This window comes from Bos indicus x Bos taurus, chromosome 10, assembly GCF_003369695.1.
Source record: "Bos indicus x Bos taurus breed Angus x Brahman F1 hybrid chromosome 10, Bos_hybrid_MaternalHap_v2.0, whole genome shotgun sequence".
NCBI lineage: Eukaryota > Metazoa > Chordata > Mammalia > Artiodactyla > Bovidae > Bos > Bos indicus x Bos taurus.
In genome coordinates this window covers 17,573,063-17,645,151 of record NC_040085.1, presented here as the reverse complement: position 1 = coordinate 17,645,151, position 72,089 = coordinate 17,573,063, and the positions used below count along the sequence as shown (strand labels likewise).

The window sequence follows — 72,089 nt, the reverse complement described above, 5'->3', positions numbered from 1 at the left end:
AGGTGACAATAAACTAAAACTAAAATTTCCAGGTGCTTTCATTCTAGTTTTCCTTTCTGCTACTGAAATATTTAAGTAAGAACACATTTGTGAAACAAGCATGACTTCTGACCATGTGTAAGCATTGACTTTCTATTAATAGATCCTAGATGAGAAATGTGTCATTTGTCTTTTTCATCTATCTGAGGTACAAATGTGTGATTTTGATCTTTAGTATCAGGACTTGTGGTTCAGTGGTAAAGAATCCACCTGCAATGCAGGAACTGCAGGAGCCTCGGGTTCGATCCCTGGGTCAGGAAGATCCCCCGGAGGAGGGCATGACATTCCACTCCAGTATTCTTGCCTGGAGAATCCCATGGACAGAGGAACCTGGAGGGCTACAGTACATAGGGTCAGAAAGAGTCAGACATGACTGAAGTGACTTTGCACACATGAAATGCATGTAGTATCAAGGTACCAACACGTTGACATTTGGCATTATTAGGAAAAGTAGAAAACTCTAGTGAATAGGAAAGGGTGATAAATCGCTCAAGATGCTTACATCTTATTGATTACAACAGAGTTCAAGCTGATCCCAAGCAATGAAAGTCTGGGGAAGTTAAGCATTTTTCTCTAGGAACATTGCTAACAAACAGAATATTGGGATTCTGGTAAGGATGAAGAAGTAAATCTACTTGTAGACAATGAACAGTACCTGTCATATCCTTAAATATTAAAGGGCTCCTGAAACACTGTGGCATGCTATGCAGTCAATGAGATTTATTAGCCAACATCTTTATCGTTAAATATAAAGAATGAAAAAGTAAACAATAGACACTACAGTGTTAAAAGGATAGAGTCCCTCTGCTGTTCACCTGTAACTATCACAACATTGCTAATTGGCTATACTCCAATATAAGACAAAAAGTTCAATAAAAAGAGATAATAAAAAAATCATTAACAGGATAATGCTACTGTTCATCCCAAGTGGGGATATAAGAAAGTGGGGAAATCTGATTTTTTTGGCGAAGGTGCAATGACTATTCAATGGAGAAATGATAGTCTTATGAGCAAGTGATTTAGGGACAATTGGATATTCCTAGGCAAATAACTAAATCTTGGCCTAAATTTCACACCTTACACAAAAATTTGAGGAAAATCACAAAATGGACCATACATCCATGTGTAAAATCTAAAACTATAAATCTTTTTGAAAAAAAAAAATCTTCAGGACCAAGTGTTGGACAAAATGATTTTTGTCATGACATCAAAGCATAATCCATAAAAATTAAAATATTTCATCAAGAGTAAAAATGCTTGCTTTGTGAAAGATACTATTAACAGAATGGAAAAGACAAACCACAGAATGGCAGGAAATATTTTCACAATGTATTTTCATCAAAGGATGGTATTTAGAATACAATGACTGTCTAACTCAGCAGGAAGAAAAGAAGTAGTCCAAATGGAAAATGGTTCACCCAGACATTTTGTGGAAGAGCCATGTGTTAGGGAAATAAGCATGTAAACAGATGTTCAACATCATTAACCATCAGGGAAATGTAAATTAAAACCACAATGAAATACCACTCCACATCTTTCTTAATGGCTAAAATGAAAAATAATGATGATACCAAGTTCTGGCAATGATGTAGAGAAATTGGATCACTCATACATTGCTGGTAGGTAAATGGAACAGTCATTCTGGAAGTCAGCTTAGCAGTTCCACATAAACTTAAATATTCACTCACCTTACAATTCAGCAATCACACTCCTTTATGGGCATTTCTAATGGAATGATGAAAAACTTATGCTTACACAAAATTTGTACTTGAATATTCATGGAAACTATATATGTGATGGCCAAAAACTGGAACCCAGCCAAACATTCTTCATTGTGTGAATAGATAAATATGCTGTGGTACACCCATTCAGTACAATATTATTCATAGATCTATCTCAACTTCGATAAGGTTAAGTCTAAATAAACCATTTTAAGTTGAAAATGTTGTAAGTGGAAAAGGCATATAATATACTTAACCTACTGTGCATCAGAGTTTTGCCTGGCCTAATTTAAAGGTGTTGTACTGAAAGTGAAAAACACAATGGCTGTATGGGTACAGAATGGTTGTAAGTGGATCAGTTGTTTACCCTCATGATCCCAGGGTTGATTGAGAGCTCAGCTTGCTGTTGCTGCCTAGCATCACTAGAGAAGGTCATACAGCATGTTGCTAGCATGGGAAAAGATAAAAACTAAAAATGCAAAGCATAGTTTCTAGTGAGTGCTTATGTAGGTTTCTCACTACTGTACCTTGAAAAATCCTAAGTTGATTCATCACAAGTTGGGGACAGTCTGTAGTGATTAAAAGAAACTTACTATTGATTCATGCAACAGCCTAGATGGATCTCAATGCTGAGTGAAAAAAAGTATCTCAGAAGACTACATGATACATGCTTACACACCATATTATTACAATTGCATGCATAATGTATGAATTTACTTATACAGCATTCTCAATATATATTGAGAATGGACAAAATATAGAGATGAAAAGATCAATAGTTGCTAGGAGTTATCATGAGTTGCAGAGGTGGAGGCAGTGTGAAAGTGGTTTGCTCTAGAGAGATGGAACAATTCTGCATCATGACTTTAGTGATGGTACAAAAACCTGGCAAAACTAATACAATTATGTAAAGTTTAAAAAAAAAAAAAAAACCTGTACCTGTGATAAAATTTCAGAGCTATGCATAAAAAAAGAGTGCATATAAAGCTAATATATCAGATTATCATCTGTATTTTAGTAATACTTTATCAGTATCAATTTTATGGTATATATATATAATATCTATTATTATATATGCCTATATATACAATACCATGCTGCTGCCCAGTTGCTGTGGACATTCATGATCTCTTCTACTTAAATACAACTAGGTTTGGTAATGCAAACCATATATCAGCTGCCTGTCAACACTCAGAGATGAAATGGGACAGAGGAGATGTCTCAACTAATCGTGCACTCTCCTCCATGCATCAGTCATTAACAACACCACTCAAGCAACTTAAAAGCAAGGAGTTGGCACTGTTTTAGAGACCTTGTCTGTACTTTCTTTTCTTTGTTATTTTTTTGCCTTTGGTTCTTTTATATTAATTCATCCATTAAAATGGTAAAACCAAATGGAAAGTTGACAGCTACATTCAAATGAACAGGCAACAGTTTACAAAATTTCAGCCATCGCCTTCTGTGCTGTAGAGGTATAGTGTGTGCTTGGAGTCTGTAGATACCAAGTTTTGTTGGAGTGCATTATAGTATTCTGGCACAGAAAGAACTGGCATGCTTATCTTAATTTTACTTAACAAAACCAAAAAATAACAAGCAACTAACTAGTGAGACTAAACACTTTGGGCCAGTGAGACAGAAAAAATAACATGAGGACAATTCTAAGACTCATGATCTAAGAAGTACAATTCTACTTGTGGAAGGAATGGGACTGAATATCCTGATCCTCCTTAAAGTCTGATAAATAAGGTTCAATATCAAGTTTCAAAAGAATAATTATTTTATTATTGTTATAAATTCATACAAACATAAAAAAGAGAATAGATTCTGAAAGTTAGAAGGACTGATATTTTATCATTTTATGTCAAAATGGTTTTATGTATTGAAAAAACCAAATAGAGCCCTAAAACCTATAAAAAATATGTTAAAAATTTTGGATAAGACTGCCTTTCACCGAAAGTATGTGAGTTTTTATATAGAGTATTTAGATTTGGGATGGAGAAATGTAAGTATAGGCTAAATGAATGACTAATAAATAAGTAGATTATAAGAAGGGTTCATTGCTTATACTAAATCTTATTTTAGTTCTGCTCATTTTGTTACAAACAGCATTATTTTGTTCTTTTTCATGGCTGAGCAATTTCATTGTGGGGTTTCCCCAGTGGCTCTGCGGTAAAGAATCCACCTGCCAAGCAGGACACATGGGTTCGATTCCTGGCTCAGGAAGATCCTTGGAAAAGGAAATGGTACCCCACTGCAGTATCTTGCCTGGGAAATCCCATGGAAAGAGGAGCCTAGCAGGATACAGTCCATGGATCCAAAGAGTCAGACACTACTTAGTGACTAAAGAACAACAATTGTACATAAGTAACACATTTTATTCATTCCTCTGTCATTTGAAAAGACTCTGATGCTGGGAAAGATTGAGGGCAGGAGGAGAAGGGGACAACAGAGGATGAGATGGTTGGATGGCATTACCAAGTCAATGGACATGGGTTTGGGTGGTCTCTGGGAGTTGGTGATGGACAGGGTGGCCTGGCATGCTGCGGTTCAAGGGGTCACAAAGAGTCGGACATGACTGAGTGACTGAACTGAACTCTCAAAGCACATTTCATTTTGCTGTAACCAAACACCAATAAAAATGTAAAACAAACAAACAAACAAACAAAAATCCTATATTAAATGGGATGGCAAAATTATTCTGTGGAATAATTATAAGTGAAAATCAACTTGTTTGTTCTTTAGTTCCACTCAGTTCAAACCTTTAAAATAATTGCTTTTGGAAAGCCCCCTTTCAGGCATAGCCTACTTTAATTACCTGTGGAGGAAAAAATTGACAAAGAAAGGTTTGTGGTGAGCTAGACTTTTTTTCCTGTCTGTGCATAGACCATGTCACCTATGAACACGACAAATCCCACTTCCTGTTTGAAGGAGTCATACGGGAACCAGATACTATGTATATGCGCTGCCAGGCACTCAGACACTGAACTCTCAGCTTGAGGCAGAACTAGGCACGTTTGTGCAGGGGAATCCATGCCTCATGCTACTCTCCAGTCTGCCCTGGGTGTTCCTGGCCTTCATCTTCTCTGGTAGGTATTCTAAAAGAGAAGCAAATATCTTATGATTTCAGCTTGGATTTTTTTAGTCTAATTCCTATACTATTTTATTCACTGCTCCATCTCTGTTTTCTGATTTTCCCCACAGGATCCAGTGTAGCCCAGAGAGTTACTCAAGACCAGCCATACATTTCCAGTCCAGTTGGGGAGATAGTCACACTGAGCTGTCGATATGAGACAACTCAGAGCAGTTACAACATTTTTTGGTACAAACAACTTCCTAGTGGAGAGATAATTTACCTTATTGGTTTGGGTTCTTCTAGACAGAATGCAAGGTATGGCCGCTACTCTGTAAATTTTAAGACATCACGTAAATCCATCAGCCTCACGATTTCAGACTTAGAGCTGGAAGACTCTGCAAAGTACTTCTGTGCTCTCTGGGAACTCACAGTGCTTGAAGTAATAGGAAAAGCTGAACAAAAACCCCAGAGCTTAATAAGAGAGAGCCCCGCTGCTGTGGAACCCAGGCTGAAATACACACCTGCAGACCCCAGACAAGAAATGGTAGTTCTGTGGTTGCTTCATCTGTGGTCTGGATCAGAAGATTTAATTCTAAATAAAAGCTCCTTCTATGTCATTTGGAAGCAGGTGCCTAGAGTAACTTTCTACTGATATATTCTCCTCCTGAATTTTTGACTTTAAATCAGCCACACAGAACATGTGCAAAAGTTGTCTAAATTTGAAAACTTGTCCCATAAAAATATAGAATGGCAGTTTTACCTAAAGAGGCTCACATCACAAATCTGGATCTAGAAGCTGAAATTGTCATGAAAATCATCTCCTTAGTCCTTTCCCCTCAGATTTCGTGTTGGGGCACAATCAGAGGAGAACCACCAGTGATGTAGAGTAAGAGATAAATTATAAGGATTAGAACACAGGCAACAGGTAGAGCTGGTGGAAAAGTTCATAAAAACTGTTACATTTGCATTTGGAATTGAGTTGAATTCACTGTAAGTCAACTAGAGTAACATTTGTGAAGGAAAGTTGGATGTGGACATAAGCATGGAGAAACTGTGGCATGTATGGAAATATATGAGGACAATGGAACCCACAGGACACTCTAAAACTTGTCTGTCTCTAACCTCCTTAGGGCTCACAGTAGTGGGTGAACTTCAGGAGAAGTGGATGTCATTTGCCATCATGCTACATGCATACTTGGTCTAATACAAAGAGAACATGAGTAAGATATCTGGTGGAAGGTCAAGGGGTTTTAAGTCAACAGTAAATTGAACTATCAGAGCAGCAGCAACAGTATGTATTGCCATAGTGCCTGGAGCCCTGCACCAACCTGAGGAACATAGAAACATGCTACTTCACCAAAAGTACCTTCAAAAACTTACACGAATCTCTTTCATGGCCAACCCTAACCCAGAACAATAGAGGGAAGCAAATCCTGGGAAATAGATTTTCAGATTGTTAAGTTGACACAGTAGAAACCTACCATAACAGCTTAACTGGTTAACTTCTCTCCTTGTTAACTAGGCATTCATCAGTACCTCTTTGAATACCACAACTTTCTAATAAGGACCACAGGAAAACTATGCTTCCTGTTAATATGATGCAATTATTCTTCATTCAACCAAAACAAGCTGTCTCCTTCAAAGAGAATACCAAATTCATTTATCTGTTTAAGATTCTTTCCTCTTCTAGCTAAATCACACTCTCCCACTGAATCCTGATTCTTAACTACTGAGATACAATGAGATAAAGATTAATTTGTAGTGGCATATTTTATGTTATGATAGGCAGACAAACAGGAGAGGGAAGTTAAAAATGGTTAATGTATACACAAATATATTCATATAAAATTAAAATAATTTATAATTACTATAGCTTTTGTTACTGCAAATGACCACATGATTGTAACTAGGATTTATAACTATCTCAATTCATTACCCATTCCATAAGCTCTCTATCATAGCAAGAACCACTTGCTATCATAGCAAGAACCCACTCACTATTGTACTTGACTTCCTATAAAGCAAGCTGCTTATTCAGGAGCATTGCTATGTGGAAAGTCATAAAGATGAATAAGAAGTTCTGCAAGTCAACCAGTATGGTTTTAGCAGAAGTTTGAAAGGCACTGAAGACAAATCCAAGGGTCTATTTTAGTGGGAAAAAAATCTTGCTAATACTCATGGGAAATTGATGCATTGTATTCTGGGAAATATCATTAAGAGTGATACCTGACTATCATCACAAGCAAGAGCAGTCACAAAGGAAAGAATTTATAAATTTTCTAAAGAAACCAAACAAATAAAACTTGCAAGGGAGATTCTTATGAGCATGAAAGTATATTTTTAAATTGCTTTTTTTTCTGTCATTGTTGAAAATTACTGCTAAGAGAGTGGAAAGTCAATGCCAGCGTGGAAGGCAATATATGAAAAAGACATTTCTGAAAAAGGAATCAAATGCAGAATATATTAAAAGCTCATAAATCAATAAGAAGAGAAAACAGTTAACCAGAGTGGCAAAATCTTAGAGATCCAAATCAAAAATATTATATCCAATAGGTAGTAAACAGGCAAGATGACCTTGATTTTACTATTTTTAGGAAAACCAAAATCCAACCTCACCCCTTTCATCTATGTCCTTTCAGCACCCTGAGTGGATCAATGTATAAATGTAGCTAGTTGTATATGATATCAAAAAGATAAAGGAAAAATAATGACTGTCTCCAGGAAAATAAGAGATTAAGTAAATGTCCTAGAAGCTTCCATCCCTGAACTGATGTTGTTTGGGTGGGGGGGGCGGTGTGGGTCGGGTGGGGGGAAAGCAGATCACAGATCTGGACACTGAAGGAAAGGCAAGTTTTAGTAGAATAAAGAAAGTTAATATTTACTGAACTTACTATATGTCAGGAACTGCAGAATGCATTTCCGATTCATTATCTAATCTAAATATCAAAACCCTATGAGACAGGTTTTATTGTTCCAATGCTTGTAATCTTTGGGAAATGAGACATACATAACTTTCCAAACTGTGAAAAATGTCTCAAACTTTTATTGTCATCTAGAGTGTACCATTTAGAGGGCTCCTTGGAGAAGATTTGGGTATGAGGAATCACTTGACCCAGAACAGGATGAATGGATGTTTCAGTGATGGTGACACTATGGTTAAAATGGAACCTAAAGAGATCTATGAAGAATGGTTCTATTAAAATCTGCAGTACCTTCTAGAATTGACACCCAAAAAAGATGCTCTTTTCATCACAGGGGATTAGAATGCAAACTCAGGAAGCAATGCAAACTTATCTCAGCAAGTTTGAACTTGGACTACAAAATGAAGCAGGGCAAAGGCTAATACAGTTTTGCCAAGAAGACACACTGGTCATAGCAAATACCCTCTTCCAACACCACAAGAGACCATCTACACTTGAATATAACCAGATGGTTAATACAGAAATAAGATTGGTTATATTCTTTGCAGTCGAGGATGGAGAAACTCTTTCAGTTGAGTTCAGTCGCTCAGTCATGTCCGACTCTGCAAACCCATGAACTGCAGCACGCCAGGCCTCCCTGTCCATCACCAACTCCCGGAGTCCACCTAAACCCATGTCCATTGAGTCAGTGATGCCATCTAGCCATCTCATGCTCTGTCAGCCCCTTCTCCTCCTGCCCCCAATCCCTCCCAGCATCAGAGTCTTTTCCAATGAGTCAACTCTTCACATGAGGTGGCCAAACTACTGGAGTTTCAGCTTCAACATCAGTCCTTTCAATGAACACCCAGGACTGATCTCCTTTAGAATGGACTGGTTGGGTCTCCTTGCAGTCCAAGGGACTCTCAAGAGTTTTCTCCAACACCACAGTTCAAAAGCATCAATTCTTTGGTGCTCAGCTTTCTTCACAGTCCAACTCTCACATCCATACATGACCACAGGAAAAACCATAGCCTTGACTAGACGGACCTTTGTTGGCAAAGTAATGTCTCTGCTTTTCAATATGCTACCTAGTTGGTCATAACTTTCCTTCCAAGGAGTAAGTGTCTTTTAATTTCATGGCTGCAGTCACCATCTGCAGTGATTTTGGAGCCCAGAAAAATAAAGTCTGACACTGTTTCCACTGTTTCCCCATCTATTTCCCATGAAGTGATGGGATCAGATGCCATGATCTTAGTTTTCTGAATGTTGAGCTTTAAGCCAACATTTTCACTCTTCTCTTTCATTTTCATCAAGAGGCTCTTTAGTTCTTCTTCACTTTCTGCCATAAGGGTGGTGTCATCTGCATATTTGAGGTTATTGATATTTCTCCCGGCAATCTTGATTCCAGTTTGTGCTTCATCCAGCCCAGCATTTCACATGATGTACTCTGTATATAAGTTAAATAAGCAGGGTGACAATATACAGCCTTGACGTTCTCCTTTTCCTTTTTGGAACCAGTCTGTTGTTCCATGTCCAGTTCTATCTGTTGCTTCCTGACCTGCATATAGGTTTCTTAAGAGGCAGGTCAGGTGGTCTGGTATTCCCATCTCTTTCAGAATTTCCCACAGTTTGTTGTGATCCACACAGTCAAAGGCTTTGGCATTGTCAATAAAGCAGAAGTAGATGTTTTCTGGAACTCTCTTGCTTTTTCAATGATCCAGCGGATGTTGGCAATTTGATCTCTGGTTCCTCTGCCTTTTCTAAAGCCAGCTTGAACATTCGGAAGTTCATGGTTCATGTATTGCTGAAGCATGGCTTGGACAATTTTAAGCATCTCTTTACTAGCATGTGAGATGAGCCTTTACAGTCAGCAAAAACAAGGTCTGGAGCTCACTGTGGTCAGATCATGGGCTCCTTATTTTAAAATTCAGATTTAAATTGAAGAAAGGCTGGAGAACCAATAGGCCATTCAGGTACAACCTAAATCAAATCCCTTAATTTAAATAATTTAAACAGTATTCAACATAACATTTTCATTAAATTCAATAAATCCATTGGCTCATTCAGCAAACAGATAATTCTTGAGTGTCTAGTCTGTACCAACCTCTCTTATAAACATTTGAATTATATGGGCTTTTGAGTAAATTTTAAATATGGTAATGTTGGATACAAATGAAAACTAAAGAGATCAAGAAGTGAGAATCATATGACTGCAATAAAGCAGTCAAAGATAGTTAAACCCTTCTATAGAGTGTTTAGGACCAAGAAAATACTGATGAGTACAGAGGTATTACATGTAAGATGTGCGTGCTGTGTGGTAAGTCGCTTCAGTCATGTCTGACCCTGTGAATGCATGGTCTATACCCCAGCAGGCTCCCTTGTCGAAAGGATTCTCCAGGCACAAATATTGGAGTGGGTTGCCATGCCCTTCTCCAAGGATCTTCTTAATTCAGGGATTGAAACTGTGTCTCTTAAGTCTCCTGCATTGGTAGGTGAGTTCTTTTCTAGAGTTACCTGAAGTGAAAGTGAAAGCGGCTCAGTCATGTCTGACTCTTTGTGAACCCATGGACCATAGTCCATGGAATTCTCCAGGGCAGAATACTGGAGTGGGTAGCCTATCTCTTCTCCAGTGTATCTTCCCAACCCAGGAATGGAACCAGTGTCTCCTACATTGCAGGTGGGATTTACCAACTGAACCATCAGGGAGTTACCTGAGAAGCCTATTTACCTTCAAATCTGAGGAACTTTTCAAATAGTTGCTTGTTGACTTTGGGTCTGGGTTTAGCTCTCCAGTTCTTTTATTCAGTCACAAGACGGGGCTGCTTCATCTGAAAACTGTTTCTGGGAGAAGGGAAGGGAAATTTGTTTTCCATTGATGTGCCCAAAAAAGGAAAAATGACATGCTTTCATCTTCTTTAAATAACTTGTGCTTTATTATTCCTTGTTCAACGTGTGTGGTCAAGGATTCAGGGGGTCTTAGCCCAATAGCCTAAGCCCTTTCCATGTACCGCCCTAAACACTGCTTTCCCATTTCCCTGCTCTGATTATCCCTTCACCTTTCTATTCCTTAAAATCTTTTTCCCAGCCTCCAACTTTTTTTTTTTTACCACTCACACTCATCTCCACCTGAACCCCACTTGGTTTGCCTTTCTGTCTATTCCTCTGCCTTAGCATCCTTGCTGCACAACAGCCACAAGCATTGGCATAGGGAACATGAGGATGATGGACCACTGTTCAAGGAGGATGAGGTGAACACCATCTATGTCAATCAGTTAGTATATTAAGAACAGAGCATGAAAATTTTCTATCTAGATGGTGATCGATGCATGATTCCAAGAACACTTACAAGAGCTCCGAGTTCCAGGATGTGTAGCTTTTAGTCTCAATGTTAATCTTTCCATCTCCCAGACTACATCCTACTTTTGAACCTCCCAAAGATTTTCTGAAACGTGGATGGGAATTTTCATCATCTTACAACACAGAGCTCAGTGCATTTTTCTGGGATTAAATACTGCATTCCACACGCTTCTTGGAGCATCAGCCAGTTTCTTAAGAAACAAATGATAGACCAATGGTTGTGCATAGACACATCACTATGATTGGTGTTCCTTTGCCAGAACCAGACATTAAACTTCATAGATGATTGCACAGTGAGCTGGGAATGTTTCACCATCTTTTGGGGACATGACTAAAACAGGGGAGGAAGACCTAGATAAGGAAATGCTTGATCATTGGCTGAGAAGGTCCTGGCAACAACACAGTGGTATCTGCACTCGTTGTAAGTCTTTACTAACAGCTGTTGCCTCTGTTCTCTGGAACCTCCTTAAGCCAAGGATCAGACCCAAGCCTGAGCTCTGAGCCCATGGTCCTAGATTGTCCTTTAAGTATGAGGCTGGTGACTGGAGTAACTGTGTTTCTGACCTTGGGTGAGTGTTCTCTGTCTACAAGGGATGACTTGAGGGCAAAGAGCCACAAAGTTATTTGCTCTCTACTCCTCTCCCTGTGCTTTATTTAGCATTATAATGATGGAACTGAGAAATTATCTGTGGATTTGCTAAAGAGGACAGATTTCTACATGACAGGTTAAATCATGGCCATGATTCGAGACGAGTCCTTAGCAGTAAGCAGGTTGTAGGAAATCTCTGTGTCTGTTGAGCCAACCACCTATGGAACAAAGCCTATGGATCTCTGATTCTTGCCACATCTTCGGTCTCTAAGACTGAAGTTGTTGTTCAGTCACTAAGTTGTATACACTTTTTACGTACATGGATGGTAGTATGCCAGGCTCCTCTGCCCTCTACTGTCTTCTGGAGTATGCGCAAATTCATGTCCACTGAGACAGTAATGCTGTTTAACCATCTCATCCTCTACCACCCCCTTCTCCTTTTGCCTTCAATCTTTCCCAGAATCACTATATTTTCCAATGAGTCAGGTCTTGTCATCAAGTGAACAAAGTATTGGAACTTCAGTTTCAGCATCAGTCCTTCCAATGAATATTTAGGGTTCATTTCTTTTAGACTGACTGGCTTGATCTCCTTGCAGTCCAATAATGAACACCAATAATATTTTTGCAGGACACAAACAGAAACAGTGGAGTAGGGGTTAGTGGAGTAGGGATTATGGGAGGGTTGTGACTTTGATCCATACAATTACACTGATTTGTGCTCTGGAGCTAATTTGATTTCTTAACCCTGTAGGGACTGTGATTGATGCTAAGACCACCCAGCCCAGCTCCATGGATTGTGCTGAAGGAGAAGATGTAAATCTGCCTTGTAATAACTATACCATTGGTGGAAATGACTATATACATTGGTTCAGCAAAATACCAATCAGAGTCCACAGTACGTCATTCATGACTTATGAAGCACCATGAACAGCAGCATGGCCTCTCTGAACACAGCTTCCAACAGAAAGTGCAGCACCTTGGTCCTGCCCTAGGTCACCCTGAGAGACACTGCTGTGTACTACTGCGTCCTGAGAGAGGCACACTGGGACAGACGGGGCTGCACCTGTGCAGTGTCTCTCTGGTGGCCAGAAGAGGGTACACAGTGGGGGAGCAGTCAGGAGAGCAAATCTAGAGTCGCCTGGAAGGAGAGTCAGAGAGCAGTAAGAGATGAGGAAAATGAAGGGAAGGAGAAGGGGAGAAGATGGATAAAGAAAAGATAAAAGGAGACAAGGAAGTGGTGCTTCATTGGTTGATGTGGCTGAGAAGAATTATATGGCTGCTAAGAATCCTAATTGCAACACAGAAATAAAGTGAGAAGCACGAACAATTTGTCATGGTTCTTCCTTGTATCAATAAAATGTTGGTTCCAGTGTGTTAGTCTCAACCTACAAGTGAGAAAAGTACAAATAATTCTCCTGTTCCAAAGGCTTCTTTTATGTGCAGCCTCAAGAACTGTAGCCTGCCAGGCTCCTCTGTCCAAGGGATTTTTCAGGCAAGAATACTGGAGTGGGTTGCCATTTCCTCTTCCATGGGATCATCCTGACCCAGGGATCACACCTGGTCTTTTTTGTCTCCAGCACTGCAGGCAGATTATTTACCACTGTGCCACCTGGGAAGAGGTCCAGTTCATTCTTTACAATGGCCATATAGTACTCTGAGACATTCTGTCATTAATTGACTTTCCATTAATAAATAATTATTTCCATTGCTGTGGTATCATAAAGAGTGTTGTCTTTATATATCTTTGTAATTCATTTTTGTATCTACAGGGACATCTCTATTATAATGTAATGTCTGAAACTAGAATGGCTATTCACAAAACAAGGAGCTTTTAAAATTTTTTTGAGAAAGTGACAATTTGCCATTCATGTGGTATAAACAATTATATTTCAGCTAACAGGGAAAAGGTGCACTTTGCATCCTCTAAAAATTGAGAAATGCCAGTATTTTTCATAAAATCTGAATAAACTTTATTGATAGTCATTTTACTGGTCCCACAGAGTTCCAAAGAATAGCAAAGAGAGATAAGAAAGCCTTCCTCAGCAATCAATGCAAAGAAATAGAGGAAAACAATAGAATGGGAGAGACTAGAAATCTCTTCAAGAAAATTAGAGATACCAAGGGAACATTTCATGCAAAGATGAGCACAATAAAGGACAGAATGGTATGGATCTAACAGAAGCAGAAGATGTAAAGAAGAGGTGGGAAGAATACACAGAAGAACTATATAAGAAATGATCTTCATGACACAGACAATCATGATGGTGTGATCACTCAACTAGAGCCTGACATCCTCGAATGCGAAGTCAAGTGGGCCTTAGGAAGCATCACTACGAACAAACTTGGTGGAGGTGATGGAATTCCAGTTGAGCTATTTCAAATCCTAAAAGATTATGCTGGGAAAGTGCTGCATTCAATATGCCAGCAAATTTGGAAAACTCAGCAGTGGCCACAGGACTGGAAAAGGTCAGTTTTCATTCCAATCCTAAAGAGAGGCAATGCCAAAGAATGTTCAAGCTACTGCACAATTGCACTCATCTCACATGCTAGCAAAGTAATGCTCAAAATTCTCCAAGCCAGGCTTCAACAGTACGTGAACCATGAACTTCCAGATGTTCAAGCTGGTTTTAGAAAAGGCAGAGGAACCAGAGATCAAATTGCCAACATCCACTGGATCATGGAAAAAGGAAGAGACTTCCAGAAAAACATCTACTTCTGCTTTATTGACAATGCCAAAGCCTTTGACTGTGTGGATCACAACAAATTGTGGGAAATTCTGAAAGAGATGGGAATATCAGACCACCTGACCTCCCTCCTGAGGAACCTGTATGCAGGTCAAGAAGCAACAGAACTAGACATGGAACTGGACATGGACTGATTCAAATCGGGAAAGGAGCATGTCAAGGCTGTATATTGTCACCCTGCTTATTTAGCTTATATGCAGAGTACATTATGCGAAATGACAGGCTAAATGAAGCACAAACTAGAATCAAGATTGCTGGGAGAAATATCAATAACCTCACATATGCAGATGACACCACCCTATGGCAGAAAGTGAAGAAGAACTAAAGAGCCTCTTGATGAAAGTGAAAGAGGAGAATAAAAAGTTGGCTTAAAACAGCATTCAGAAAACTAAGACCATGGCATCCAGTTCCATCACTTCATGGCATATAGATGGGGAAATAGTAGAAACAGTGACAGATTTTATTTTCTTGGGCTTCAAAATCACTGCAGATGGTGACTGCAGCCATGAAATTAAAAGACACTTTCTCCTTGGAAGAAAAGCTATGACCAGCCTAGACAGCATACTAAAAAGTAGAGACATTACATTTCCCACAAAGGTCCGTCTAGTCAATGTGATAGTTTTTCCAGTGGTCATCTGTGGATGTGAGAGTTGGACTATACAGAGAGCTGAGCGTCGAAGAATTGATGTTTTTGAACTGTGGTGCTTGAGAAGACTCTTGAGAGTCCCTTGGACTGCAAGGAGATCCAACCAGTCAGTCCTAAAGGAAATCAGTCCTGAATATTCATTGAAGGACTGATGCTGAAACTGAAGCTCCAATACTTTGGCCACCTGATGGGAAGAACTGATTCAGTGGAAAAGACCCTGATGCTGGGAAAGATTGAAGGCGGGAGGAGAAGGGGATGACAGAGGATGAGATGGTTGGATGGCATCACCGACTCTATGGACATGAGTTTGAGTAAGTTCCAGGGGTTGGTGATGGACAGGAAAGCCTGGCCTGCTGCAGTCCATGGGGTCACAGAGTCAGACACTACTGAGTGACTGAACTGAACATTCATACAATAAAATATAATTTATAGATCTATTTCAACTTGCAATAGGGTTAAGTCTGAATAAACCATTTTAAGTTGAAAATATCAGTAAGTGGGAAATGCATTTAATATACTTACCCTACTGTGAGTCAGAGCCTCGCCTGGCCTACCTTAAAGGTATTATACTGAAAGTGAAACACATAACGGTTGTACGGGAACAGAATGGCTGTAAGTGGATCAGTTGTTTACCTTCCTGTTCCTGGGTCTGACTGAGAGCTTAGCTCACAGTTGCTACCAAGAACCATCAGAGGATGTAATACAGCATGTTGCTAGCATGGGGAAAGATCAAAATTCAAAACTCAAAGTATGGTTTCTAGTGAATGCATACATAGCTTTCTCTAAACCAGAAAGTCAAAAATCCTAAGTTGATTCATCATAAGTTAGACACAGTCTCTTGTGATTAAAAGAAACCGAGTATTGATACACTCAATAGCCTAGATGGATGTCAATGCTGAGTGAAAAAAAAGTCAGTCTCAGAAGACTACATGGTAGATGATTACACTTAACATATTTTTATGATTGTATACATGCTGTATGAGTTTACTTATATAGAGTTCTCATAAAGACAAAATATAGAGATGAAAAGATCAGCATCTGCTAGGGGTCATCACCAGTTGCAGGGATGGGGAGGGCAGGAAAATGGTTATCTTTAGAGAGACGGAACAACTCTGTATCATGATTTTAGTGGTGGTACAAAAACCTGCACCTGTGACAAAATTTCACAGAGCTATGCATAAAAAAGAGTGCATATAAAGCTGAGGTATCAGGTTATCATTTGTATTTTAACAATATTTTAGAGCTCTAAAACCCAGAAAAAAAATTTATCAAAAATTTTGGATAAGACTGCCTTTCTCCAAGACCAAAGTCTGTGAATTTTTAAATAGAGTATTTAGATTTTGGATGGAGAAATGTAAGCATAGGCTAAATGAATGACTAATAAGTAAGTAGATTACAAGAAGGGTTCATAGCTTATACTACATCTTATTTTAGGTCTGTTCATGTTGCTGCAGATGGCATTATTTTCTTCATTTTCATGGCTGAGTGCTTTCATTGTGGGTTTTTCCTGGTAGCTCTGTGGTAAAGAATCTGCTTGTCAAGAAGGAGATGTGGGTTCAATCCCTGGGTCAGGTATAGCCCCTGGGAGAAGGAAATGGCACCCCACTCCATTATTTTTGCTTGAGAAATTCCATGAACAAAGGAGCCTAATGGGCTAGAGTCCATGAGGTCACAGAGTCTGACAGGACTGGCAACTAAAGAGCAACAACAATTTCATTGTACATATGTGCCACATGTTTATCCATTCCTCTGTCCATGGACATTTCATTTTGCTGTAACACAACATTGTAAATCAACTATACTCCAATAAAAATTTTAAAAACAAATCCTACTTTAGATGGGATGGCAAATTTTTTCTGTTGAATAATCATCAATGAATGTCAACTTGTTTGTTCTTCAATACCCCTCAGCTCAAATCTTTACTAATAACTGCTTTTGCAAAGTCCTCTTTCAGGCTCAAACTGAAGCAGGGTCTCCAGCATTGCGGGCAGATTCTTTACCAACTAAGTTATCAGGGAAACCCTTTTTTCAGACTCAGTGTAACTTAATTATGCTGAAAGAAAAATAGAAAAACTAAAGGTTTGTGGTGAATCACACTTTTTTTCCCCCATCTGTGCACAGACCACGCTACCTATGACCATGACAAACCCCACTTCCTGTTTGAAGGAGTCACACAGGAACCAGTTACTATGTATATGTGCTGCCAGGCACTCAAAGACACTGAACTCTCAGCTTGAGACAGAACTAGGCACATTTGTGCAGGGGATTCCATGCCTCATGCCACTCTCCAGCCTGCTCTGGGTGCTCCTGGCCTTCACCTTCTCTGGTAGGGATGCTTCCAAGCATGGTTGTGAGTGTTCAGGGTGAAAGAACTGCACACACGCACGTGGAGCTTCACGGAGACTTGAATAGGAAAGGAGGACTGGGGAAAAGCAAGTGTCTTATGATTTCAGTATGGTTTTTCGTTTTGGAGACCTAAATGAGTCTAATTCCTACACTGTTTTATTCATTGCTTCATCTCTGTTTTCTGATTTTTTCCACAGGATCTGGTGTGGCCCAGAAAGTTACTCAAGACCGACCAGAAATATCCAGTCAAGCTGGGGAGTCAGCCGCCATGAACTGTCAATATCAGTCAAATTGGAACAGTTATAACATTTTCTGGTACAAACAACTTCCCAGTGGAGAGATGATTTACCTTATTGGTCAGAATTCTTATAGCTCGAATGCAAGGGATGGCCGCTACTCCATAAGTTTTCAGAGATCACGTAAAGCCATCAGCCTCATTATCTCAGCCTTAAATCTGGAAGACTCTGCAAAGTACTTCTGTGCTCTCTGGGAACTCACAGTGCTTGAAGTGATAGGAAAAGCTGAACAAAAACTCCTGACCTGGATAAGAGAGAAGACCCCCCTCCCCCACAACCCCACCCCCTCCCACCCCCGCTGCAGGACTACCGCCAAAATACACACCTGCAGACCCCAGACAAGAGATGATAGTCCTGTGCTTGTTTCATCTGTGGTCTGGATCAGAAGATTTAATACTAAAAGAAAGCTCCTTCCATGTCATTTGGAAGCAGGTGTCCAGGGTAACTTTCTACTGCTATATTCTCATCTTGAATTTTTGACTTTTAAGTCAACCATCCAGAGTATGTGTAAAGTTGTCTAAATTTGAAAACTTGCCCCATAAGTATATAAAATGGCAGTTTCACCTAAAGATCCTCACATCACAAATCTGGGTTGAGAAGCTGAAATCGTCATGAAAATAATTTCCTTAAGTCCTCTCCTCTCAGATTTTGTGTCGGGGCACAATTAGAGAAAGAGAACCACCAGTGATGTAGAGTAAGAGATAAGTTATAAGGATTAGAACACAGGCAACAGGTAGAGCTGGTGGAAGAGTCCATAAAAATGGTTTTATTTGTATTTGGTATTGAGTTTAACTCACTGTAAGTCAACTAGAGTAACATTTGTGAAGGAAAGTTGGATGTGGACACAAGCATGGAGAAACTGTGACATGTGTGGAAGTGTATGGGGACAACGGAACCCACAAGACACACTAAAACGTGTCCGTCTCTTACCTCCTTCATCGCACAGTGGTGGGGGGCCTTCAGGAGGAGTGGATGCCATTTGCCATCATGCTACATGCACACTTGGTCCAGTACAAAGAGAACATGAGTAAGAGATCTGATTGCAGGTAGACGAGTTGTGAGTCAATAATAAGTTGAACTATCAGATCATCAGCAACATTATGTACTGCCAGTCCCTAGAGCTCTGCACCAACCCGCAGAACATAAAAATATGGCTACTTCATCACAAGTACCTTCCAAAACTTACACAAATCTCTTTCATGGCCAAGCCTAACCCAGAACAAAAAAGGGAAGCAAATTCAAGGAAATAGATTTCCGGATAGTTAAGGTGAAACAGTACAAAGCTACCATAATACCTTAACTAGTTAACTTCCCTCCTTGTTAACTAAGTATTCATCAGTACCTCCTTGAACAACACTACTTTTTAATAAGGACAACAGGAAAATTATGCTTCCTGTTAACCTGATGGAATTATTTCTTCAATCAACCAAAGCACCCTATCTCCCTCAAAGAGAATACCAAGTTCATTTATCCATTTAGGGGTGATGCTCTTTCCTCTGATAGCTGAATCAGAGGATCCATTGAATTCTTTAACTTGACTACTGAGATACAAAGAGATAAAAATTAACTTGCAGTAACACACTTTATGCTACTACAGGCAGGAAAACTGGAGATGGAAGTTAAAAATGTTTAATGTATACATACATATATTCATATAAAATGAAAGTAATTTCATAACTATTATATTTTTTGTTACTGCAAATGGCCACAAGGTTGTAACTGGTATTTATAACTACCTCATACATTACCTATTCTGTAATCTCTGCTCATAGCAAGAATCTCCACTCACTGTTGTACTTAACTTCATATAAAACAAGCTGCTTATTCAGGAACAACGCTATATGGAAAGAAATAAAGATGAACAAGGAATTCTGCAAGTTCACCTCTGTGGTTTTGGCAGAAGTTTGCAAAGCATTGAAAACAAAACCAAGTGTCTATTTTAGTGGGTAAAACTCTTACTAATACTCAGGGGAAATTGATATGCTGTATTCTGGGAAACATTATTAATAATGATGCCTGACTCTTATCACAGGCAATAACAGTCACAAAAGGCAAGCATTTCTAAAGAAAACAAACACATAAAAGTTTCAAGAGCTTCTTATGAGCATGCAAGTATATTTTAAAATTGTTTTTGTTTGTTAAAAATCACTGCAAAGAGAGGGAAAAGTCAAGGCCGGACTGGAAGGCTGTGTATGCAATACACAGTCCTGAAAAAGGACTCAAATGCAGGATATATTAAAAGCGATAAATCAATAAGAAGAGAAAATAGCTAATAAGAATAGCAAAATCTTAGAGATCCATTCTGAAATATTATATCCAATAGGTAGTAAACATGCAATATGACCTTGATTTTACTGTTTTTACAGAAACCAAGATCAAACCTCATCTGTTCCATCCGTGTCCTTTCAGCCTGAGTGTATCAATGTAGCTAGATGTATATGACACCAAAAGGATAAGGAAAAATAATGACTGTCTCCAGGAAAGTAAGTGATTAAGTAAATATCCGGGAAGCTTCCATTACTGAGCTGATGTGCGGGGTTGTAGGGGGCGGGGGGTAAGTAGGTCACAGAAGTGGACTTTGAAGGAAAGGTAGGCTTTAGTAGAATAAAGAAAGTTGATATTTATTGAGCTTACTATAATATAGTAAGGCATGGGATGAATTTACAATCCATTATCTAATTTAAGTGTTAAAACCCTATGAGACAGGTTTTATTGTTCCATTTCTTTTAATCTTTGAGAAGTGAGACATAACTTTTCTAACTGTGAAAAGTGTCCCAAACTTTTATTGTCTTCCAGAGTGTACCATCTCAGAGGGCTCCTTAAGAGAAAGTTTGGGTATGGAGAAGCACTTGGATCTAAGAAAGGGTGGCTGGATATCTCAGTGATGGTGACATTATACAAGTTTAAACTGGAAACTAAAGGCAACTAGGAAAGAAGATGGTAAACCTAGGTAAAAATTGGCCCGAGATCAGTAGATAAGGAAATCATCCACTATCCAGTTAAGTGCTAAATGCTTTAGCAAGTTTGTTAGTTGTAGTGTGCCTGGAAAAACAAGAGGCTACAGGAAAAGAAGAGATATCACTCCTTAAACACTCCAAGCATATCCCTATATCAAGACCTGTGCCCCTTGCCTTTGGCCTCTCTGCTGTGACGCTATCCCTCGAAACATTTACATGGTGCACCTCTGAAAACTCAAATGTCACACCTTTGTGACTGCTTTATCTTAATGTTTCTATTTGCATTCCCAGAGAATCAGGCTCCAGCGACTGCATAGCAAGAATGAAAGCTGAAGCACTGCCACCTGGTGTCCTGCTGAATATTTTGTGACGCTTACCCTGGGCTCCTTGTCGCCCTCTGGAGATCATGGATTAATTTGCGGGCAAACCTAGTCACTTGTATTATGTGCCTGGAGAATCCCATGGACTGAAGAGCCTGAGTGGCTACAGTCCACAGGTTTCAAAGACTGAGAGGCTAAGCATGTACGCATGCATGCTAGTCACAATAGGGGCTGCCATTGTTTAACCAAAGTCAGTAAACGTCTCACTGCAGAAATCAAAGGAGAGAGAAGATTCAGGACAACTGGCTGGTTTTTCATCTTTGCCTACCAGATGAGAAAATGATTGACTTCAAATGACAAATATTGGGTTGGACAAAAAGTATCTTCATGTTTTCTTGTAACATCTTCCATGTGATGATTTTGGCTGGCAAGTAATAGGCTACCTTGGAAAAGAAGCTCAGAATTATTGCACAAAGGGTTGTTTTCTTTTTCCCTTCTTCTTCTGGTAAGTGAAATAGTTTCTACTGCTCTGTCCTTTCTTGTATTATAGTATAGAAATATTTTGAGAATGGGAGCAAGACTCAAAAATGGGGAAAAAACGAAGCAATCACAGCAAACACTGCTTGGTATACTCATTCCAACAACAACATCTCAATCTCTCAATATAACACCCTAATGAACTGATTTTTCCCTGAACAGTAAGAACATGATAGACCATGGAAACTTATTCACATGAAATCTACCATGTAAACTGTCAAATGCATCTCAAAAAATATTAAGCTCTATCTTGTAGAGAGACTGCTTTGCAATTTGAGAGTCTGGCTCCCCAGTCCTCAGCGTTCTGTGCGTTGCCTGTAGCTGGCTGAGAGCCCATGCTGGGGCAGTGCTGTGCGAGGCGGTTTTCAGGGGTGTTCTCACTTAGCTCCTATCCTAACCCTTCAAGTTGGGTCCACACTACTTTAGGGAGGCAGTGTAACAGTGCTTGAGATGGAAGACTTGGATTATGTTTCCAGACCTACCACTCATTAGTTGAGTGATCTTGGGAGTATCACTTAATTATTTTTATGCTTCAGTTTCCTCATATCTGCAAGGTGGATATTGATAGAATCTACCATGCAGGGTTCTCAGGAGAAGTGAATGAGATGATGAATGCCACTGTGAGCCCAGTGCCCAGAAGAAGGATACTGACTATTCACAGAAATGGAAATTGAACATGAGAGAGGTTCAGTACCTTGCCTGGTGTTGCAGAGTAAGTGTCAGAGTGGAGCCCTCCCTCCATGCCTTACTTAGAGCACAGGCCTTTCCTCATCCCAAGAGTAACTCCCTATCTTAATACAGTATTGTATTGTCCCTGAAGTGCTTATCCAGTGCAGTGGGTGCTGTGCTGGTTTGATTCTTGATCGGGGAGCTAAGATCCCACATGCCTTGTCCCTACCCCCCCAAAAAAAAATTAAAAAACCCAGAAGCAATACTGTAACAAATTCAATAAAGTCTTTAAAAATGATTGACATCAAGAAAATTCTTTTTAAAAATAGAAAAAAATAAACAAGTAGACTCATGTTATTTTTAATACATATAACCTCTGACATTTAAAACATTTACAGAATATCATTAATGTAGCGGCATGACAATTTCCAAACACGATATGCTCCATACCATTTAGAAAAGTGTTCTAATTCTTACTATGCCACTTCCCTGATATTTCACCTTGAGTTAATCACCCAAACTCTTTGAGCTACAGTTTTTGTAATTTGTAAGTTAAGAATAATAGTAACTCTATTGTGTGACTTTCATATTAGAATAACGTACATGAAGCAAAAGAAAATTCAGCACATTATGTGTGAACATTTCTATTTGGGGAATCTGAAAATTTTTAAAATTTTGTTTAGAATACATATAAAGATTCTTAACCAAAGCGGGATTCATGTCACATATTACCATCCCACTCTCTCAAGTTGAATAGTAGCAGTCCATGATAAGCAGCCCACTTCTGAAAGGTTGTCAGTTCTCTTTGTATAGTGAGCTCATCTCAATGTTTGTGAAGTTGGTCTCAAGAAAGCAGTGCTTGATCCCTCATTTTGAACCACAGGAAACTGATTCTAGGGCAGAAATGGTTGGTGTGTTTCTAGCACATGTATGTGGTCTTGTCTCTGATTGGTTGGGCAACCAGGTACAGAAACCTATTTTCTGAAGCAGCATGTTTCACAGATCTAGGCTGCAGAACATTCCTCTGCTGAGGATACTTGATCAGGATAAATGGAGAGGAACACTTTGCCAGCCTCATGGCTGATTCTGTGGCTTCATCTTGGCCATAAGTCCTGGGGCTGCTGAAGACATTCTGAACAGTCTGGGTGGTGATGGGGAAGGAGGGAGATGCAGTCAGGCACCTCAAGATTCTAATATTTGGGAATGTGTCAAGGCAATAAACACTGTAGAGAAATCAGTTTCTATGTGTGACCTTGTCTTTCTGAACAGGAGTGAGCAGCCTCTTGACTGTGGAACAGCGTCCTCCCTTGCTGAGGGTTCAGGAAGGAGATAGCACCAATTTCATCTGCAGTTTCCCTTCCAGCTCTTTCTATGCTTTACACTGGTACAGATGGAAACCTGCAAAGAGCCCCAAGAACTTGATTGTAATAAGTGTAAATGGGGATGAAAAGAAGCAAGGATGAGTGAGAGTCACTCTGAATACTAAGGAGGGCTACAGCTCCATGTACATCAGAGGATCCCAGCCTGAAGACTCAGCCACATACCTCTGTGCCTCCACACAGTGCCCCTCAGCCCTCTGCAGCCCATACCCAAACCCGTGCCTGCTGCTGCTCTGCGACCAGCATTGACGAAGAGCCATTGTCTGGAGGAAAAGGGAAATTCAATGAATGACAGTGTTTTTGGTAGTCAGGGGGAAATGCAGACATAGATAAACAGGCATTCCAGTCACTGTAGCTTCTTCAGCTAACTGGACTGTTCCTAAACATCACTAATCTCCACTACCACCAGTATACTGGCCATATCATTAATTCAATTCCTAGCCTCCTCTTTACCTGTGATTCCAAGGAAACTAGATAGTTTTCAAACCCATCTAAAATAATGTGGTTATACCTGGGTAATATTTACCCCTCACTATGGCTACATCCTAAGAGCTAGTCTTTATGGTATTTCCTTATGTGCATGAATGTAATATGGGGATATGCTGTCTCACACATCTGGCATGGAAGTCGGCATGTTTTATACCAGAACAGTCAATTCTGTCTCATTTAACTCATTGGAGATTCTGGTTTTGCTTTAGTGCAAACTTCCCACTACATGGACATCTGTATGTCATTTCTTTACTATGTGGCTGTTTGCATTTTTAAAAATCACTGTGATATCTGGAAGAAGCATTGATAGGGGAAATTCACTACTAAACTTGGTCTCTCCCCCAGTTTATATTGTAATTGTGATAATGAATCAGTAACCGAACTCCAGGATCTGAGTTTCTTACTTAGTAATTTCCAGGTATATGAAGCTGATCAAGTATCAGGTACTGTGCTCATTTTGCAGATTTCCAAATAACCCACCAGTTTAATACCATATTGGGCTTCTCTGGTGGCTCAGATGGTAAAGAATCTTCCCACAATGCAGGAGAGCCTTGTTCGATCTCTGGGTCAGGAAGATCCCCTGAAGGAGGGAATGGCTACCCATATTCTTGCCTGGATAATTCCATGGGCAGAGGAGCCTGGTGGGCTATAGTCCATGGGGTCACAAAGAGTTGGACACGACTGAGTGACTAACACTTTCACTTAATACCACATTGGTGCTTTGCTGCTGCTTAGTCGCTTCAGGTGTGTCCGACTCTGACCTATGGACACTATGGACGGTAGCCCGCCAGGCTCCTCTGGCAGAGGCTGCTAATTCTGGGGTCTTTCTGGGATTTGTCAACATGAATTAACTTGCTTCTGGGCCTCTTCATCTTATAGCTTGTGTTTTCAGGTTTCTCCCCTGGAGAAATCAGGGATGGTGGAGCCTGGTGGGCTGCTGTCTATGGGCTCGCACAGTCAGACACGACTAAAGTGACTTAGCAGCAGCAGCAGCAGTCCCACCATATACATCAGTAATTAATATCCAGCTTCTGTCCAGCCTCCTGAATTATGTTGTTATTGTGCTCTCTCTCTTTCATAAATTTATATTTTAAAAAATCTGTTAGTGTCATTATGTTTAGGAAAGATAATACATATTATAAAAACAATACTGGTTTGCATACAAACCCCTCAGACCAAAACTATTTCATGTGAAAGATTTCTTTTTCAAAGATCATTCACAAGGCAGTAATGAATCTGTCTGTCCATCAGATTGCAAATGCTTGAATCTGTTTTGCTATATGCATGTGCATAGAACTGGAAGGTAGAGCACAGAAGTGAATGAGGTGAACCTGTAGTTCATTGTACAGTAGTGTTGATGGAGTTAAACAACATGCAAAAAAAGAGCTGCTGGTCAACTTCCCAAACTGGATCTTCAACATTATTGGCATAAAGATCAATGGAAGAAATTTCTAATACTATCAGTAAGACCCTGTGTTTTAGCTAACTCTCAATTGGTAGAAACAAAAAGCACAGAGAAAAAGCAAGGACAAAATTCGTCTATACTGTGTGTTGCTGCAACACAGTGCTTCATGTATTTTTCATACCAAAGAACATATAGAAACTGATTACATTTGTACAGCACTTCAATATAGAATGCTGCTTGAAACGACCTGTGATTCCACATTCCCTGGGTTCTTCCTCACCTTAGGAGGTAAGGAGATAAAGCACTTTCTACACAGGTAATCAATTCCTGGATGCAGAGGCACATAATTTGGAACATCTACTCTTATAAACATGGGGAAAATGCAAACCTGGAAATGAGATTCCTTAAACAATACCTGTGTCTTTATGAAAGTCATATACAACCAAGAAAATATGCACCAAGCTTTTCAGTTTCTTTGGGTTCTCAAATGGATTTGAAATTGAAAATATTCTGGTGTGTTAGTTATAGAGATACAGATCTGACCTTTTAAATAGTCCCTCATTTTTTAAAGTCACTTGGACTGAGAAGAATGAGTGAAATATAAACATCAAATTGAACAAGGAAAGCTCACATCTCCCTGTTTACTGTAGGGCCCCAACATGAGCAACCAACCACCTGCTCCTGTTGTGTGGGGCCCAAGGCTCTCATCACACCCGAGCTGATGCTGCTACTGCTGCTACTGCTGCTAAGTCGCTTCAGTCATGTCTGACTCTGTACGACCCCATAGACGGCAGCCCACCAGGCTCCCTCATCCCCGGGATTCTCCAGGCAAGAACACTGGAGTGGGTTGCCATTTCCTTCTCCAGTGCATGAAAGTGAAAGATGAAAATGAAGTCGCTCAGTCGTGTCTGACTCCTAGCGACCGCATGGACTGCAGCCCACCAGGTTCCTCCGTCCATGGGATTTTCCAGGCAAGAGTACTGGAGTGGGTGCCATTGCCTTCTCTGATCACACCTGAACATCACCAGCTAATCTTCTGTGCTAAGGCAGGAGCACTCAGACCACACGTGAAATGAAGTTTGGTGAAACAGTCAGATGTTTCAGGTCCAGCTCTTAGAGACAATCAGAAATCAGAGAGAAGAAAAACACATTTCATTCTTGCTAATATTTCACAAGTCTTCAACATGATTTTCTTCATGGGCTTTAATGTCGTTGTGTTTTGCTGCACAACAAACCACCTCAAAACTTACTGTTTAATTATCTCATGATACCTCTGCTCAATGCGGTGAAAGGGGGCTCAATTGCACTGGAATCCCTCAATTTACTCACTTAATTAGTGGGGTTGACTGGAAGCTGAGGCTCAACTTAAATCTCAGAGGCCCGGGCTCATCTCTTCTTCAGACATTCTCAGGAGTGACCATGGCCTGTACACGTGATCTCTCTCTGTGGTCCTGAGGGAAGCTGGGCAGCTTACACTGTGCCTCGAGGCTTCCAAAATCACAGAAGTGTCAACTGCCAAAGAGTCGCCACCTTTCGCCTCAGAACTGGCATGATGTTAACTTCTGCTCATCTGTTTACTACAGTAAGTCATGCAGCCAGCCTGGACTCAGTGTGTATGGGGGCTACACAAGGTCCCAGATATCAGGGAGCACGGATCACTGAAGGTAACTTTGGCCACTAGCTTCCACATGAGCTGATAGAATAAATACATTCCTTGTGGCAAACTGGCACCAGAGTGCTAATGAAGCACATAGACCTTAATAGTCATCAAGGTCACATCAGTTTACTTCTCAAATAGCACCCACACCCACTTCCTCATCTCTATACTCCTTGCAGCTCCCCTAATACAAGCATTTAGCACCTCTCAATTGGATAACTGCAAAAGCCTTTTCACTCTCTTCCTGTCTTTATTCTCAACTCTTTCAATGTGACTTCTACATGACCACAGAGTTTATATATATATATATATATATATATATATATATATATATATAGGAGAAGGAAATGGCAACCCACTCCAGTATTCTTGCCTGGGAAATCCCGTGGACAGAGGAGCCTGACGTGCTGCAGTTCATGGGATCAGTAAGAATTGGACATGACTTAGCGACTGAACAACAATAACAATAACTGAATAACAATAGCAACAATAATAACAACAATAACATATAAAATTAGTTTGCTTCCTGCTCATCTTTGGATAATGAGGAACCATTAGAAATTGTAAAGATCAAATTTTATATTAAGAATTACAAGGCAATGTACAATTTTTCCCTGAGTTACTTCTAGTTTTCTCATTCACTCTTTTCTGCCTCATACTCTAGATGTACATCAGCCACTTTAAAATAAAACTGTTTATGCTGGTATTAAGCTTTTTCCTTAATCTGAACCTTTGCAGACGCTGTCCTCTGTGGTCAGAAGGATTTTTCCCAAGTACTTGTGTAAAACACATATATGTTCTCAGCCTTTACAGCCCAGTTCAAGCAACGTTATTTCTTATGTGAAATCATAGAGGATAATATTGCTAACTTTTAATTATAAATATTCTTGGATCTGGTCCCCTCTTAAGATTGTTTGACAGGAATATTTGCTACTGAGGGCCATCTTATATTTATATTCATTCAAACTGTTTCCTATGAGCACGAGGCATGAAGAGATTCCTTTTAGTCCACAAACCAAAGCACAGTGTTTCCCTTCTTTTCATTTAGCAAATATCTCCTTCACAGCACAAGACCCAGATATAGGCTATAGCAAATACAACGGTGTGAGTTGGGAAAGGGCAACCTTCTCCAGTGGGTGACTATTCTGTCTTGGTTTACATTCTTCTGTGTAAACTGCAGCAGGGCTCCTGATCTTCATGAAGACGAGGGAACTTTTAAAGTATCCCCAAGTGCTGCTCCAGACCCATTGCTCTTTTAGGGTGGAGGTGTAGCTTTCACCAACATAGTATTGCTAGATTTGTCTTCATTTGGGAGTCCAAATCCAACATGCCTGAAAAGCAAAAGTTATCCCAATTATGTGCATTTCAAATAACTTTGTTAACTCATGGGATTTTCCTTTTCCATTACATCCCAAACCTGCTACTCTTTCTGTTTCTATATATAAAGTAATTCAGATTCAGATTTACTTTTGACTTTAAAGAAGTCTTGAGATGTCTACCATTTATATAACTGCATGGCAACACTTCAAAGACATTAAGGATCCTATAGTGAGCTGGAGGGTGGGCCCCTAAAGATACATTCACATCCTAATCCATGGAAACTGTTAATGTGAACTTATTTCACAAAGAAACTTTTCAAATGTAATTGAGAAAAGGGTATCAAAATCCAATCATACTGGATTATCTTGGTGGGGCCTCAGTCCAGTGACAAGTGTCCCTTTAAGAGACACACAGGTGAGAAGGCCTTGTGAGGTCTTCTCGATGGAGGAGGAGGCTGGAGGTATACAGTCACTAGCAAAGGAGGACCTGGGGCCACAGAAGCCAGAAGAGGCAAGGAAGGATTCTCTCCTAGACCATTTAGAAGGAGTATGTTCCTGCTGACACCTTGTTTTCAGACTTCTGACCTCCAGACTGTAGGGAACCAGTTCTTGCTTTTTGGAGCCATCAAATTTGTGATAATTTGTAATGGTAGAACAAGGGCTACTGGGGCTAACACAGTTTTCCAAAGGTAACATTTCTAAATAGCTACAAGCAACTCCTGATTGTTTGTATTCATGGAAGGGCGTTATTTAATTACTTAAAAAAAGAGTAATTAATTAAATTACTCTTTGGGACATTTGCATTCAAATTCTCACATAAGTAAACATACACATTTATTTATCATTCAACAAATGTTTGAGTAACCACTATTTACCAGGTATTACTGGATCAGCAATTTTTGATCCAGTCACAGAGGGGCAGCACTGCAAACATAGACACTCCGTGGGGAAGATGGGTGGTAACACGGTGGTAAGTGATGGGCTGTCTCAAACTGCAGTCACTCCTTTCTTTTTTATTTCCCGAAGGCAGTCTAGACCAGGTTTCTATAGGTCTGGAAGAAGCTGATACAAGGGAAACCCTTTTAGAAGCAAGCCGATTCAGCAACTCTTTCTGAAGAGGAAGAAAAGGGAGATGCTACTGTTAGCACCAATGTTGACCTTATGGATACAAATATCACGTGAGTTTGGGGGTTCCCTAATTGCTCCCAGGAAATTCAGCACAGAGGAATCTTATCTGCAGGCAACTGTAGGAGTGGGATTTTCTGACTGAGAGCAGGATGTTGAGAAAAACATAAAAACTAAAATGTGGGAGATAGAGGGAATTGGGGAAGGAGACATGGAAAGAAGGAGAAAATACACAAGAAGAATGAAAGAGACCATTATAGCTGAAAGAATAAACATCTAATCAGACTTTCTCTGTTACTTCTCATTGCTTTTCTGAACAGAAATGAATGGACAACAGATAAAGCATTTTCCTGAATTCTTGCTTCTGCAAGAAGGAGAGAACTTCACCACGTACTGCAATTCCTCAAGCATTTTAAGCAGCTTACAGTGGTATAAGCAGAGGCCTGGGGGCAGTCCTGTCCTCCTGATGATATTAGCTAAGGGTGGAGAAGTAAAGACGCAGCAGAGACTGACAGATCGGCTTGGAGAGACCAGAAAGCACAGCTCCCTGCACCTCACGGCTGCCCAGCTCTCAGATGCAGGAACCTACTTCTGCGCAGGGCACAGTGCTCTGGAAGCACCTGCTGCCTGTCCCCAAACCTCACTGTGGGCTCCAGCGGTCGCTCCTCCTCATCTCTCCTCAGAGCAGGGGCCAGAGAAAGCTGAAGTCATGATGTCTATGAAGAAATTGAAGTTTTAATTTTAAAAAATTCCCCAGACTCTGGGGAGGGAGGAGGGAGGAGGGTTCAGGATGGGGAACACATGTATACCTGTGGCAGATTCATTTTGATATATGGCAAAACCAATACAATATTGTAAAGTTAAATAAAAATAAAATAAAATAAAATAAAAAGTAAAAAAAATAATAAATATTGCCAAGACTTAAAAAAAATGAAGAATTCTGTCAAGCGTTAAATTATACACAATTTCTTGCAGAAAATAGAAAATAATCCTTCACTCATTTTATGAGGCTAATATTACCCTGACACCCAAATCATACAAAGACTATAAAGAATGAAAAACTACATGGAAATATCTTTTATCTTGAAGATAGACACAAATTTCTGAAAATATTTTAGCAAGTAAAACTCATTGATATATAAAATGAATAATATACCGAGCACAAATGTAATTTCCTTCAAAGGTGCAAGACACTTTAATATTGAAAATCAATGGATGGAATTCACCATATTAACAGGGTAGAAAAGAAAAATCATATCATCATATTAATCTAGTCAGAAAAAAGGATTTGCAAAAATTCAGTAGTCAATGATGGTGAAAACTCTGAGAATCACGAGAATAGTGGGGAATTTCCTCAATAGCTAATGGTATTCTTATTAATAAAAGACTATAATTTTCTCTAAGAAAGAGAAAAAACAAGAGTGTCCATTCTTGTCACTCTTTCAGTACAGAGCTAGATGTTGGAGCAAGAAATAAAGAAAGTAGATATAATGATTTTATACAGTTGAAAGAAGAAGTAAAACTGCCACTATTTGCTGGTAACATGATTATCTATGCAGAAAATACAAAGAATATACCCCTAAATTTATATTAGAGAAATTCAAATTAAAACTACAAAGAGATACCACTTCACATATATCATAAGGGCTAAAATTAAAAAGACTGACCTTATCAAGTCCTGGCAAGGATGCAAAGAAGTTGGATCACTCATGCATTGCTGGTGGGTGAATGGCCCAGTCATTCTAGAAAAGAGTCCAAGAATTTCAAATACACTTAAATATTCACTTGCTGAATTCTTAATACTGCAAATCAACCAGTGATCTTCACTGAATGAACAGATAAATATTCTGTAGTACCTTCACACAATGAAACATTATTTATACATCTTTCTCAACTTTAAGAGGGTTATTTTTCAATAAATCATTTTAAGTTGAAGCAATAGGAAGTCAAAAGTTCATTTAATATGGGAAGGAAATCTAAAAAAGAATAGAGATAAATATGTACATGTAAAACTGATTTACTTTGCTGCACTGCAGAAACTAACATTGTAAAGCAACTATACTCCAATAAAAATCAATTAAAATTAAAAAAAAAGAAAATCCATCTAATATATTTAACCTAGCTTCCCTTAAATGTGACCAATACTTGCATTAGCCTACAGTTGGGAAAAAAATCATCTCACACAGTCTATTTTATACTAAAATGATAGAAATCTTATGCAATGTATTGAATACTGTACTGAAAGTGAAAATCAGGATGGTTATATGGGTATGAAATGGCTGTAAAGGTATTAGTTGTTTACACTCATGATTTTGAGGCTGGCCAGGAGCTCAGCTCACTCTTGCTGCCCAGAATCACCAGGAAACATAATACTGCATGTTGTTAGCCCAGGAAAAGATAAAATTTCAATATTCCAAGTATGATTTCTACTGAATGCATACCACTTTCTCACTACTGTAAAGTCAAAAATTCTAAATTGAATTATCATAAATTGGGACAGTCTGTAGTGATTAAAAGGAACAGACTATTGATATACGCAGTAGTCTAGATGGGTCTCAGGATGTTATGCTGAGTAAAAAAATCAATCTCAGAGGCTACATGGTGTATGATTACACTTATTGGATTATTATGACTATATACATAGTGTGATTCTACTTATACAACATTCTCAACAAGACAAAATAAAGATGAAAGGAGATCAGTAGGGACCTGGATTGTAAAGAATTGCAAGCCTCGGGAGGGTGTACAAAGAGAGTTTCTTTAGAGAAATGGAACAACTCTATATCATGATTTTAATGCTGGTAACAAGAGCCTATACATGTGATAAAGTTTCACAGAGCTATGCATCAAAACCAGATTGCATATAAAACTGAGGTATCAGATCACAGTCTGTATTTTAATAAAATTTTGGCAATGTCAATTTCCTGGTATGTATATGTATTATTATATTAGCATATATATTTTACAATATCAAGCTGCTCTTCAGGCGTTGTGGCCTTTGTGGTCTCTTCTGCTTAGTTATAAATAATTGGAAACCAGGACATCAGCAGATTTCAGGGATTTTCAAGGGTTGTGGAGGTGGGGATGGTCTGCAAAGTAAGTTCTTTAGGGTGATGGAATGATTCTGTATCTTAATTTTAGTGGTAGGAACAAGAACCTACAAATGGGATAAATTTCACAGCTATGCATAAAAAGGTGGATATAAAAACATGTGATATATATAATAAAATGATACAATGATACATATAATATATGTATTATCATTCTGCTCCCCAGACTGCTCTGGGCATTTGTGGTCTCTCCTGCTTCCTTGTAAACAATTAGAAACCAGGATATCAGCTGCCTGTCACTCAGAGTTGAAATGGGACAGAAGAGTAGATGGTTCAACTACATATAAACTCTCCTCCTTGCATCACTCATTAATGAGTTCTTTTGACCTTAAATTTTAAGAACTGGCACTGTTTTGGAGACTGTGTCTATACTTCCTTTTCTACTTGCTTATTTGCTTTTGATTCTTTTAAATTAATTCATCTATTAGGATTATCAAACTAAGTGGAAGATTGAGAGATACACACTTCATTATCATGCACAGTATACAAAACTTCAATCATAAACTTCTGTGGTATTGACATATACTAAGTGTTTGAATGGGACTTGAAAAGATCAGTTTTCACTCCAGTCCCAAGAAGGGCAATGCCAAAGATTGTTCAAACTATTATGCAATTGTGCTCATTTCACATGCAAGTAAGGTTATGCTTAAAATCTTTTAAGCTAGGTTTCAGCAGTGTGTGAACCAAGAACTTCAAGATGTACAGGCTGGATTTCAAAGAGGCAGAGGAACCAGAGATCAAGTTGCTAACATTCATTGGATCATGGAGAAAGCAAAGGAATTCCAGAAAAGCGTCTACTTCTACTTCATCGACTATGCTAAAAACTTTGTGTGGATAATAACAAATTGTGGAAAATTCTCAAAGTGATGGAAATACCAGCCCACCTTACTTGTCTTCTGAGAAACCTGTATGCAGGTCAAGAAGCAAGAATTAGGACCGGACATGGAATAACAGACTGGTTCCAAATCAGAAAAGGAGTCTTTGAAGGCTGTATATTGTTAGCCTGTTTATTTAACTTATATGCTGAGTACCACATGTGAAATGCCGGGCTGGATGAATCACAAGCTAGAATCAAGATTTCTGGGAGAAATATAAAAAACCTCAGATATGCAGAAGATACCACTCTAATGGGAGGAAATGAAGAGGAACTGAAAGGGCTTTTTGATGAGTGTGAAAGAGGAGAATGAAAAAGCTGCCTTGAAACTCAACATTCAAAAATCTAAGATCATGGCATCTGGTCCCATCACTTCATGGCAAATAGAAGGGGGAAAAGTAGAAGCAGTGACAGATTTTATTTTCCTGGGCCCCAAAATCCCCATGGACAGTGGCTGCAGCCATGAAATTGAAAGATGCTTGCCCCGTGGAAGAAAAGATATGACAAACCTGCAGGTGGGCTAAGTCGCTTCAGGCGTGTCTGGCTCTGCATCCCTATGAACCATAGCCCTCCAGGATCCTCTGTCCATGAGATTTACCAGGAAAGAATAGTGGAATGGGTTGTAATGCTCTCCTTCAGGGGATTTTCCTGACCCAGGAATTGAACCCACATCTCTTATGTCTCCTGCATTTGCAGGCAAGTTCTTAACCACATGCCACCTAGGAAGCTTAAGATAACATATTAAAAAGCAGACACATCACTTTGCTGACAAAGGTCTGTATAATCAAAGCTATGGTTTTTCCAATAGTCATGTGCGGTGTAAGAGTTGAACTATAAATAAGGCTGAAAGCTGAAGAATTGATGCTTTTGAACTGTGGGGCTGGATAAAACTCTTGAGAGTCCCTCGGACTGCAAGGAAGACAAACCAGTCAATCCTAATAGGAATCACCTGTGAATATTCACTGGAAGGACTGATGCTGAAGCTGAAACTCTAATACTTTGGCCACCTGATGCAAAGAGCCTACTCATTTGAAAAGACCTTGATGATGGGAAAGATTGAAGGCAAAAGGAGAAGGGAAAGGCTGAGGATGAGATGATTAGATAGCATCATTGACTCAATGGACATGAATTAGAGCAACTTTGGGAGATATTGAAGTACAGTGTAGCCTGGGGTGCTGCAGTCCATGGAGTCACAAAGAGTTGGACACGACTTAGCAACTGAAAAACAACAACAAAGTGTTTGAAACCTGCAGATACCAACTTCTGTGGGGGAGCATTACAGCATTATGTCACAGAAAGACTTGGCATACTTATCTTGAATTTATTTTACAAAAGAAAAATAATGAGCCACTAACAAGTGAGACTGAACACTTTGGACCAATGACATAGAAAATGTGACATCAGGACAATTCCAGGACACATGGTCTAATAAATGCAATTCTACTTGTGGAGGGAACAGGACTGAATATCCTGATCTTCCTCAAAGTCTAATAAATAAGACTTAATTTCAAATTTCAAAAGAATATTTTATTCCTGTTATAATTTCATTCAAAATTTAAAACTGCATATACTCTGAAAGTCAGATGGACTGATTTTTTTTGTCATTTATGGTGAAGTAACTTTATCTATTGAAAAACCTAAATAGAGTCATAGAACTCAATACAAAGAGATACAATAATTATTTTGAATAAAATTTCCATTCACCAAGAAGCCTAAGATCTGCAACTTTTTTTAAAGAATCATTAGATTCTGGATGGAGAAAAGTAAGTGTGGGCTAATAAATGACCAGTTAATAGATAATAGAACATTTCATAGGCTATAGTAAATTATATTTTAAATCATCTGGAAAAAACATTTTGCTGAATAATTATTAATGTATGTCAACTTGCTTAATATTCAATTCCCCTCAGCTCAAATTTTAATACTGATTGTTTTTTTCATGGCTTCTTTCAGGATCTGATTAATTTAATGACCAGGGAAAAACAAGTAGACAAAGTAAAGGTTTGTGGTGAGCCAGACTTTTTCCCATGCACGCACAGACCACGTGGTCTATGAATATGACAAACCCCACTTCCTGTTGCGGGGAGTCACACAGGTACCGGGTAGTATGTATATGTGCTGCCGGGCACTCAGACACTGAACTCTCAGCTTGAGGCAGAACTAAGCACATTTGTGCAGGGGATTCCATGCCTCATGCCACTCTCCAGTCTGCTCTGGGTGTTCCTGGCTGTCGCCTTCTCTGGTAGGGAGGCTTCCAAACATGGGTGCTAGTGTTCAGGGTGAAAGGACTGCACACAGGCGCGTGGAGCTTCACAGGGACTTGGGGAGGAAAGGAGGACTGGGGAAAAGCAAGCATCCTATGATCTCATTTTTTTTGTCTTTGGATCCTAAATAACTCCTATACTATTTTATTCATTGCTTCATCTTTGTTTTCTGATTGTTTTCCCCACAGCATGTGGTGTGGCCCAGAAAGTTACTCAAGACCAGCCAGATATATCCAGCCAAGTGGGGCAGTCAGTCACCCTGAATTGTCAGTATGAAACAAGTTGGCGCTATTACTACCTTTTTTGGTACAAGCAACTTCCCAGTGGACAGATGACTTACCTTATTCAACAGTATTCAGAATACAGTAATGCAAGGAATGGCCGCTATTCTGTAAACTTCCAGAAAGCAGATAAATCCATCAGCCTCATCATTTCATCCTTACAGCTGGAAGATTCTGCAAAGTACTTCTGTACTCTCTCTGAACTCACAGTGCTTGAAGTAATAGGAAAAGCTGTACAAAAACCCAGAGCTTGATAAGAAAGAGCCCCCCTGCTGCAGGACCCCAGCTGAAATGCACACTCGCAGACCCCAGACAAGAAATGATAGTCCTGTGGTTGTTTAAGTTGTGGTCTGGATCAGAAGATTTAATTCTAGATAAAGGCTCCTTCTATGTCATTGGAAACAGGTGTCCAGAGTAACTTTCTACTAATACATTCTCCTCTTGAATTTTTGACTTTAAGTCAACCATACAGAACATGTGTAAAGTTGTCTAGATTTGAAAACTTGTCCCATAATGCTTTAAACTGGCAGTTTTACTTCATCACAAACCTGGATCTAGCTGTGTGGAGTCACCATCAAATCCATGTCCTTAGTCATTTCCTCTTAGACTTTGTGTCAGGGCACAATCAGAAAAGCAGAACCATGGGTGATGTAGAATAAGAGATCAGTTATAAGGACTAGATCTCAGGCAATGGCTAGAGCTGGTGGACAAGTCTGTACAAAGCTGTTGTTTTTAAATCTGATGTTGAGCCTGAATTCACTTTAAGTGAGCTTAGAGTAATATTTGTAAAGGAAAGTTTGGTGAGGACAAAAGCTGGACAAACTGTGACACATAAAGTCAGACTTAAACTATGAGGACACTTGGAACCCACAAAGATTTGTCTGTCTCACCTCCTTCAGTCTCACAATACCGGGTGACCTTGAAGAGAGGTGGCTGTCATTTGCCATCATGCTACACCCATACTTGGCCCAAGACAAAGAAGATGAGGAGGACTTCTAATGGGAAGTGGAAGAGTTGTGAGTCAACAATAAGATGAGCTAGTTCATCAGCAGCAATGTGTAGAAAAAGTATTTGCCAAAATCCAATAGTCTACCATGGTGAAAACTCTAAGAAACACAGGAATAATGGAGAATTTCCTCAATAGCTCTTAGCATGTTTACTGGTAAAAGACTCTATGTTTTTCCCTAAGGAAGGGAACAAAGGGAGAATATCCACTTTAATCGCTCTTCTTCAGCACAGTGCAGGATGTTGTAGCCAGTGCAGTAAAGCAAGTAAATATATAAACAACCTTTTAAGCCAGAACGGCAGTCAAATTACCACTATTTTCTATCCATGTAGAAAATCCCAAAGAATATACCCTCCAATACTCTTACAACTCAGTAAGTGGGTTCAGAAGGTCTCAGGATATACAAGGTAAACACAAAATCAAATGCATTTCTATATACTAGCAATAAACATGTGGATATCTAAATTAATAATTTAACACTGTTTACAATGGCTCAAGAAAGACCCTAAATTCTTAGGCATAAATCTAAGAAAACATGTACAGAACTTATACACAGAAAGCTACAAAACACTGGTACTTCCAAAAAATACAAATAGCCAATTATTCTAGCTATTATCCTAGAAAGACCAACTCTCCCCCCTTGGAGTTACATAGGCATCTTTAAAAGTGAAAGTGAAAGTCACTCAGTCATGCCCAACTCATTGCAACCCCATGGACTATACAGTCCATGGCATTCTCCAGGCCAGAATACTGGAGTGGGTAGCCTTTCCCTTCTCCAGGGGATCTTCCCAACCCAGGGATTGAACCCAGGTCTCCCACATTGCAGGTGGATTCTTTACCAGCTAAGCCACAGGGGAAGGCCCATGGAGCTGCATAGGCACTTTTAGAGGAAAAAAAAAAAAAAATTGGTGACACATGCATTATGACCTCTTTTTGGACTTGATTCTGTTTATTGACTTCATTTTATCCTCATACCAACAGACCATTCTATCTTAATTACTGGGGCTTCATACACGTTTTGAAATCTGGAAATGCAAGAGATGTTTTCTTTGTCTTATTCAAGGCTTATGCTAGGTTTTTGCACTTCCACATAAGTTATACAATAGCTTCTACTACAAGAGATTGAGGTAATTTGCTTGGGATTGTGTTGAATTTATGAATTGATTTGGGACAAATCAAATTGATTTGGAACAATTGACATCTTAACATATGGAGTCTTTGGATCCATAGCCTCTTTATTTATGTCCTCTCTAATGTCTTTCATTAATGTTAAGATTTTTGTAGAGGACATGCATTGTTGCTGTTGTGTAGTCTCTGTCATGTCCAACTCTTTGTGACCCCATGGACTGTAGCCCGCCAGGCTCCTCTATCAATGGGACTTTCCAGGCAAGAATACTGGAGTGGGTTGCCATTCCCATCTCTAGGGGATCTTCCCAACTGAGGGGTATTTTCTACATGTACAAATGTGTGATGTGTAAATAAAAATAATCTACCTGATTGGCAGGCAGACTCTTGACCACAGAGCCACTTGGGAAGCAAGGCTACTTGCTATAGATATAACAATTTTATTTTCATTTCATATAACTTTTTTACCTTTAATTGACCTAAATACCCAGCATCAAATCCAGAGCTAGGGTTAACTGGGTTAAGAAAAATGTGAATACAGGGAATTAATTACGCTCTGAAATGACAAGAACAGAGCTAGATATCTGTCAATATGAGAACAGATTCAATTCAACAGCCAAATAGACGGTACCAACCTCTTGTTTGGGGTTTTGCAAACACTATTTCATTGAGCAGCCTTAAGAAATGGTCTTTCCTGATACCAGTGTCTGTAGGTGGCAAGGACTGGTCACCACTGAGTACCAGGCCATGATTTATGTTAGTTACCCCAGACCTCAGAAGTGAGGACATTTCTCATCTCCCTAAAATGATCTGTGATTTTTTACTCCCAAATCAAAACTATTCTAGAGTTACTTAAGAGGAATCAAGAAGAGGACTTGGATATCTTATATTAAATTAGTTCCCAAGTGTTCTTGCCTGGAGAATCCCAGGGACGGCGGAGCCTGGTGGGCTGCCATCCGTGGGGTCGCACAGAGTCGAACACGACTGAAGTGACTTAGCAGCAGCAGCAGCAGCAGCAGCAAGCATTTGATAAATGACATTTTAATTGAATTTTATAATGCTCTTGCTAGAATCTAGAAATAAAATTGATTTTTGTGTTTGGTGACTGTATCAATGCACTAATATGTTCTAGTTCTTACAGTTTGCTTAGAGGTACTTTGCATTTTCTACATGTATAAACTTATGATCTGTAAATTAAAATAGTTCTAATTTGCTTCTCCTTTTCAAACTTAATACATTTTATTTCCTTTCCTGGTTTGATCCCATGCCCTCCATTAGGACAGTGAGTAGAAGTAGATAGTCTATGTGTCTGTTTGTAATCCTATAGGAAATAATATTGACTTTGATATTTTCAATGTTACCCTTTATTAGATTTGGAAATTTCTCTTTTATTTTTGGATTGTTGGGAGTATTCATCATACTTACTCCCATAACTCCCATCATAAATACATACAAAAGAGACTTTAGCCTTTCAGCAAATTCTCTTGATTATTTGAAAGTAAATTAAGTACATAATTTTGGTTTTCATCAAGCAAAGGAAGATAACCTCACCTCATATGGTCAAGATATAATCTTCTAAAATTAAAAATTCTGAAAAGAGGCAATAGGCTAGAAAACTTATTTTTAGATTCTCCATATATTTTTGGTTTTCAATATTATTTAAAATGACACTTTGAAGTGTTTTGTATAATCTTCTAAAAAATAAAGTCAAAGAAACCAACAAACAAAATGTTCATGCTAGTTTTCTTCGGCCTTTTGGTAATATAATAAAATAAAATATTCTTACATAGCTTAAATGAATTCATTTTCATTTGTTCCTATATTTTCAGTAATAGTGGGTGTTGACTTCTGTGTGCATGTGATCTGCCAAAGAGAGACTTCCAAAGAATATTTGTGATTATTTGTTAAATAAATGAAGTGTGATTACCATGATATTTATTTCCATATCATTAGTTTAATTTTCCTCCATCCGAGAGTTTGGATGTTTGTTATCTTTTCTTGAATTTTGTCCACAAATATAACCCTCTATTTATCCTGTTGGAGTCTTTTGTTTAACTTGACTTCCATAGGATTGAAAGATTGCTTTTAGAATAATTTCAAGAGTTGCTCAGCATAACTTCTTTCACTTTACTGCTAAGTCACTTCAGTCGTGTCCAACTCTGTGTGACCCCATAGATGGCAGCCCACCAGGCTTCCCCATCCCTGGGATTCTCCAGGCAAGAACACTGGAGTGGGTTGCCATTTCCTTCTCCAATGCATGAAAGTGAAAAGTGAAAGTGAAGTCGCTCAGTTGTGTCTGACTCTTCGCGACCCCATGGACTGCAGCCTACCAGGCTCCTTCGCCCATGGGATTTTCCAGGCAAGAGTACTGGAGTGGGGTGCCATTGCCTTCTCTGACTTCTTTCACTAAGTTCATGAGTAACAGCTCATCTACTCATTCAGAAAACAGATAACTCTTGAGTGCTTTATATGTAGCAACTTCTCTTTATAAACATTGAATAACCTTAAAATATGGGAAGGTTAAAGACAAAAGGAAAACTACAAAGAAGCCAACAACTGAGGATCATAATGGGGGTATGACAAAATGAAGGAGCCAAAAATAATTAAAATCTTTTGTGGAGCGGTATAGAACTAAGAAAACACAGCTGAGTAGAGGTGGTACAGCTACGATGTGTGTGTATTCTCAGTCATGTCCCGCTCTTGGGACACCATGGACTGTAGCCCACAGGCTCCTCTGTCCATGGATTTACCCAGGCAAGGATACTGGAGTGGGCAGCCATTTCCTTTACCAGAGGATATTCCTGATCCAGGGATCAAACCACCATTGCTTACATTGCAGGTGGATTCTTTACCGGCTGAGCCACCAGGGATATTTACCTTTCAAATGAGGAACTTTTCAAAAGGTTGACTTCTGGTGGGAGTTTAGCTCTGCAGTTTGTTTATTCAGTCACAAGAGGGGGCTGCTTTATTTGGAAACAGTGGTCCTTTCTGGCTATAAAGGAAAGGAGACATGTTTTCCATTGATGTTCCACAGAAAAGTGAAGAAAAATGACAGATTTTCATTGTCTTTCAATAAACTGATTTTATAGTCCTTTGTTGAGTGCATGTGGTCAAGGGTTCAGGGTGTCATAGCCTTATAGCCTAAACCTTTTCCATGTACCTCCCTAAACACTGCTTTCCCAATTCCCACCCCTGGTTAACTCTTCCCTTCTCTATTCCTTATGCTCTTTTCTCTTCACTCCTCTTTTTCTGCCAGGATCATCCACCTCCACCCTTCTCCACCCCAGATAGTTTGCTTTCCCTTCTGTCTTTTCTCTCAGCGTCTGCATCCTTGGTTCAGAGCACCTACAAACTTGGGCAAAGAGGGCATAAGGATTAAGGACCATTGTTCAAGGAGGATGAAGAGAATACCATCTTTGTCATCAGTTACTATATCAAGAACCAATGCATTGAGAAATGTGTGCCTAGATGGAGACAGATGCATGATTCCAAGGACCTTTTCAGGATGCTGAGCTCCAATGTCCAAGCTCAAGATGTTTAGCTCTTTGTCTCAATGTTACTAATATTTCCTGTCCCTCAGAACAACCACAGCCTACTTTGAAATCTCACATATGTTTACTAGAACATGGATGGGAATTTTCATCTCTTTACAATATAGAGCTCAGTAAAGCTTTCTGGGATTAAACAATGTTTTCCACAAGCTTCACGGAGCATCAGAAAATTTATTTGAAGAAGAAATGATAGAAGACAGGTTCTGAATAGACAAACCACTGTGACTGATGTTCCTTTTCCAGAGCCAGACTTTAAACTTCACAAGGGATAGCAGTCAGCACCCTGTGAGTTGGGGATATCTTGCCTTCTTTGCAGGATGTGACTAAAACAGGGCAGGAAGACCTAGACAAGGAACTGCTTGATCATTGGCTGACAGATCCTGGCAAGAACACACTGCAACAGATACTTGCACTGCTTGTAAGTCTCTACTAGCAGCAGTTGTGTCTGTTCTCTGGAAACAAGCCTAGGAGCAGACACAAGTGTGAGCTCTGAGCCCACAATCCTGGTTTGTCCTTGAAGTATGAGGCTGATGATAGGAGTAACTGTTTTTCTGACCTTGGGTAAGTGTTCTACATCTATAAGGGATGACTTTGAGGCCAAGGGAACATAAAGCATCACTTGCTCTCTACTCTTCTTCCTGTGTTTTATTCAGCATTATAGCAATGAAATTGAGAACAGATCTATGCATTTGCTAGTGAGCGCAAACTTCTACATGACAAGTTATTCCATAGCCATGATCCAGAAGAGACCGTAGCAGTAAGTAGCTTGGAAGAAATCTCTGGGGTTATTGAGCCAAGGACCCCGGGATAAAGCCTGTAGAGTTCTTAGATTCTTGCCGTGTGTCTTTGGTCCCTATATAATGGGCATCAATAATATTTCTCAAGACATAGATAAAAGCACTGGAGTAGGGGGTAGGTCCAGACAGTTTGGGGAGTGTTGTGCCCTTGATCCACAGAATTACACTGATTTGTTGTCAGGGGATAATTTTATTTTCTTGACCCTTTAGGGACTGTGATTAATGCTAAGACCACCCAGCCTGGCTCCATGGATTGTGCTGAAGGAGAGGATGTAAACCTGCCTTGTAACCACTCTACCTTTGGAGGAAATGACTATATACATTGGTATCGGCAAAATCCCAATCAAAGTCCACAGTATGTCATTCGTGGCGTACGAGGCACAGTGAACAGCAGCATGGCCTCTCTGACTGTAGCTTCAGACAGAAAGTCCAGCACCTTGGTACTGCCCCAGGTCACCCTGAGAGACACCGCTGTGTACTACTGCGTCCTGAGAGAGGCACACTGGGACAGATGGGGCTGCACCTGTGCAGTATCTCTGGTGGGAAGATGGGGGGGTGCAGAGTTGGGGAAGCAGTCACAAGAGCAAATCTAGAGTCATCTGGAAGGAGAATCAAAAGAGCAGTAAGCCATGAGGGAAATGAAGGGAAGGGAAATGGAAGAAGATGGATAAAGAAAAGAAGAGAAAGAGGACAAGGAAGAAGTGCTTCATTGGTTGATGTGGCTGTGAATGATAAGGAAACTAAGAATCATAATTTTAACACAGGAATAAAGTGAAGAGGTATTAATAGTTTGTCATGGCTCCTCCTTGTGTCAATAAAATGTTGGTTTCAGTGCATAAAAGATGAAAAGATAAGGAAAATACCACTAATTCTCCTGTTCCAAAGGCTTCATTCATTTGGACCCAGGACAAATCTATACTCAGAAACACATATTATTACAGTTGTTTCACTTGCAGATTGATCTTGCTCAGAGAAAAATCTGAAATGTTATTTTGTTACTACTCTAGAACACACATTTATGATGAAAAAAAACCTTTTAAGGAAACAAAAACTAAGTGAATATTTATTTTTAATCTGTCTAGAAGTTCTGCCTCTATAAAGAGTTTTCATCATTTTCTATATTCTCTAAGCAGCACATAGATCCATCTCATCATAAAAGTCTCAGACAAAGCAAAAGTGAAGGCTCATAGCTGTATCTCCTTCATTGCACCAAATGAAGGAGACTCCTCCCACTGTCCTTTTCTAACAGTTTAATGTATATCATATCAGCCTGTTTATTTCAATTACATATATTTTTGCACAGTTCCCCAGGTGAAAGGTTTCCCTGATGAAAGGCTTCCCCTTGATGAAAATGAAAGAGGAGAGTGAAAAGCTTGGCTTAAAACTCATCATTCAAAAAACTAAGATCATGGCATCCAGCCCCATCACTTCATGGCAAATAAATGGGGAAACAATGAAACAGTGAGAGACTTTATTTTGGGGGGCTCAAAAATCACTGCAGATGGTGACTGCAGTCATGAAATTAAAAGACGCTTGCTCCTTGAAAGAAAAGCTATGACCAACCTAGATAGCATATTAAAAAGCAATGACATTACTTTGGTGACAAAGGTCCATCTAGTCAAAGCTATGGTTTTTCCAATAGTCATGTATTGGTGTGAGAGTTGGACTATAAAGAAAGCTGACTGCCGAAGAATTGATGCTTTTGAACTGTGGTGTTGGAGAAGACTTTTGAGAATCCCTTGGACTACAAGGAAATCAAACCAGTCCATCCTAAAGGAAATCAGTCCTGAATATTCATTGGAAAGATTGATGCTGAAGCTGAAGCTCCAGTACTTTGGCCACATGATGCAAAGAACTGACTCATCTGAAAAGACCCTGATGCTGGGAAAGATTGAAGGTAGGAGGAGAAGGAAATGACAGAGGATGAGATGGTTGGATGGTATCACTGACTCAATGGACATGAGTGTGAGCAAGCTCCAGAAGTTGGTGATGGACAGGGAAGCCTGGCCTGCTGCAGTCCATGGGGTTGCAAAGAGCTGGACACGACTGAGCCACTGAACTGAATTGAACCCCAGGTGGTGCAGTAGTGAAGAATCTGCCTGCCAATGCAGGAGACACAACAGAGGCAGGTTCAATTCCTGGGTCAGGAAGATTCCCTGGAGTAGGAAATGGCAACCCACTCTAGTATCCTTGCCTGAGACATCCCATGGACAGAAGAGCCTGAGTGGCTACAGTCTAGTGTGTCACAAAGAGTTGGACACAATTAAACACACGCACACATATCTTTTCACATCACTTTATGCAACTGCATACACATTTATACACATACATACATGTGTACACACAGACAGATCAAATGATTTGCCATTAAATTGAATTTATTTGGATTTTTTACACTGTGCCTTTTGATTTTCATTTAATAATGTCCTGGAGCTCTTTCTACAGTTGAAACAAAGTGGAGTGGCCCACTACATTCTTTCTGATGCTTATTTAGTACTTTGAAACATTTTATCATTAAATTAATTAATAATTAATTAATTTTAACTCATTAATGAATAATTGTTTCTTTTTCTTTGTTATTATAAAGAATGTTGTCTTGCACATCTTTGTAGAATCACTTTGGCATGTACATGAAAAATTTAATTAGATATATGAATTAGATACTAGAAAATTTGATTAGGTGTTCAATAAAGGGCACATTTAAAATTTTTGGAGAAGTGGCATCTTGCCCTCTATATGCTGTAAACAGTCATACTTCAACAGAGTGAGAAGACATATCTTACATCCTCCACAAATAGGAAATTACCTGTATTTTTTATTTTAACAATCCAAATATACTTTATCTATACACAATGTGCATGTATGCTAAGTCATTTCAGTCATGTCTGACTCTCTGTGACCCTCTGGACTGTATCCTGACTGTCTCCTCTGTCCATGGATTCTAGGCAAGAATACTGGAGTGGGTTGCCTTGCCCTACTCCAGGGGATCTTCCCAATCCTGGGATTGAACCCGTGTCTTTATATCTCTTGCACTGTCAGGCAGGTTCTTTACCACTAGTGCCACCTGGGAAGCCTCAGTATAAGAAGAGGCTTTTTATTAATCACATTGGTTCACTACCTTAGGATTGACAAGCACTGTGCTTCCTTGGGCACATTGCTGAACCATCATATGCATTGTTTACATTTACATCGACTTATAGTTGTGATAACACACTGACTGTGAGTATCAACTGATGTCTAAATGAACATTTTTTTGTTATTTTTTTGCAAAGTTAGGAGAATCCCTTGCATCTTTCCAGGGGACTCTATCTAGCTACATGCAATCATAATCTTTCAAACTATCTGGTGTCCACCACCTTATGACAAACACAATAATTAAAAATATTTGATGTATGGCAAAACCAATACAATATTGTAAAGTAAATAATAATAATAAAATTTTAAAAAATAAATAAATTTTCAAAGAAAAAATAAAACAAGCATAAATTTATGCCATTTATCACAATCTATGAAGAATGTCAGAGATAAAGAGAAGTGTGTATTGGAATGAGCTGAAGTTCACAGGAAGAGCCTAACAAAATAGTTGGGGACCAATTTCACATTTAATAATGATAGGAATGGGGAATAAAAAAAGGAAGGAAGAAAAAGAGAGAGGGTGGGAAGAAGGAAAGAAAACAGGTAAATAGGAAGGAAAAATTTAATGAGTCCATAAATGAATAAGAACTTTGGAATACATTCTTATCTTCATTATGAGATCCCATGTGATGTCCTTTGACTCTTTCTTCTATTTTTATAGAAGATCTAATTCATGCCCTCTATATTTTATTGCATCCCTAGCAATTTTCAATAAAATGTTCAGCCAAGAATATTTCTTTATTCAATAAATGTTTATTAAGCAGCTACTATTCATCAGGTACTATGTTAATTACTGAGAACGCTTCAATAAATAAAACAGACAGAAAGATATGTTTTAGGAAAAGCAAAGTGAGGAAATAAGCAAGTGAGCTCTAAAGCTGGGAAGAGGAGGAAATGAGGGGAAAGGTGACTGAAAGTGTCCTGAAGGGATATGCTGATCTTTGGAAAGTGCTAGAGCACCTCTCATTGTACTTTCCGAGACTTGAGTACAAGTATCTGTTACCTCAGATTTCACTCACAAAATCAAAACAATTTCCAAAGTATGATAAACATAGCCATTTACATTTCCATACACATCCTACACACCAGGACAAATTTCTCAGTCTTTTGAATATCTAAGAATACGATGTGAATGATGCCACATTGAGGATTCTAATGTTTCACAAACTCCATCTGTTAGGCACATCTGAGAGACTGATTCTAAGTTAGAAGAATATCTAATTCATTCTATCAGAATTGCATGAAATGTGCAACATACTAAGTGATTTCAAATTGACTTGTCCCCAAAGTAGATAAGATGTAAGAGGGTTATAAGAAACAAGTAAAAAGTGTATACACTCATGGCACATGGAAAAGACCATTTCCTGAACACAAAGAAAAGAAAACTGCTGAAAATAATCCATTGGGATAGCCAAAATTTACTGATTTATGACATCTTCTTAGAGACTTGAGCACCAGTTGATCTGGTTGTGGCCACATTCCTCTGTATTAGGACCTTTGAAGGCACATTTGCGTCTACCTCTGATCGACTCCTTGCAGAGAGGAATGATTCACCAAGGAGTCTGACCTGTTTAATTTTCTACATTGACCTGACTACCTCTTATCATCCCACACTGCTTTCTACTTTGCCCTCTAAATCCTCACTCTATTGAAAATAAACATTCAGTAGCCCCTGTAAAAATTCCTTCCACATATCCTAACTGAAACCTGACTGTTTGTAATAGAGCTCTTTCACTTGTGGCTACTTCTGGTCCTCCCTCATCTAAAACACTTCAAATTTAGAGATGAAAACAGCATTCTTGTCACTACCACATCCCCCCAAAAACAGACTCTTGTCTTTGACCCTTTGGGGCTTTGCCTTTTACCCCTACTTTTCCCTATTCCTTTTATCACTCTCATCTTTATAAACATCACTCTTCTGTGGGAACCATGTTTTACTGTTTTCTCAGAAATGTCTCCTGGAATTGAATCTTACTCATTCCCTCTTCCTTGCTTGCTCTCCCCTGCCTTTAAGTTAGATGTTCTGGTTGACAGGTCAGCATTGCAAGATGCTGTTCTGCATGATTAAAAAACCCGCCTTTCTTCAAAGACCTTTCTTTAGGACTCTCATGTGATTTCCTGCAGACCTCCAGGAAGTAGCTTCCTTAACCCCAGAGTGCTGGTCTCTGTCTTGCTTTACTGCTCTTAGTTAAAGATTACATGACAAGTTACCAATAAACATGTGCTCAGCGTTTTCTCAGAGAGTTGCTCTTCCACGAACTCTCCCTGCACTGTCTCTTACAATCCTTTGTGTTTGTGAGAATTATGCACTGTGACACTGCCACACTCTTCCTTATATATTGAAGATGTAAACACATAAGATTCTACTGTAACCTAAAATACTCCTTGACTTAAATTCAGAGAGGACAATTCAGAGAGAAGCCTGAACTCATCAACTCTGAAGTCTATCAGTTAGGATCCTTCTCAGTCACAAACTCCCAGGGCCACACTCCAGAAAGATGTGATGATATTTCTCCAGTTAGATGCCGCTCCACCTCTGAAATCTTATATCCTGTCTAAATCTTGCATCCTCAGATTCTTACACTCATATACTTCTGCTGCATTCGTTCTTTGACTCTTTATGATCATTTAGTCCCCAGATCTCTCTATTGTTATCTTATTTCTCAGAAGTTTCCAATCTTTTATTTCTCTTTCTACAATATCTAAACTTCACAGCCCTCCTTCAATCAGTCTTTAGTCACTAACTTCATTGTTTTGAGTTATTTCTATGTCATGTCAATGATATTATTAATTCCTAATCATGGATTAATACCTGCCTTCTTATGTACCTCATTGGGGTAATGATTCAAAACACTATATTACACACATACCATGCAATACTGTTCAGTCATTATAAAGATCAAATTACAAAAAAATCTACTTTCTTGTATACTTTGATAAAGCCGAGTTCAAGAAAATCACACAGATGGGCAGACTGGTGTCATTGAAATTGTTATCACCTCCAACACTAACTAGACCCACAGTGCTTCCAAGAAAGTATTCTTTTTCTCTGTAATCATTTCTCATTGTCAATTCCTACAGTGACCTTTTTCAAAACTTCTCACACTCATCACATTTCTTAACCCAGGATCTCTTCTATTAATTATCTTGAAAGGTACTTAATTTCTATCTACAAGAAGTAAAAAATTCATTAAAATTGATAGATGTGTCAACTTTCTGCCTTCATACCCTGAAATAATACTGAAATCCAAACCAATTCTTTCCTTCTTCATTCCAATAAAATTGGAAATTACTGTTTCTCAGCTCAGCCTCTCCTCCAGCCACAGTCACACTGTGATGCCGTTACCAGGTATTTGCCCTGTTTAGTATTTCTTACCTACACTAGGACAGCTTTAACCACAAACACTTTTTGGCCCAACGAATTTGGGATTTGGTCTTTTCCCTTCTGAATATCTCCTATATTTCCCTCTGCACTAGAACCTCTGACTTGTAGCTAGAAGAGTATCTAGATAAGACTACAGATTTAAAGTAAATATTTAAACACAATATGCTGGACACCAAAATGATAAAAAGTGAAAGGATCTAAAAGGAGAGAAAATGACTCCAGTAAAGATGTTATCCAGTTTAGTTAGGTGTCTCAAGAATATTCAAATCTGCCTTACCATAATTGCAAATACAAACAACTCACAATTGCAATTACTCACATTTGCAAATTGCAAATACTCACATCTCATCCTATGACTGGGGCAAGCAAACAGAAAATATCTGTTCAGTGTTCATATATGAATTGATCATTTGAAACAAATTTATCCTCTTTCAGTTCTGGATGCAAGAAGTCTAAAATCAGTTTCACTGGCTACAGTCAAGTTCTTGGCAGGGTTGATTCTTTCCCTTCACTGCACATTACCTAGTTTTAATTTATTTATTTTGTAAGTGGAAGTTTTTACCTCTTAATCCCCTTCACCTATTTCATCCCTACACCCACCCCTTTCCTCTTAGTAACCAGTAATTTGTTCCCTATATGTCTGAGTCTGTTTCTGTTTTGTTATATTTGTTAATTTGTTTTGCTTTTAGATTTCATATAAAAGTGAAAGCACACAGTGTTTGTTTTTCTCTATCTGACATTTCTCTAAGTGCGATATCCTCCAGGTCTATCATGCTGTTCCAGCTGGCAAAATTTTATTCTTTTTTATGGCTAGTAATATTCTATTGTAAACACACACACACACACACACACACACACACTGACACATATATATCTTCTAGATCCATTCGTATGAGTGAAAACTGAGGTTGTTTCTATATATCTTCACTATTGGAAATAATGTTGCAGTGAACATTTGGGTGCATACATATTTTTGAATTAGTGTTTTTGTTTTCTTCTGATAGATACCCAGGAATGGAATTACTGAATCGTATAATGCATGTGCATGCTAAGTCATTGCAGTCATGTTCGACACTTTGCAACCTCATGGAAACATAGATCGCCAGGCTCCTCTGTCTCTGGAAATTTTCCCAGCAAGAATACTGGAGTGGGCTGCCATTTCCTACTCCAGGGGATCTTCCTGACCCAGGGATCAAAATTGTGTCTGCTGCATTGAAGGTGGATTCTTTATTGCTGAGCCACCTGGGAAGCCCCGAATCATATAGTAGTTATATTTATTATATATAAACTACTACTATTATATATATATTTTATATATAATATATATATATATAACTACTAGTTATATTTTTATTGGTTTGGGGAATCTTTTGAATAGAGGCTACACCAGCTTACTTTCCCAGCAAGAATACACAAGTTTTCCCTTTTCTCCACATCCTTGACAATACTCAATTATTTTTCATTTTTGTCATGATAGTATTCATGACAAAGTAGGAGTAAGGTGATATCTCATTGTGGTTTTGATTTGCATTTACCTGATGATTAGAGATGCTGAACCTCTTTTCATGTGTCTGTTTGCCATCTGTATGTTCTTTGGAAAAATGCCTAATCATGTCCTCTGCCTGTGGTTTTGATATTGTGTGCAAAAAATTTTTTTATATATTGTGGACATTAACCCCTTGTTGACCAATAACTTCCAAATATCTTCTCCCATTTGATAGGTTGCCTTTTTTGTGTGTTAATGGTTTTTTTTTTCACTGTGCAAAATATTTTAATTTAATTAGGCCCTATGTTCTGTGTTGTTTCTTTTTTGTCCTTGCCTGAGGAAATACAGACAAAAATATAGCAAAGATGAATCTCATAAAGCATATTGCCTATACTTTCTTTAAGGACTTATGAGTTCAGGTCTTATATTTAAGTCTCTAATCCATTTTGAGTTTATTTTAGTATATGCTGTGAGAAAATATTCTAATTCTTTAACATGTAGCTGTATAGTTGTCTAACACCACTTATAGAAGAAGCAGTCTTTCCCCCAATTGCTTATTCTTGCCTCCTTTGTTATAGATTCATTCACCATGTATACAAGGGTTAAAATCTGGACTCCCTATTCTGTTCCATTGACTGAATCTCTGTTTTTTGGCCAGCAATGTGTATTTTATTTTTTTAAGCAAATTAAAATTTATTATAAGATTTTACTGATTATTTTATAACACCTTTGAAGCATATTTTGATGTCAGGGACTGTGATACCTTCAACTTTGTTCTTTTTTTTTTTCTTTTTTTTTTTTTTTTTTCTTCCAATTTTATTTTATTTTTAAACTTTACATAATTGTATTAGTTTTGCCAAATATCAAAATGAATCCTCCACAGGTATACATGCACTCCCCATCCCGAACCCTCCTCCCTCCTCCCTCCCCATACCATCCCTCTGGGCCGTCCCAGTGCACCAGCCCCAAGCATCCAGCATCATGCATCGAATCTGGACTGGCAACTCGTTTCCTACATGATATTTTATATGTATGCTTTGACTATTTGTGGCCTTTTGTGGTTCTATACAAATTTTAGGATTATTTGCTGTAGTTGTGTGAAAAATGCCATGACTATTTTGAGAGGGGTTGCATTAAATCTATAGATTGCTCTGGTTCAGAGGACATTTTAACATTGTTTATTCTTAAAACCCATGAACATGAACTATTTTTATATTTACTTGCATTATCTTCAATTTTTTTCATCAATATCTTATAGCTTTCAGAGTGACATCAATACAATTCTAGGGCACATGATCTAATAAGTACAATTCTCCTCATAGAGGCAACAAGACTGAATATGCTGATCCTCCTCAAAGTCTAATAAGATTCAATGTCAAATTTCAAAAGAACAATATTTTATTCTTGTTTCAGTTTCATAAAAACACATACAAATGAATAGATTCTGAAAGTCAGAAGAACTGATGTTTCTTCATTTCATGTTAAAGTAATTTTATTTACTAAAAAATCTAAATAGAGCCCTAAAACCCAGTTAAGAAAAAAAAAAAAAAAAGATAAGTTAATTATTTTGGATAAGATAGCTTTTCACCAAGAGAGCTGAAAATCTGTGGATTTTTTTAAAAAGTCATTGTTTCTGAATGGAGGAAAGGTAAATATAGGTTAAATGAATGACCAGTAAGTTACAAAAAGAGTTCATAGCCTATACTAAATTCTATCTTAAATGAGCTGGTAAAATTATTTTACTGAATGATTATCAATTTTTGTCAACTTGTTTAAAATTCAGTTCCCCTCAGCTCATACCTTTAATACTAATTTTCTTTCCATACTCCTTTTCAGGATCTGCCTAACTCAATTGCCAGGAAGAGACAAGTAGACAAAATAAAGTTTGTGGTGAGCCAGACTTTTTCCCCATATGTGCACAGACCACGTGGTCTATGAACATGAAAAACCCCACTTCCTGTTGTGGGGAGTCACACAAGTATTGGGTAGTATGTATATGTGCTGCCAGGCACTCAAAGACACTGAACTCTCAGCTGGAGGCAGAAACTAAGCACATTTGTGCAGGGAAATCCACGCCTCATGCCACTTTCCAGCCTGCTCTGGGTGCTCCTGGCCTTCACCTTCTCTGGTAGGGATGCTTCCAAACATGGGTGTGCGTGTTCAGGGTGAAAGGACTGCACCCAGGCGTGTGGTGCTTCACAGGCACTTGGGGAGGAAAGGAGGGTTGGGGAAAAGCATACTTATTATGATTTCAATTTGGGTTTTCTTTGGGTCCCAAATTAGTCTAATTCTTACATTATTTTGTTCATTACTTCAGCTGTGTTTCCTGATATTTTCCCCACAGGATCTGGTGTGGCGCAGAATGTTATTCAAGACCAGCCAAACACATCCGGTCATCTGGGACAGTCAGTCACCCTGAACTGTCGGTATGGAACAACCTGGAGCTATTACTACATGTTGTGGTACAAGCTGCTTCCCAATGGAGAGATGATTTACCTTATTAGTCAGGCTTCTTCTGGCCAGAATGCAAGGAATGGCCGCTACTCTGTAAATTTTCAGAAAGCTCGTAAATCCATCAGCCTCACCATTTCAGACTTACAACTGGAAGATTCTGCAGAGTATTTCTGTGCTCTCTGGGAGCTCACAGTGCTTGAAGTAATGGGAATAGCTAAACAAAAACCCCAGAGTTTAATAAAAGAGAGCTTCCCTGCTGCAGAACTCCAGCTGAAATATGCACCTGCAGATCCCAGACCAGAAATGGTAGTTGTGTGGTTGCTTAATCTGTGGTCTGGAAGTTCCTTTTAAGTCACTTAGGAACAGATGTCCAAACTAACTTTCCAGTAATATGTTCTCAGTCTTGATTTTTCAAAGTTTATATCAATCATACAGAACATGTGCAAAGTTGTCTAAATTTGAAAACTTGCTCTGTAATAATTTAATGTGGCAACTGCACCTAAAAAATCACATCATAAATCTGGGTTTAATTTTCAGAAATTGTCATGAATATAATTTCTTTAATCTTTTTTTTCTTCTTAGGTTTTGTGTCCGTTAGGCTACAATCAGAAAAGTAGAACCACAGTGATACAGAATAAGAGACTCATTTTAAGGAACAGAACTTTCAGGCAATTGCTAGAGTTGGTGGAGGAGTTTATACAAAGCTGCTATCTTTGCATCTTGTGCTGAGCCTGAATTTACTTTAAATCAACTAGAGTGTCATTTGGAAAGGAAAATTGGATATGGATAAAAGCATGGAAAAATGCATTTAAGGACATACTAGAACCCATGAGGATGACTGGAACCCACAAAAACACACTAAAAACTTGTCTGTCTCTCACCTCCTTCAATCTCACGGTAGTGGGTGACCTTCAGGAGAAGTGGATATTTATCATCATGCTACATGCACATTTGGCCCAAGACAGAGAGATGAGGAGGAGGAGATCTGGTTGGAGGTTAAGGAGCTGTAAGTCAACAATAAGATGTGCTAGCAGATCAGCAGCAACATGTGTGAGTTGCACAGTGACTGGAGCCCTGCACCAACCAGCAGGGCAAAAAAAATGTGGCTACTTGATGACAACTACCTTCTAAACATTGCACAATCCTTTTTATGGCCAACCCTAGCCCAGAACAATACAGAGAAACAAATTCTGAATCACAGATTTCCAGCTAGTAGAGACACTACAAAGCTATTCCAGTACCTTCTATGTCAACTGGTCGTCCATCTATACCTCTTTTAACAACACACTTTCAAATAAAGAAAACAGCAAAACTATGCTCCTTGTTCAGTTCAGTTTAGTTCAGTCGCTCAGTCATGTCCGACTCCTTGCAACCCCATGCATTGCAGCACGCCAGGCCTCCCTGTCCATCACCAACTCCCAGAGTTCAGTCAAACTCACGTCCATCGAATTGGTGATGCCATCTCATCCTCTGTCGTCCCCTTCTCCTCCTGCCCCAATCCCTCCCAGCATCAGAGTCTTTTCCAATGAGTCGACTCTTCTCATGAGGTGGCCAAAGTACTGGAGTTTCAGCTTGAGCATCATTCCTTCCAAAGAACACCCAGGACTGATCTCCTTTAGAATGGACTGGTTGGATCTCCTTCTTGTTAATATGATGCAATTATTCCCCATTTGACCATAATCAATGTGACCTTCACCTGAAAAGAGTATACCAGGTTTGTGCATGCGTACTAAGTTGCTTCAGCCACATCCGACTCTTCATGACCCTATGTACTGTAGCCCACCAGGCTCCTCTGTCCATGGGATTCTCCAGGCAAGAATACTAGAGTGGGTTGCCACACCCTCTTCAAGGGATATCAAGTTCACTTATCCATTTTTGAGTGTGGTTTTTTCCTTTTATACCTCACCCACACTGTCCCATTGGATCCTGCATCTTAACTATTGAGATACAATTAGATTCAATGTTAACTTGTATTTTGCACTTCATATGTTTCCATAGGCAGGCAAGTGGGGGAGAGATTTAAAAATGGTTACTCTATGCATAAATATTTTCATATTAAACTGAAAAAGAGATTGTTATAACTACTGTCAACTTTAAAAATATTCACAACCAGAAGTTGAGAGTTATGTTTTATTTGGTGGGAATTTTTAGGACTTCAAGCCTGGGAGATAGCATCTCAAGTAAACCTGAAAGAACTGCTCCAAGGAGGTGAGCAGAGGAGCCAGGTGGTATAGAAGTTTTGCAACAAAGTGAAGGTAGTCGGAACATCAAAAGATTATTGTTAATTAAAGAAAAATAGATATCTCAAGTTAAGGATGGACTTGCCTGGTGGCTCAGACAGTCAAGAATCCGCTTACAATGCAGGAGACCTGGGTTTGATCCCTGGGTTGGGAAGATCCTCTGGAGGAGGGCACGGCAATCCACTCCAGTATTCTTGCCTGGAGAATCCCCATGGACAGAGGAGCCTGGCAGTCTACAGCCCATGGGGTTGCAAAGAGTCAGACATGACTGAGCGACTAAGCACAAGTTAAGGAGTCTAGCACACTTCTATGCATGGGGAGATGCAAGAGTCCAGGCTCACTGAAGTCATTCTTTTACGATTCACTTCAGCTATCTTGGGGCCAGTATCTGTTTCTTACATCCTGAGCTCCTTTAGTCTCATGGTAGGGAGTGACTGCAGTTCTGATGGTTGTTAGATCACAGATATTCTTATCCTTCCTGAGTGCCCTTAGGCTCAGGAGTTCACATTGGGCTGCAGGTGCTGATGACTGTGACATCCTTGTTTACTGATATGGCAGGAAATACTCCACTGCTGACTATTACAGTTTTTGTTACTGCAAATGACCACATGATTGTTGGTAGTATTTATAACTACCTTTTCCATTACCCATTCCATAACATTTTTGCTCATAACAAGCACCTTCACTCACTGCCACCTTGACTTCCTATAAAACAAGCTCCTTACACAGGAGCAATGCTATGTGGAAAGTCATCAAGGTGAATAAGACATTCTGCAAGCCCACCACTGTGGTTTTGACAGAAGTTCAAAGGGTATTGAAGGCAAATCCTAGGGTCTATTTAAGTGGAAATAATCTTGCCAATAAATAGGGGAAATTGATATACTGTATTCTGGGAAATATCATTAATGATGCTTGATTTCATATCAGATGCAATAGAAGTCACCAGGGGAAAGCATTTTTAAAGTGTTAAAAGGAAGCAAACAAGTAATACTTTCAAACTAGCTTGTTATGAACAGAAAATGAATCCTTTATCTAAATCTTTTCTATTTTTTTTTTTCCTCTGAGAATCAGGCTGTAACACACTGCATGAATCAAGAGTGAAAGCTAAAGCTCTGCCAGCTGGTGTCCTGCTCAAATATCTTATGATGCTTACACTGGCCTATCTGCTCCCCTCCAGTGATCATGGGTTAAACTGCAAGGAAGCCGGTTGCAGTGAAAAGGAAAAATAGAAATGAGGTTTTTTTCTTTCCCTTTCCTGGGACCAAAGAAGATAAAAAGAACAGTGAGCAGGCCTGAACATTCCTGAAGTGAAGTGAAAGTTGCTCAGTCATGTCTGACTCTTTGCAATCCCATGGACTATATGAGAGAGAGAGAGAGAGAGAGAGAGAGAGAGAGAGAAAATATATATATATATATATATATATATATATATATATATATATATATATATTCTGCAGAGCAGAATACTGGAATGGGTAGCCTGTCCCTTCTCCAGCAGATCTTCCCAACCCAGGAGGTGAACCGGGGTCTCCTACATTGCAGGTGGATTCTTTACCAACTGAGCTACCAGGGAAGCCCTGATAGAGATTCCCTGAAGTCTAAATAGGGAAAGGTGTGAACATTCCTAGTTGTTTTGTTTTGTTTTGCCTTAACTGCACCTAACTCTGCATATCTGTAAGTTTGCTTTACTGCTCCCCAACTCTGCAGGAGCTGCAATTCACACTGTCTCCTTTGTCTCTATGCTAAATACATCTCCTATCTAGTGTTTTCCCTTTCAACACCCTTCCCTTTGTAGTTACATATCAGAAAGAAGGCCGCAGAGCCACCTGACTGCCAGAGTCAATTGCTGGGTTATAGATGCCAGGCAATGACTATCTTTGAAACAATGCAAGAGGAAGAAATCAAGATCCTATTATCACCTTGACTCCTGACTGTGAGCCCTTGCCTGTGGCTCAGATGGTAAAGAATCCACAGGTTTGATCCTTGGGTCAGGAAGCTCCCCTGGAGAAGGGAATGGCAACCTACTCCAGCCCTCTTAAAGCCATCTATCTACTTCCTCCAAATTCTGTCTCTGTCCTTTTTATTTGGCTTCGGTGGGCAGAGAAAGCCAAGAATTTGGCCAGCAAAAGCGTAATCACAATAGGAGCTGTCATTGCTGAACCATTCAGTAAATTTCCTTATGCAGAAATGGGGAGAAAGAGGTTTCAACAAAACTGGCTGTTTTTTTTTTTTCTTCTTGCCTACAAGATGTGAAAGTGATTGACTTCAAATGACAAATACAGCACATGGCCTGATTATGGCTGGAGAGTAAGAGGATACCTTGAAAAGAAAGCTTGGAATTGTTGCACAAGTTGGGAGTTTCTTCTCTGGCAAGTAAAATTGTATGTACTGCTCTGTCGTTTCTTGTAGTATAGAAATATCTAGCAAAGTGGGAGCAAGGGTCAATAATGGGAAAAAATAAACAATTGCAGAAAACACTGTTTGGTATACTCATTCCATTTTATATTATGGCATCCAATCTCTCAAAATAACACTCTAATGAATTAATTTCACATTAATAGTAATAAGAACATGATAGACCATGGATACTTATGATAAGACATGAAATCTGCCAGGTAACCTACTACACATTCGTCAGAAAGGGCTCCCCTGGTGGAGCTGGTAAAGAACCCGTCTGGCAATGCAGGAGCCACAAAAGATGCCGGTTTGATCCTTGGGTATGGAAGATCCCCCGGAGTTCAGTTGAGTTCAGTTCAGTCGCTCAGTCATGTCCGACTCTTTGTGACCCCATGAACCACAACATGCCAGGCCCCTGTCCATCACCAACTCCCAAAGTCCACCCAAACCCATGTCCATCAAATCGGTGATGCCATCCAACCATCTCATCATCTGTCGGCCACTTCTCCTCCTGCCCTCAATCTTTCCCAGCATCAGGGTCTTTTCAAATGAGTCAGCTCTTCGCATCAGGTGGCCAAAGTATTGGAGTTTCAGCTTCAACATCAGTCCTTCCAATGAACACCCAGGACTGGTTTCCTTTAGGATGGACTGGTCGGATCTCCTTGCAGTCCAAGGGACTCTCAAGAGTCTTCTCCAACACCACAGTTCAAAAGCATCAATTCTTCGGCACTCAGCTTTCTTTATAGTCCAACTCTCACATCCATACATGACCACTGGAAAAACCATAGCCTTGACTAGATGGACCTTTGTTGGCAAGGTAATGTCTCTGCTTTTGAATATGCTATCTAGCTTGGTCATAACTTTCCTTCCAAGGAGTAAGCGTCTTTTAATTTCATGACTGCAGTCACCATCTGCAGTGATTTTGGAGCCTAGAAAAATAAAGTCAGCCACTGTTTCCACTGTTTCCCCGTCTATTTGCCATGAAGTGATGGGATGGGATGCTGTGATCTTAGTTTTCTGAGTGTTGAGCTTTAAGCCAACTTTTTCACTCTCCACTTTCACTTTCATCAAGAGGCTTTTGAGTTCCTCTTCACTTTCTGCCATAAGGGTGGTGTCATCTGCATATCTGAGGTTATTGGTATTTCTCCTGGCAATCTTGATTCCAGCTTGTGCTTCCTCCAGTCCAGTGTTTCTCATGATGTACTCTGCATATATAAGTTAAATAAGCAGGGTGACAATATACCCTGGAGTAGGGAATAGCAACCTGCTGCAATATTCTTGCTGGAAAATCCTATGAACAGAAGAGACTGGCAGGCCATAGTCCATAGGTTGCAAACAGTCGGTCATGAATGAGCACACATGCACTCATACATATCTCAGAAAAACATTGAAATTTATCTCATGGATAGATTATTCTTCAATTTCAGATTCTGTCTCCCAACCCCACCCCCAAGATTTTGCTCATTGCTGCAGCTGACTGAATATTTAAGTTAGGGAAGGTATTATGTTGGGTGATTTTAATGTTTGTTCCTACTTAATTCTTATTGGAACATTTCAAGGTTGGATCAATTCACCTTTAGGGAGGCAATGTTACAAAGTGCTTGAGACCGAAGACTTGGTTTGTATTTCTAGATCTACCACTCATTAGTTGAGTATCTTGGGAAAATGACTTAATGATTTTTTGCTTTAGTTTTCTCATATCTACAATGTTAGATATTGATAGAATATCAATATTGATAGGATATTGATAGAATCTACCATGCAGAGTTCTCATGAGAAGTGAATGAGATAATAAGTGCTAGTGCTGAGTCCAGTGTTCAGCAGAAAGATACTGACTACTTACAAGAAGGAAATTGAACTTGAAGGGGGTCCAGTATTTTCCTGGTGTTGCATAGTAAGTATCAGAGTGGAGCCTCCCCTCCATATCCTACTTAGAGCAGATGCCCTTCCTCACCCCAAGAGTAACTCTGTCTCAATACAGTATTGTATTGTGTTTACAGTACTTATTATTCTTTAAAATAATTGTTTCTAAAAAAAAAGAATTCATTTAATTTTTCTCTCTTCCTACGGAACCGTAGGCATTTAATCTCTCTTTACTACTACATCCTCCAGACCTGAACCATGCTTGGCACCCAAGAGACCAAACACACACACACACACACACACACACACACACACACACATAATATGAAACCCAGCAGGATTCTATAGGGTCTTTCTGAAACAGACTCCCAATACCCACCCTCTATTGCTTCTTGTGCATAGAAAACCATTAGCCTCTTGGGCTTTCCCTGAATTCCAAAGAATAAACTTAATCAGAAAAAAATGCAGAAGAAGAGGAAAACAGTCAAGCAAGACAAAATAATAATAGTTCTGCCATTAAGCAAAGCTAAAAAAGACTTTTTGTTTCTTTCCATTTGAAAGTTTTAAATTTTTTAATTGAAATTTTATATAAAAAATTTCTAACCTAAGTGCTTTTCCTCCCATGGGTTGCCATCCCAATCTCTCTCAAGTTGAATAGCAGCAGTCCACAATGAGGAAACTGATTTCTGAAAGTTCTCAGAAATTTTCAGTTTCTCTTTTGCTGAAAGAGTGGGGTCAGTTCTCTTTGCATGTGACTTTATGGGGGATGTCTGATTAAGCTTCTTCTTTGGCTAAAGTTTTTCCACAGATAAGGGCAGGCTGAGGACATGGGAGGTAAGGACCATAGAGCCCAGCTCAATTTCAGTATATTTAAATGAATCTTCAACTTTCTGGATCTCATACAACATTCTGCTTTTACACTTGTAATTCACCTTCCCTCCCATAATAATAAAACAGGTATACCTTTTACTTTGAAATAGTACCTCTTTGCCTAAATACTTCACCGACACCATTCTTTCTGGTTTCTATGGCCACTAATCAGCCAAATTCTATGGTCTGATTTTTTAGGACTCATTTAAAAAATCCAAGCTTTCTCCTCTTAGAAAAAATATTTCATATTCCTCCAAACCCCATACATGCCTCTCCTGCAACCAATCTATCTTTTACTCCCTGGCTATTGTTTAAAAGCCCTAATCATATAACTGCTTACACTCTGTCACCTCTTTTTCCTCCATACACTTCTGTTTTTTTCCCCAATATTTTCTAAAATCTGTTTTCTTAAAAATCACCAATGATCTCTTTATTGTTAAATCTAAAAGACATTTTTAACCTCCTTCATTTAGACAAGTATTTCTCAAATTTTAATGTGCACAGGAATATTATTAAAAATGCAGATTCTGACTTAGGAATTTGGGTTAGGTCTGAGATTTTGAAGTAGAGAGCTCCCTGGTGACGCGAATGCTACCAACCTACAGACCACATTCGAGCAGCCACCATCTGCAGTGCTTGCCACTCTTTCTGGGGACCTTTGTGTTCCTGGCACACAGTACCCCAACCTTAAACTTTAAACTTCTGGGGATCTTTTGCAAGATCTCCTATTCTTCTTTACCCATACCACATCTGAGCATTCCTACTGCTTGGCCCTCTTTTCCTCTCAGTCTGTACACTATTCTTTGAAATTTCATCTGCTCATATTGCTTCAATTATCATACAAACAGTCTTATGGAGTGCACATAAGACTGGTCTCTGGAGTTAGATCTAGATTTTAATCACTACCCTGTCACTTAAAAATACTGCAATCCTGTGTAATTTAAATTCTTTGAAGCTAGGTTTACCATCTGTAAAAGGGAGGGTAAAAATGAGTAACCCAAGACATTGTTGTATTAAATGAGATATTTCTTATAAAGCTCAGACAGTAAAGAATCTGCCTACAATGTGTGAGACTTGGGTTCAATCCCTGGGTCAGGAACATACCTTGGAGAAGGGAATGGTAATCCACTCCAGTATTCTTGCTTGGAGAATCCCATGGACAGAGAAGCCTGGCAGGCTACTGGTCATGGGGTCACAAAGAGTCAAACACCACTGAGCAACTAACATTTTTAATATTTCATTTTAAAATAAAGCTTAAACTTCAGTGCCCCTTACTTAACATGTCATTTCCAAGATGCATAGGTCCTAGCCATATTTATAAATGTTTCAAAAAATAAATATCTTAACGAGTTAAGATCCTTGCCAGTTAAACCCCAACTTCCACTCTACTGTAATTCTAGTCTGTCAGGTGGTTATGGAGTGAGCCGCAGGCTTATTTAGCATCTGCAAGAGTGAATTTGAATTAAGAATGCATATAATTTGACCTAGTGGAATTATTTATGCAGCTCACAGTCACTTCAGTATATAAGTGTTGTCATCAAGATCTCACAGGCTAAGCATCAGGGACAGATTTCCAACAAAAATCTGTTTGATGCTAATGCTCATTACCTTACATTACACTGTACTGCTGATCCTTTGGTAATGATTCATTAACAAGTCTTTGTTTCCAAAAGGCATGATAGTCCATTGCCAGAACTTTTTAGTGTTTTAAGAGCAGGTAACACCTCCCTAACTGGTTCCAATATGTTTTTATAGTTTCCTTGCAATGCTGTTGCATTCCACTCTGTGGAATATCTGTGCATTCCACCCTATACATTGGAAAATGAGTTTGCTTATGTTCTTCCTTTGGTATGAAAATGGCCTCGTCTGGTCATATTTATTATGTTCATATTAACTTCTTACTGACTGGTCACAATGTTTTACATTTATGAGAATAAAGTGAAACTCATAGCATGCCAGTCCAATGAGGGCATTAACAACTATGGTAGGTAGATGATACAAGGTTCCCCAGGTGGTGCAGTGGTGAAGAATCTGTCTGCTGATGCAAGAGATGTGGGTTTGATCCCAGAATTGGGAAGATCCCTTGGAGGAGGAAATGGCAACCCACTCCAGTATCTCTTGCCTGGAAAATTCCATGGACAGAGAAGCCTGGTGGGCTACAGTCCATGGGGTTGCAAAGAGTCTGAGGGATTGAGCACACACACACACACACACATAAAAGAAATTTGCAGGTGTAATTAAAGTCTCTAATCAGTATGACCTTGAATGAATCAAAAGGAGACTGTCCTAGGTCGGCCCCTAATTAATCAAGTGAGCTCTTTAAAAAGAGCTTAAACTTTTCCTGTGATCAGAGACATCCTCCTTGTCTTGATGAAACAAGTTGCCATGAGTGCTACAGCCCACACAAGGAAATGAATTCTACCAGCAACCACTGAGTCTGGAAGAGGACCCCATGCCCCAGACAGTCTTAGTTGCCTCCTTGACTGCAAACCTTGTGAGTTCAGCTTAACTCTGTGCTGATTTCTGACTTACAGAACCTGTGATATAAACAGATGTTGTTCCATCACAAAAGTTCTTGATAATTTGTCACTCATCATAGGAAACTAATATAGAAAATAAACTTGTTAATTGGTGTGATCAGTTGATAGTATTTAGGATTTGTTATGACATAAGAAAATTGGAATGTAATGAAATCTTGTAGCACATAGTATGTGATAGACAGTTTCCAAATTTGACCATAATCCTATAAATTTTCATCCATTTTCAAAATGCACTTTGAATTTTTAAGAAAGTAATTTCAATCAGTGATTTCTTTCTTTTCTCTGTATTAAAGCTTTTACAAATTTATTGTCATATGAAGAAAAGCGTAAAAAGTATGAAGACACAAAAGCATAGAAACAAAAAGTACTATAGCAGTGTGTCATGGAAATAAGTACTAAAATATGACTCAGTTTTCTAGATTTATGCTGTCTGTGGAATTTGCTTTCTAAAATTTATAATTCACTATGATTTTATTTCTCATTCTAAGCATTATTTTGTATTTAATTTTTATCCATAATTTTGTGCTGCTATAGAAAGTGCAATTTTGTAAGTTTCAGAGCCTACAAAACATAAATTCTGCTCTGTACATAATTATAATGCTTTAAAATTCAACCATACAAAGCCAGCAAGAGGGTGAAAAAAATTGTGAATCTCTCTTTATTTCTCTATCTGGCCCTGGAGGGCACTGTTGTGAAAACTGGGAAAGATCAGAATAAGTCAAAAAAACCTTCCTTCCTTACAATTTAAAGAGATATCCTGACACCATTTTTTACACAATGACATGTAAAGCATCTCAGACACTAGAGACAGGAAGTTTTAAGACAGCCTCTCTTCCTAGCTCCCTCTACAGTCTCCATCAGAAGAAGAAATCAATATCACCTGCATTCCTCCTCAACCGCAGAGCAACTTGGATTCAAGTCCCCCAGTCATGAGACTTCTGTCCATGGGGAATCACCCAGAAAGCAGCTCACTGCCTCTTCACTGCTCCACCATGACTTTGGTGTTCACCTTGATGCTTGAGGCACTCCTGCTGCTGAGTGAGTACTGTTCCATTTTACTCTCTTGTCCACACACAGAACATTGTTCTGGTTTGACTTTGAATAGAGACTTTTGTTTAGCTGAGTTCACTGATTCAGTATTAATGGTTCAGGAGCCCAGTCAGTGACCCAGCCTGATGGCAACATCACTGTCTCTGAAGGAGCCCCTCTGGAGCTGAGGTGCAACTACTCATTTTCTCTTCAACCTAATCTCTACTGGTATGTGCAGTACCCCAACCAAGGACTCCAGCTTCTCCCGAAGGACATGTCTGGAAACAATCTTGTTTCAGGCATCAAAGGTTTTGCATCTGAATTTAGAAAAGTGAAACTTCCTTTCACCTGAGGAAAAAGCCCACTGAAGTAATTTGACCAAGCACTTCTATGCTCTGAGTGACATGGTGACTAGGACTGTAGGGGGAGCTATCTGCAAACCCCTGAGATCTGGTAGCTTAAAGGACTCATAGTTTCAGCCTGTGTTATTTTCAGGAAGTTGGCATGTTCTGTGAAGGCAAATAGTACAGAGAATATAGAGTATTGCAAATGTTTCATTCCTATGGGCATCTTAGATTTTTTCTTTTCTTTTTCAATTTGCAAAGAAAGGATTTCTTTTCTCAAGTTCAGTGTTCTCAGTGGAGTTGACTGTTAGGTGGGGCTTCCTGTCACAGAGTGTCACCTGAGCAGGGTTTGTTGGGTGAGCTGATTGGTTGCAGGAGCAGGAACATTTCCAGACAAGAAGTGACACACCACTTATGGTTTAGCTGTGTATTTTAAGGTGAAAATTTCTCAGCAGCAAGTCAAGGCATCATGAAGAGGCTAGTGGGCACTGTGCTGGGGCTTTTGTTTGCCCAGGTTTGCTGTGAGTTGGGGCTGCCCTGCAGGGGAATCTGAGGAAATGAGCAGCTGCTGTACTGTTGAGGGAGGGAGTAGAAAGAGTTGACGAGTCCTGCACACTTCCTATCCTTCTCAACATCGATGGGAGCTGGAGGAACACGTTCAGGGTTTTTTCAGAGTTACAGTGAGCCTCACCTGTGACTGTCTGTCTCTTTCTCATCAGGTGTGAGAGGGGTGGATGTGGAGCAGAGTCCCCAGCCCTGACTCCACAGGAGGGAGACAGCTCTACACTGTGGTGTATTTTCTCCACCTTGGCAGACAGTGTTCGGTGGTATCTTCAGAAGCCCGGGGGCCGCCTCATCCACCTCATTTACATTCCTTCAGGAACAAGGCAGGAAGGAAGATTAAATGTCACGGCAGTCCTAAAGAACGCCGCAGCTCACTGCACATTTCCTCTTTGCGGACCACAGACTCAGGCACTTACTTCTGTGCTGTGCAGCACTGTGCTCCCCGGGCACCTGCAGCCTGTACTCAAACCCTCCGCGGGGCTCAGCCCCTCCTCCAGCCACAGTCACACCGTGAGGCCACCACAGGGCATTTGCAGTGCTTCTTATTGGCCTTACAGATTTGAGACTTTGGTCTTTATCTTCCTCTCAATCTGTATCTTCTTCTGCGCTAGAGTCTCAAACTTGTAGCTAGGAGAGGTCTATTAATAGATAAGAAAGTGAAAGGGCTCAGTCGGGTCCGACTCTTTGCGACCCCATGGACTATAGAGCCCATGGAGTTCTCCAGGCCAGAATACTGGAGTGGGTAGCCTATCCCTTCTCCAGGGGATCCTTTTTAACCACTGAACCAAGGGAAGCCCAAGAATACTGGAGTGGGTAGCCTATCCCTTCTCCAGGGGATCTCCCGACCCACGAATGGAACCGGGGTCTCCTGCATTCCAGGCGGATTCTTTACCAACTGACCTATGAGGGAAGCCCTATCAAAATAAATATTTAGCTACAATATGCTCTACTTCAAAATAAGAAGAAGTTAAAGGAACTAAAAAAGAGAAAAGTGACTCCAAGAAGATGTTATTCAGCTAAGTTGGCTGTCCCAAGAATGTCCATCCAAACCTGCCTCACCATGATGCGTCCCAACAGACAACTGCAGATACATCTCATCCTACTATGCTGCTGCTAAGTCGCTTCAGTCGTGTCCAACTCTGTGCGACCCCAGAGATGGCAGCCCACCAGGCTCCCTCGTCCCTGGGATTCTCCAGGCAAGAACACTGGAGTGGGTTGCCATTTCCTTCTCCAATGCATTAAAGTAAAAAGTGAAAGTGCAGTCGCTCAGTTGTGTCCAACTCCTGGCGACACAGCAAACAAAAAGTACATATATGCTCAATGGTTAATATGAACTTGGTCGTTTAACTAAAATTTATCCTCTTTCAATTCTGGATGCAAGAAGTCTGAAATCAGTTTCACTGGCTACAGTTAAGGTATTGGCAGGTTGATTCCTTTCCTTACTGCACATTACATAATTTTATTTATTTTGTAAGTATGGAAAAATACACATAATTTTGTACCTTTTAATCCGCTTCACCTATTTCACTCCTACACTCACCCCTTTCCCCTCTAGTAACTGGTAGTTTATTCCCTATATCTATGAGTCTGTTTCTGTTCTGTTAGTTTTGCATTTTAGAATCCATATATAAGTGAAAACATACAGTATTTGTCTTTCTCTGTCTGACTGACTTTGCTAAGTATAATACCCTCCAGGTTTTCGGTGTTGTCTCATATGATGAGATTTTATCCTTTTATGATTAAGTAATATTTCATTGTTGTGTGTGTGTGTGTGTGTATATATATATATATATATTACACATATTCTCTATCTATTCATATGGATGAATACTGATTGCTTCCATATCTTGGTTATTAGAAATAATGTTTCTGTGAATATTAGGGTGCATATATATTTTCAAATTAGTGTTTTGTTTTCTTCTGATAGATATCCAGGAATGGAATTGTTGAATGATACAGTATTTATATTTTTAATTTTTGAAGAACCTTTATGCTGTTTTAAATAGTGGCTGCACCAGTTTACTTTCCCAGCAAGGGTGCCAAAGTGTCCCTTTTTTACATCCTCAGCAATACTCATTACTTCTTGGCTTTTTGATGATAGTGTTCTGATTGGGGTGAGGTGAGATCTCATTGTGTTTTGATTTGCATTTACCTGATGATTAGAGATGTTGAATGTCTTTTCATGTGTCTGTTGCCCAGCTGTATGTTTCTTGGAAAAATGTCTATTTAGGTCCTCTGCCTTTTTAAAAATCAGATTATTTATAGTTTTTATGTTGCATATAAATTTCTTTATATATTTTGGACATTAACCCCTTATTGACTAATTATTTGCCAGTATCTTGTTTGATAGGCTGTCTTTTTGCATTTTAATAGTTTTATTCCAATTTCGATGTCTTCTATTTTTCCTATATGACTGCTGTGACTAGGACTTCAAGTACTATGTTAAATGGAAATGGTGAGAGTAGTAGTATCCTTGTCTTGTTCCTCATCTTGGAGAAAAGCTTTCAGTTTTTACCATCAAATATGATATTAATTGTGTGTTTGTTGTAAATGGCCTGTATTATTTTGAGATGTGTTCCCATTATACCAAGTTTATTGACTTTTAAGCATGAATGGATGCTGAATTTTGTCAAATACTTTTTGTCTGTTGAGATAATATATAAGTTTTTATCCTTCATGCTATTAATGTATATCATGTTGATTGATTTGCAAATATTGAACCATCCTTGTACACCTAGACTATATCCCACTTGGCCATGATATATGATTCTTTCATAAATTGTTGAATTAAGTTTCCTAACTTAATTCAGTTCTAAGGAAGTTAGTCTTGAATATTCATTGGAAGGACTAATGCTGAAGCTGAAACTCCAATACTTGGGCCACCCATGCAAAGAACTGATTCACTGATAAAGACCCTGATTGGGAAAGATTGAGGGCAGGAAGAGAAGGGACAACAGAGGATGAGATCGTTGGATGGCATCACTGACTTTATGGACATGAGTTTGAGCAAGCTCCAGAAGCTGGTGATGGACAGGGAAGCCTGGCATGCTTCAGTCCATGGGGTCACAAAGAGTTGTGCATGACTGAGCAGCTGAACTGACTGAATTGAAGTTTGCTAATATTTTGTTGAGGATTTTTTTTATCCATGTTCATTAAGAAACTGACTTTTTTTGGTAGTTTTATTGTCTGGTTTTGGCATCAGGGTAATGAAGGTTTCATTGAGTGAATTTGGTAATATTTTCACCTTCAATTTTACGGAAAAATTTGAGAAGGATGGGACCTAACTATTCTTCAAATGTTTGGAGAATTACCCTGTGAAGCCATGGAGTCCTCTACATCAGGAATCAACAAAATATGGCCCATGAACCAGTCCATTCAGCCATTTACTTTGTAAATAAATTTTGTTGGAACCTAAGAAAGCTTATTTATTTATGTATTATCAATAACTTATTTCATGAAACAATGGCAGAGTTCAGTAGTTGCAACAGAATGAATGGCCTACAAAGACAAAATGTTTTACTGTTCTACCCTTTATTGAAGAAGTTTGTAATCCCCTCTTCTACATCATTAGTCATCATGGAATGCAAGTTAATGCCACAGTGACATCTCTATACACCCATTAAGGGTAACCCACTCCAGTATTCTTGCCTAGAGAATCCCGTGGACAGAGAAGCCTAGTAGGCTGCTGTCCATGGGTTGCACAGAGTCGAACACAACTGAAGCAACTTAGCATGCATGGCATTGGAGAAGGAAATGGCAACCCACTCCAGTATTCTTGCCTGGAGAATCCCAGGGACAGGGGAGCCTGGTGGGCTGCTGTCTATGGGGTTGCACAGAGTTGGACATGACTGAAGCAATTTAGCAGCAGCAGCAGCATCACACCCATTATTCTGGCTAAAGATAAAAAGACAACTATATCAAGTATTGTTAATGATACAGAATAATTGTGAGATTTAGAATCTATTTAGAGGCATATTCTCTTCAGTGTGCAGCAATCTCCTTGATCTGATGTTGATCTTATGGGAGGAGAGACAGCCCCATGCAGTGACTCGGCTTGAGGGCCAGTTTCTGCCTTTGAAGGGATCCCAGGACAAGTGAGGCCCTATTATGAGAAAAGAGAGCCCTGCCTCCTCCTGGTGTGTCCAGCACCCAGACCAAGGCTTCCAGAACCTCATGAGAACATGCCTCCATATGGAACAGAGAAGGTTTCACAGGGGACCTCAACAAGGGCAGAGATTACTATCTGAAGAAATCCTTGACACAAGAAAAAGACTTGGCCACATATTTCAGTGTTCTGATAGATGCTCTAAAATATATATATTATCAAAAATAGTTAAAGAAGAAATAGAAAAGCTAAATAAGTATATAATCATTAAAGTAACTTGACAATTACAAATATAAATTTATAGAGAATTCCTAATAGATGGGAAGTTTTTAACCTGCAAGCGTGCCCCACTACATAATTAAAAATCGAATGCATAGTAGGATGCATAGTAAACCATGTAACCAGAAAAACATTAAATTAAGTTTATATAGGGGGCTTCTACAAATAAATAAGAAAAACATTCAAAATGAAAAGAGATAATAAAGATAATTTACATAAAGGCAATTTAAAGAAGAGGAAATAGACATGTGAACATATAAAACATCAACTTCTGCAGTAATCAGAGGAAATATAAATTAAAGCAATTTACTGTCTCATTTCTGTCAGATAACCAGAAATGTGAAAATCCAATAGCATTAAGTTTTGACCCAAATAGAGGGAGACTATTAAATTTCTCCAGATGGAGAAAAGCAACCACATAAAGAACATTTATTTAACAACTTCAGAGAAAAATTGCCTGAACTATTTAATAAAGTAGAAAATGTATATATTTAAAAGTCAAGCAATTCCAATTCCTGTTATCTACATTCAAGGGATTCCAACATTTGAACAAGGAGGCATTTTAGGATAGTCACACCAATCCTGTAAGCAGACGTATAACCATTCTAGTACAGAATGAACGAATAATGAATTACATATGAAGTCAAAATACATGAACTATTACAAGCAAAGAAACAGTTCTCTATATTATTTTCTTAGATAAATCTTACAAAAATAAAGTGCTGAGTATAAAAAGCATCAGAATGATATATGCTGCATGACACTACTTATGAGAAATTTCAGAATATAATCACAATATAATATATTGTTTTGTGATACATAGCTATAACAGTAAAATTGAAAAGACACACATGGAATCTTCCCAATAGTAATTACTTTAAAAAAGGAATAGTACTAGGAGTACTCTTTAGTTTTATCTGTAACGTTTGGAGAGAGCTATTGAAAATATAGCAAAATTAAATATCTGTTAACCATCATTGCCAGGGGAAAATGTGTCTGCACATATTTTGTGTACTGTTCCATGTAAGGATTATTTAGTATTTAAAAAAATTTTTTAATTGGATGGTAGCAACCACAGCTTTTACTAGTCCAATCGATTCATGGAAGGAATAAGATAACTCCTGTTACCTATAACTTTGACAGATGTACTTTCAATAGGCCATAAAATGCCAATAAAATGCTAGAGAAAAAACTTTTAACTTGTTTAAGCACTAGAAATTATTTATCCAAAAATAAACAGCACAGAGACTTCCTACCACAGTTAAAATATACACTTTTTGAGTACACAAAAAGAGAAAGTGAAAAGAAAATCAGATCATCTGGCTTAGCAGTGGGAGACATGCCCCCAAGATGTTAGTCTTCAGCTAAGTTGCAGGATACAAAATTAATCTGCATTCCAATAATGAACTATCTGGAAGAGATATTAAGAAAACAATTCTTTGTCCATCACATCAGAAAGAAAATACCTAAGAATAACTTTAAGCAAAGAAGTATAGACTTGTATATTGAAATCTGTAAAACATTGATTATAGAAATTGAAGACAAAAATTAATGGGAAGATATTTTGTTCTTACAGACCGAAAAAATTCAATTGTTAAAATATCCATACTACCCAAAGCATTCTACAGATTCAATGAAACCTCTATCAAAATTCAATGACATTTTTCACAGAGATAGAATAAACAAACCCTAAGATTAGTATGAGAGACAATAGACTACTAATAGCCAAAGTGAACTAGAGAAAGATCAAAACTGAAGGCATCACATGATTCATTTCAAACTATATTACAAAATTATAGTAATAAAAACAGTGTGTGGGGTTTTTTTTTTTTTTTGGCATTAAACAAAGACACATAGATCAATGGAGCAGAATAGAGAACCCAAAATAAACCCTTGTATACACAGTCAGTTCACGGCAAAGAAGCCAAAAATATACCCTCAAGAAAGGAACATCTCTTCAATAAATGGTATTATGAGAAATGGAAAGCTACATGAAAGAGAATGAAATTGAACTCATCAAAATGGATTATAGAATTGAATATAAAAACCACAACAGTAAAGCTCAGAAGAAACAACATAGTGGGTAAGTCCTTGACATCAGTATTGGCCACAGTTTTTTTTTTTTGTATTTGAAACTAAAAGCAAGGACACAAGAGAGGAAAAAAAAAAACAAGTGTAACTACATCAAACTAATAAGTTTATGTATGGCAAAAGAAGCCATCAACAAAATGAAAAGGCAACCTACAGAATGAGAGCAAATATTGCCCAAACATATATCTGATAAGGGGCTAATACCCAAAATATATAATACCTTGTATAATCATTAGAACAAAAGTCTGTTTAAAAATAAGCTGATGATCTAATAAACATTTTCCCAAAGAAGACATCAGATCAGATCAGATCAGTTGCTCAGTTGTGTTCGACTCTTTGCGACCCCATGAATCGCAGCACGCCAGGCCTCCTGTCCATCACCAACTCCCGAGTTCACTCAGACTCAGTCCATCGAGTCATGACCAAAAGGTAAATCAATGTTCAACATCTTAATCATCAGGGGAATGAAAATCAAAACCAAAAAGAGCTATCCCTTTACATCTGCCAGAATGGCTACTATCAAAAAGACAGGGAATAAAAAATTTTGACCAGAATGTAGAAGAAAGGGAACCCTGCCCACTGTTGTCGGAAATATAAATTGGTGCAGCCTCTATGGCAAACAGTTTGGAGGTTCCTCAAAAATTTAAAATTAGCTCTGCCAAGATATTCAGCATTTCCACCTCTGATTATTCATCTGAAGAAAATGAAGTCAAATCTCAAAAAGATATCTG

The 72,089-nt window shown here is 39.0% G+C and overlaps 1 protein-coding gene, 1 pseudogene and 2 gene segments (V, D, J or C); all 4 read left to right on the top strand.

Annotated features, from left to right (window-relative positions):
* The first annotated feature begins 4,763 nt into the window (after positions 1-4,763).
* LOC113899339 lies at positions 4,764-5,485 on the top strand. The segment is given in 2 exon segments: positions 4,764-4,846; positions 4,962-5,485. Coding segments are annotated over 2 exon segments (573 nt in total).
* A 30,216-nt stretch (positions 5,486-35,701) lies between these two features.
* LOC113899337 lies at positions 35,702-36,351 on the top strand. The segment is given in 2 exon segments: positions 35,702-35,794; positions 36,005-36,351. Coding segments are annotated over 2 exon segments (396 nt in total).
* A 16,265-nt stretch (positions 36,352-52,616) lies between these two features.
* On the top strand, positions 52,617-64,327 carry LOC113899335 (CMRF35-like molecule 8). The gene is made up of 4 exons (XM_027552758.1): positions 52,617-52,710; positions 52,927-53,342; positions 63,798-63,984; positions 64,098-64,327. Exons 1-4 carry the CDS (start codon positions 52,662-52,664, stop codon positions 64,325-64,327), a joined length of 882 nt encoding a protein of 293 aa, XP_027408559.1. The 5' UTR covers positions 52,617-52,661.
* Positions 64,328-64,788: 461 nt separating this feature from the next.
* Positions 64,789-65,446, top strand: LOC113899333 (annotated as a pseudogene).
* Positions 65,447-72,089: the final 6,643 nt, after the last annotated feature.

What these genes read in the sequence shown, in the direction of transcription:
- LOC113899335 (XM_027552758.1), top strand. Translation starts at nt 52,662, where the DNA reads ATGCCACTTTCCAGCCTGCTCTGGGTGCTCCTGGCCTTCACCTTCTCT. An exon ending in CCTGGCCTTCACCTTCTCTG is followed by an intron (nt 52,711 to 52,926) that starts GTAGGGATGCTT and finishes TTTTCCCCACAG; the next exon opens with GATCTGGTGTGGCGCAGAAT. An exon ending in CAGATCCCAGACCAGAAATG is followed by an intron (nt 53,343 to 63,797) that starts GTAGTTGTGTGG and finishes CTCCCTCTACAG; the next exon opens with TCTCCATCAGAAGAAGAAAT.